Genomic DNA, 72,089 nt, shown 5'->3' with positions numbered 1-72,089 from the left:
CAGGAGCTGGCTCCTTAAGACTCCCAGTGACACGGGGAAGTAGTAAGCTCATAAGAGCATACAACATTATCTGAGATTTGAGTAACTTTTTGGATGCCCTCTTCCTATTGACTACAGTGGCAATCTGGCAGGCTTCTGCAGCTCTTCAGTGTTCACTCTCATCTTTACCACCTTATCTGTTATCAACAGATTTTGGTACTTCACTTCCCAGCCATTTCCCAGAGCACCTCTGGAGATGCTGAACACAGATGGTGGCAGAATACCATGGATGACATCTTCTGTTGTGAAAAGCTGGCACAGCTCTTTGAGTATTATAGTCCTTTTTGACCTGTAGAGACACTGAAGCTAAGTACAGAGCTGTGGCTCATACCAGCAGTTAAACTACTCTACCAAGAAATAATTATTGATAATGTCTGGAAAATGTGTCTCTCTTCATGCCTCTAAATAGGTGGAGTGAGAGAATGATAGGGATTTACAAAGCCATGAAAGGTGCAATAGATGTAAATAAGAAATTATATCTAGAGCCTGTAGGTTGCTTTTTAAAGGCTGCATGTCAGTAAACATTGTGAAACTGAATCAGAATTGTTGTTTCTGAATATATACAAAGGTTTGAGAATTTTTCAAAAATCATTATCATTTTTCCTTGCCAATGGTTTTAAGCACCTGGTCTGAGACAAGTAATACTTGCCTGTTGGAAGTCCAGAGTATAAAAATTATCTTCAAGAAAATGAAATAAATAAGTGATCAGTCACTCATTTCATTACCACATCAGTAGGAAGATCACCTGAAACTGTCTAATGGAACTTCAGGAAGCCAAAATCTTGAGATAATATTCTTGCTGCTTTTAATCATTGTTTTTGTTGTTGTTAATTGTGGGTGCAGCAGATTATATCTCCTGAAGAGGATCAGAATTTACCTTTGAAATATAGTCCTGAGACATAGTATAAGATACTATAAATGTTTCTTGTATAGTTTTAAGATTGTTCTTTTCAAAACGCCTATGACTTCTACAGACATGATCATAAATTAATTTCAGTGAGGTTCAATGATGTGTTTATTCAGATGCCTTAAAATAAATTGCAATACTTATGATTAAAAAAGAAACTTATTTAGATGAAGACAGTAGCTAAAGCTCTAATTTAAAATAGGTTTAAATCAATTGAAAGATCACAGACTATCTGTGTAAGCTCAGATGCAGAGAGAACATCTTGAATCAGTCTGCATCCAGGTGCACAAATTCAAGAAACTTCAAGGATGTAATGAGTGATTCAGACTGAATGCCAGTCAGATATTCAGTTATCTCTTTTCTCCATCTCTCAGCTTCCAGCCTAGAGCCTTAGTTGGCAATTCAAGCTCTGCGCTGCTGTCCTGCTTACAGTAAGCCAGTCATCCAATACTACATTGTGTTATGTGGTGAGAGAAACAACATACTGCAGATAATGAAGACTGTTGATTCCTCAACAATGTGTGCATGTGTGTGTACATAGAGAAAAATAGAGTGTAGGTGATATGAAGAAAGAGGAAAAGACAAAGAGAGACAGAGTCAAAAGATAGCATTGGTTATTGATTAATATTTACTATGAGGACAGCCCCTGTACAAAGAAAATATTTTCCCCAGCAAACTGTTTTCTCATTGGTTTTTTCCAAACTGCAGCCTGAAGGAAACAGGAAGAAAAAAACCCTCTGTTTTTCCAGATCTCATACTAGGATGCCAGCCTTTTCCTAGGTCACCATATCAGCCTTGCTGACTGTTCAGCCCACTGTGATCTGCGTAAGTTGTTTTAGCAGTTGTGTACCAACAGCAAACATTTGCCTCTTACCTTCCTGTGTCACTGAGCTTCTCTCTTTGCCCAGGAACTCCTGGCCAACTGCCACAGAGAGTAGACTCACCATCTTGACTCGGTCATATTTATTAACTCAGTCTAGACAAACACAGCTGATCAGCAGCAGCCAGTGGACCTTACTCAGCTATTTTTCCTGACAAACTCCATAGTTATGGGGTGCACTGTGTTATTAACTTGGAGGGTAACTATCTCTGCAGAACTCTGGAGAAGGATGCAGTGTCAGAAAGTGTGAAGTGTTAAAACACAAGTCTCCAAAACAAGCCCTGTGAGCCTCCATAACTCCTAAGAAACAACCTTTTCCAGGTTGACTGAAGAAAGCATGAATTAACAGACATGAGATTAATTAATTCAGTGGTTCCAATGGAAAATGACAGTTCTTGGCTTGCCCAAAGAAAGGAAAGAATGTGAGTTTAAAGAAGGGAAAATATTACAACCAAAAGTGCATAATTATCTTCAAGGAGACTGATTACTTACATGAGAAATTTGTGGACTGAAAGACGATGTATAAATATTTGGTAAGCGCCTAAAACTTGTTCCTAACAAATTCCCTTGAACATAATTTTTGCCACATTTGTAACTTTTGCTTTAGTCTTAAAGGTGAAAGAATGTCTTGTATTGAGGCCCCAGTTACAGAAAGAAAGAATGCCAGTGACTGATACGGGTACTTGGGAGAGCTGATGCAGGTAATAGAGGTAATTATTGTTCTAATGATGCTTCTCATCTGCAGAGACTCTGGGGTGGGCAGAGGTACATTAAGCTCAAATTTACCAAAAGAAAATATTTAGAATCAGAGAGCCAAAACACTGAGCAAAATTATTACCTACTGTTGTCTGGTCTGTCTGCTGTCTCCCTCTGCCGCTGCACTGAGTTATGTGTCTTGCATTTTCTGATTTACATTTTTCTTTCTAATGACACAACTGACTAGATGTTTTCCAAAATTGTCTGAGTCTGCTAAACAAGTTCTGGAAGAGGAGAGTTAGTCTGATGGATGCTGATTAGTGAGCTACAGATACTACCAGAGATCTGTTGTGGGAGGAAGGATAAAGGAGTCTTTTCAGTATTGACAGCTGTAGCATAAATCTTTATTAGTTTTATTGTATTTCATTAAAATAGCTCTCAGCTGGACTCTGTGTGGAAGTCAAGGCTACACATTGCCCCTGTTTTTCACCCTGAATAGGGATTTTGTTCCTATGATCCTCTGATGTCATGAGCTCGATTTTACTTTTGATGCAATGCCCACTTGCTTTTCCCTGACTGCCAGCAGTACAGAAACAGACACACGAGGCTGAGGGAGCCTATGTGTCCAGTCACCTACCCACCAGGGTACAGCGCTGAAAACAGAAAAGGAAGATTAATAGAAAATAGTCCAAAAACCCAGTCTGAAAGAGCTGAATAAAGCTACAGAACTGGATAAAAGGGTCCCTCTTACCTTTGGACCTGCTGTCTCAGCTCTGGAGGTAATAACAAGCTGGCTTTGTTTTTGTGATGCAGTCTCTGGTTTGTGGGAGAAGGCTGGCAGCCAGAGGTCCTTGCCCTGTGCCGGGAGGGGAGCTGGGGAACGCTCACTCCAGGACAGCCAGTGGGGAGATGGATTTAGGCACATTGTGCACACCACAATAAGTCTTCCTTTTCCGCTATTTTGTTGTTATTTGAGTAAGCATGAACCTTTCCAAGAAAGGGGTGATACAGTGGAAACAATATGCAGTATTTTACAAGGAACTGTTCCCTCACCTACTCTTTTCTAATAATCACAATTCAGAAAAATCTTACCAAGTTTTCCACATAAATAAAAATGTTGAAGAACCGTATGATAATATTGAGTGGAAATATTTTATATTAGGTTCTAAAATGATCATTAATTTGTCTCAGCTACTGCTATATATCTCCATAGGAGATGAGTTAAAAGACAGGTAAAAATTGGCATTGACAAAAAACAGTGTAAAAGAATAAAAAATCTTAGTTGAATTATTTATCTTTCTGGTGGGATTATTGTAAAACTGCTTAACAGAATCAGTTACTATTAAGGTTTCCCCATCATTTCCCATTTGAAGGTCTTATTTTCAGTTGTGTGTAATGTTTCTGAATGCTTCATTTGGACGAAGTTTTCCGTGTCTAGTGTCTGCTTCAGGCTGCTTTGTTTGCGGAAAAAAATCGACCAAAATGATTCATTGGTTTCCAAGTAAGACGTTATTTAAAAACACATTGTTTTCCACACAGTAAAAATGTTCTGGTCCCTTTTCCCTGAAGGCACTGAAGTACTCCTCTCATTTGAAACCTGGAATTGGGCTTGGCATGAAGGTCAAAAGGAGAGGGGTGCTTAGGCAGTACAGGAGGGCATAGAGCACACTCTGATGTACAGGTAGCAAATCAGTAAGTCCAGTAGTCTCTCCTCACTGGGATTCTACCAGCAGATGTCCAACAAATCTGTTGTTGGGTCATTCATCTTTTTCCTCTCTTCCATATCTGCCAGTCTTGTGCAAATGCTATGCAGCTGTCTGCAAGAAGCAGGGAGCTTTGAGCTGTGTTCGCAGTGCTCCTTGGCTGCTTATGCTTATGCTTATGCTTATGCTTTTCTCCTCATCCAGGAGAAGCTGAATTGCCAACACCTGGGAAGAGCAGTCAGCATTTCCATGGGCAGCACCTAGTGACTTCTCTCTGATTTTCTTGCCTTATTATTTTTAAAGAAAAAATTGCAGAAAAAAACCCTACTCTTTTTGAAGAGCATCTCCCAGGTTGCAAAATCAAACCTTTTCATCATGTGCTGCGGTTTGTACAAGATCTCTGCCTCATCAGTTGGAGTGAATAGAGGGAAATAGTGAATTGTGCTAAGAACTGGCTGGCAGGTTTTAAGCAATACAATATCTGCTGATACAGCATAGGAAAAGCTACAATTTTATGTGTCTGATCTCCTTGCACAGGGGGACTACAGAGGTGTGGTGCTGGTGGGGAACCCAACAATTTGTCAAAGAGATGGGGCACTGCCAGGAGAGTGCTGGTCTGTGTGCTCATCTGGCCATGCCCTGCACAGCATGAGCGCATCCTGTTCTGGCTTCTCATTCAGCTCCACTTCTAGTTATTTTCTACTGCATGAGTTTGTGTGGGGAAGTCTAAGTTTCAGCAGCTGGAGCAGGACCATGGGTCACAGGGCCATGTGTCCAGGGACCAGCATCTGGAGCAGGAGAGGCTGCGGGTGTCAGTGTGCAAGCATCACCCAGTATCACACTGGATTAGCTGGTGAGCAGGACAAGGGACCTGCTTGGGAGTTGAGGGGAGTGTGTGTATGTGTGTGTATGTGTGTGTGTGTGTGTGTGTCTACTTGAACACCAGCAAATGGAGCAGGGCAGTGGGACTTTGTGGCTTGTAAGTCCAGGGGACAGCTATCAGAGGGATTCAGATTATGTATAGGTATATATTCCCCTCTGATGGACCTTCATCATGAACAGGCTGAGAAGTGAATGGAGTTAGGCTGTTTGTGCTATGTGTTCATGTGTGTCACCGTTGGTGCTGCTTTTTGAGGTCAGCCACATGTGTATGTATATTTGCATATATGCATACATCATGTTTGTGCACGTGTGCCAGATGAGGACACACATTCAGTGTTGCCACTGGCTAGACCTGGGGACATGCAGCAGCAGCAGCATCGTCACCTGTTTTGGGATGTCACATTTAGCAAACCCAAATAGTTAGGGTATTTCTAAATGTAGAGTAAGTACCCTATGTGCTAATGGGAGGATGAAATGGACAAATAAAATGGACAGATAAAACCGATAAAAGTATTTTAATAATTCCCATTAGGTGAGAACTGAAATGTTACAGTATTTAGACCTCTGCCTCTCCCATGGCCTATCAGGTTTTTTAACAACGATGGGTGTTTGGAGCAGCACTGGTTGCCAGGGAAGCAAGACCAGGACAGCTGCAACATTCGAGTTATTCTCCCTTAATGCCACAAGATGGCAGGACCTTAATTTTAAATCTTTCATATTTCTGTTTTATTTATTCTTCTTACCTTTTTTTTTTTTTTTTTTTTTAAATTTCATTTTTGGGCTGCCTGACACTCTTAGATACTGCTATTTGTTAACCATTGTAAATTAATATAAATTATGGTTTTTTAATGATGAGTTTTTGTTTGCCTAGCAGTTTTGCTTTAGCTCTGGAGTAGATTAAACACTTCAAGAAAATTACACTGCTTTACCAGTATAACTTGGTGTAGATAAGTACACTTTTCTGGTTCCATTTTGGTACCATTTATTTCATTTTCCTTCTTGGAGTAGACTGACCACTGCAAATATCTCTATTCAGGTATAAATTATAGATGTAATAGTTTACACATAAAATGCCTCAGCTTTTGTGCCTGAACAGGACCTTAGTAAAATTACTTATTTGAAGAAGGCAGATGTTTAGGTGTTGTTGGGTTTGCTTTTGCTGTTGTAAAGGGTTTTTTTGAAGTGCACTAATATTGCCTGATTTCAGCTCTTCCCATCTGACCTCTGCACCTGCATATGGTGCTACATCAGTAGGCAGTAAACCAGATGGGGACTGAGTATGGCATTTTAATGCATGAGTGTACATTAAGGCCTCCCACCTTCCTGTCCTACATTACCAGTGAGCTCTCCTGCATGCCTAGCAGAGCAGGGGTTTAGAGCCAGCATAAAAGATTGTTTAACACCATCCTCTCTAGTGCCTTGTCAGAAGGCAGAATTTCTTCCATATTATGAAGTGTCCCTCTTATTGAAAAGCTTAGAACTGATACCACATGCAAATCTCTCAGAGGACAGCAGAGAGTGCTATTCAATAAGCAGTTATTTTTTCAGTCTGGTTCTCTCTTTTTCAAGTTTTAAAGCAAAATTGGAGAGGAAGCAATGAAAAGGGGGAAAAGAAGTATTTTATTCCTTCTGCTTATAGGTAAACCCCTCTGTACTCTGCAAATTAAGTGGTGTACCAAATACAAGCTGGTTTGGCACCAAAAAAAGACAGGAAGAGCCTTACACCTCACTGTGAATTTGACAAGTCCATTTCTCCTGCCCAAGTATCTCAGCGGTACATTGCTTCAAGTCTAATGGCTGGGCAGGTGGGGGGTAGCTCCATAACATGGCATGGGGAAGGTGGAAATTACCTGCTATCAATTCCAGAATTCAACACTTTAAAATTCCTCCTCTGCTGTTACCCACTCTACAGGCAGAAGCAGCACCCTTAAGTATTCTTCAGGGTCGAACAAGCAAAATAAATATTTCTTTATGATAACCAGATTAAAGTATGTGGCTTTTCTTCTTAAGAGACAAAATTAAAATGAAGACCTTGGTGGTAAGAACATGATCAGCAGGGATCTTGTGTAATGTGTCACAAGGTATCAAAGGAATTGAAAAATTCTAGCTAGGGCTGGAATAGGAATAAAAGGAGGGAAGCCAGAGAAAGGAAATTATAGTAGCAAGCCAGCTGGGAACTAAATCCAAATAAATGAAGATAACACCTAGTCTAGCAAGTACTTAAAGAAAACAGGAAAAGTAAAGAAAGAAAAAGGAAAGAAAACAGCCCTACTTTTCCTATTAGTGCAGTATTTGAAAATTGAGAGTTTTCAGTGAAAATTAAACTTTGAAGAGGACACTGCGTAGTTGGATCTATTTTACTGTTCCTGTTGGGATTGAGGCCAACTAGTGAATTGAATATGCATTTTTCTCCTTTATGAAATCTGTTCCTCAACTTGCAATTTCCAAAAATTAGAGAGAGACACACTCTAAAACCCCCATGGGTCTTAGTTTAAAAAAACTAATCAACCAAACAAACAAAAAGACCCAGAAAAGAACCATTTCTAAGAATCAGTTTTGGCAAACAGATATTAAGCCTTTAACACAGTTAGATAGTTATAGAAGAAAAAGAGGTCCTTAGAAAAGGCATGTTTTATCTTTCTGTTTACAAGGAAAGGTTCTTATCTGGTTACCAGACTTACCTTCTGCCAATACAACAGTGTTCTTTTAAGTGGACAGATTTTGCCAAATCTAAGATCACCTGTCCCAGAGAATAAATTGCCAGGAGTTCAAATAGGAGATGACTAAGAAGTTGAACAGATTTCAGAATCAGAAAATCTTGGCTAATTGCCTTTGCCAGCCTTCCATAATTTTAGTTTGCCTAATTGTCAAAAAAAAAAAATTCTTTAATAATTTCTTCTCCTCTTTTGCGCCAGTACATTTTCTGTACATTTCTACCAGTACTCTGTCTCTCTGTGGTATCAATTTTCACAGAATTATCCACCATCACCCTGTTTGGAGTGGTTTGGAGTGTGTATTTGTTTGACTGGAGACATATTTCTGGTAATGGCATGGACAGACTACTGAACTTGGGACTCCTAGGCTCAGTTCAGTGCATTAAGTATGAAGCCAATTGTTCTTTCCATCACGCTTTTTAAAAATACCTACAGCTTTTGTATGCAGGAATCATCTCTCTCTATAGCTCACTTCTTCTACACCTCGGCTAAAAAGCGCTAACTTTTGGTGGTATGTTCAGTAGGACACGTTTGCCTTTAATTTTTTCCCTGCTGTCTGGTTCCTGAGATACTTTTCTCAACTTTCTGACCTGCTTTTCTGTGTCTTTGCCAGCCTTGAAAGACCGACTCGTCTACTGCTGAAGGATGAGGTAGGTTCATATAACTCTATAATGGATTTGTATCACCTTACATCAGCAGCAAATCCAACCTGTCAAGTCTAAAAATGTGTCCAGGTTCAGTATTCCACTTAGAGTCTCCCCAGAGAGGCACAATCTGGGAATAGCTTCTCCCATATTTATTACATGATGCCACAAATAATGGCCAACACTTGAGCAGCTTTTATGGTTTTCACAGTGTAGTGCAGACTTGTAACTTGATGTCTAAAAGACATAGATATATATAGAAATTTACTGTATTCCCCAGAAATGCTTTGCCAAGTTTTGCACAGGTTATAAATAAGTTTTCAAACTTTGTCCCCTTAAATATCCTTTATCCCTTAAGATATCCTCTGATGACAAACTAGTCATGCAATCTTAAGACAACTAGTGAAAAAGAAAAATATACTGCACAACATACTCTTTTAAATCTAGGAGCATAAATTCTCCATAAAACCAGCAAGAGACCCACAGAAGGGTTATTTGTCTTAACAAAATAGGTATTTTTAAACATACTTTCTCTTGTTCTGATAATGTGTGATTAAAGGCATTTGAGATTGTCACATTAGTTTTGTTCCTTCATAAAGCAGAACTCTTCAAGTATTGTGTTAAGATGTAAGAACCTTTTATTCTCTAGGCCACAGGTTAGAGTAGGGGAAGGAGTCAGCAGCTCAGATTTTGGCAGGTTTCCTTTCAAGAGATTAGAAATTTCTAGTGAAAAAGTACTGTTATGTTTCTCAAAAATCACTGCAAACAGGGATAAACAGTTTAAATAATGATTAAATAATGGCAATGTGCTAAGGAAACAGTTGCTCAAGCTTATAAAACTAAAAGACAGAGTAATTTTTTTTTTTGCTTTGCCACTATTCTGTAACAGAATTAACAGCAATGGTTGTCTGGTAGTTAATTAGTGACAGAACCACATTCAGCTCCAAGCTGGTTTCTTGCTTACTAGGCTGGAAGAAGCTGGAAGCATTTACAAAGTGATGGATAGTGACCCATGGGAGGCATCCACAGGAAAGGAAACATCAGCCTCACAAAAGGCAGTTTACCTTGCCAATAACTCCCTGAATCTCCAGGAGATTATTTACATAATCTGTTCGTGCTTTCTGTCTCTCAGAGCTCACCTCAACACCACAGTGTTAGTTATCATTGGTAATGAAATTGCGATATGTTGTCCTAGATCAGATGTGAAGCCCTAGATTCTCTGTTACATGAATCTGTCTCATGCAGAGTAGCAAACATAAAAAGACATTCACATAAAGTAAATATTTTGTTAGTATAACCTGGTGCAAAGCATTCTGTCACATCAAAAACTGTCAAGGGAGAGTTGTTCCTCCAGGAAAACCTGTAGTCTGCACTGTCCTTCTCTGTTAGAAAGAGCAACTATAAGCCTCAGCTGGCTAGGTATTGGAAAAAACACTTGGTATCATTTAAGGAGTTCTGGAATATACCAGGTAAAAACCTGGTATGTGGGGATGCATAGTAACTAGGAAAAAAGGGCTGCCTTTTGTACAGTAAGTACAAAAAAACCCACGACCCACATGCACTTTTAACATTTGGAGCTTCAAATACAAGGCAAAGGTATAAGTTGAATTAAAAATATATTCTGCTGCATATTCTGTGTTTTTCAACAGTTAAAATTTTGGCACATTTCAAGATAGATGGTCAACCCTCCCCCTAAAACCATGCTCTGCAAGCCAAGAACTGTTGCAATACATGCCTATGTCATTAGGTATCTGTATGCTGTCTATGACATAATAATGATTCCTGCACTAGGATATGGACATGATCTTAATAAGTAAAAACAAAATAGAAAGAGTTTAACTCAAGTAAAATTACATAGAAGTAATTTAATCTAATGAGTTGTGGAGATGAAAGTCTCCTAGCTAACACAAACCTTGCACTGTCCACCCAGGCCTCTTTGAGTCAGGGGAGCAAGCAAAGAATCACCCAGTGATTTGATTTTCAGCAAGTGGTGATAAGGATGGTGTTACCACCTGAACCTGTACCATTAGCAGTACTTGCACAGTCCCAGCATACCCTACTTCCTTTTTTGTGAAGTCATTCACTTGCACCTTTAGGGTTTGTTTGCATTTAACTATAAAGGTGGATATTTAATTCAAAAGACCTTCTTAAAAATCTTAAAATACAGTTAAAAACTTCTGTAATTTTAAAAGACACATCAAAAAGTATTTCATCAACGCGCATCAAACTTTCCTGACTGCGCATCATGCTTATATGTTATAACAAAGATTTTGCTTCCAAGGCAAGTAGTCAGAGTAGTGAACATTTCCCCTGTATATCAGAGCAATTATGATCCCTGGAACTGTTAAGAAGCTTCTCTTTCTTTATACCTTTACATTTGGTGGCCATGCCTGTTTGATTCTCGTAATGTATATACAATCTAACTACGCAGTTTCTTCAGTTTAGAGTTCCCATTACATATTGAAATCCTGCTTTACCCAACTTTGTGAGCACATTTAAAAAACATATTTCACTTACTCCTTATCAGTTTTATTTAGACCCAAAGCACTTTGCAGAGCAGCCATGGCAAAGCCAGTGGCCTCAGTCAGTTCCAGCCCTACTCAACACAGTCAAGGGGCAAAGAGCAGCAGAGCCTCATGCACAGCCAGCACTGAAGTCACTGTTGAAGTCATAAATGACAGGTCACCAGCAGTGCTACAAGGGTAGGAAAGGCAGGGCACGGAGCAAACAAGTATTGCTGGAGTCAGTGGCTCACTCAGCAAAGTTGTCAGGGAAAAGCTTCTTGTTCTCCATATATTTTTAGATTAGCGTAGATTTAGCGTAGATTAGTGTTAGATTTAGCGTAGGTACTGGAAGCAGGAAATATTATTCTCCTCTGTCTTCTGCAGTTACATAAATCAGGGCAAAGTAGACTTCAGAACAATTATGTCAATCACAGCATTTAAAAATCATTTTGCACCACTGAATGTTGGCACTTAGACACTATGCAGAACAGAAATGTCCTCCATGAGCATTACCTCATACTGGTAGTACTCATTTCTTACTGGGCAGTATGAGTAGGAGAAACAAACACAAATTTAGAAGAAAAACACATTTATAACTGTAAAAAATTTGCAGTGTAACCATACCTTTTGAAAATGTTTTTCAACATTGAAGCCCAAGGATGCAATGCAAACCAAGCGAGTAATAGGAAGAGCCATGTCTGATTATGCAGAATTGTTCAAGTGGTGATGTGTGATTCTTGTTCAGTATTTTGGAAAAACTTGAACTCAATCTTAGCATGTCTTCTTTTGAGCAGGATACAATTAGTCATCCTAAAATGTCCAGCTTTCAGAAACAGACTATAAGTCACATTTTAGTCATAAATTTTCTTATGTTTGCCTGATATCTTACAGTATTCCTACCAGCTACAGTCATCACAAAAATAAAAATTCAGTCTAGAAAATAGTCTACTTTGCTAGTTTCAATGTAAAAACATAAATTGCATTCATACCTTTTTCCTACGTGAGTACACTAAGCACCAGGTTTTAGGTTTTGGTATACAGGCCAACTGCACCTTCACCACAAGCACCTTGCAGGGGCTTAAGTAGGGAAACTTCATGGCTGCCCTCACCCCTTTGTTCACCCTGTGCCAGGCTCAGTGCAACTGCAGGACACTGGTGGGGAGATGGCAAATGCTCCTGGTGATACCTATGACCTAGGAAAACCTCCGTGGGGATGTAGGAAGAAGGACAGAAGAGCTCTTTGTGTCACATCTGTAATTTTCTTCTCCCAGCTTTCCCCTCTGTTAAAAGGTTCAGGATAAATTTGCTCTCTCTCTTTCTCTCATGCAAGGCAGGGATATACTAACAATCAGAAATAAGACACAGAGAGCAGAAGAAATGAAAATTCTAAAACATTCCACTAGTAATAATCGGTCTAAAAATATACACCTTCTGCATGATGGTAGGAAAGGGGAGAGTAAGGCCAGTGTTTCAGCTAGGTTTTATTTATTAAATCTGTGTCCCTTCAGCATCTGGAATAATAAGGCCACACAGGCCTCTTTTAAACCAGCCAGTCCTGTTACCAACCCAGACCTCCCCAGTGAAAGGGATTAAGCCCAGTACAGTTGCACTCCCTCAAGCTGCAGCTCTGCCTCTCACCCTTATGCTTGGTCCACACTTGCACCCAAGCTGGATGTCAGTGTGACACAGCCACGGATGGGCTGATACGAGGTTGTGTGATGGGTCTTGTGGGTGGGGTATGGGATCAGACAATGACACCCTCCTCTACAGGGGCAAATTTAAGAGCTACTTAAACTCCAGCGCTCCCTTCTCAGATGTGCTGTGTCCTGTTTTTATAACACACAGCCAAAATTGCGAATGGTTGCTGATTTAAATAACAGGAATATTTGAGGACAACCATATATTTGTTAAATGGAAGCTCCATAATGAACAAATAATTAACCTAAAAGAGATTAAATAGTATAAATAATATAACTCTAGACAGTTGGCAGGTGACAGGCAGCAGGGAATCTGATTTAAACAGAATGGGATTTTTGGCACCTATTCTGGAATGCAACACCTTATCCCGCTAAAATATTTATATATTTAGCTTCTCACTTCTCATTTCTTCACACAGAAATGACGTAATCATTAAAATACTATATCATGCTTAGTCATTTTGAGCTCATCATCCCTTAAATCATAGATTTTGCACATCTTCTCCTCTACTATGGTTTGCTTGATAATAGTATTTTCTATATGCATTTGTAACTGTAACTACTATGAGAGCTTTGGGTAGTAATGCAGAACAAGAACATATGCTTTACCAGAGCACAATAATGAATGAAAATCACAGAAATCTGTGTCTGAGAGTTATTCTTGTACAGTGTGACTAGGTATCTCCTTGACGCATACATTTTTTCTTCAGTGACATCTCTTACTTTTACCCTTGTTTGAATTTTCAACAACGCCAGATTATTCTTTTTATTAGTTTGCTTATTTTAAGTTTTTTTAATAATGTAATGTGCTTACATGTTTGGATCCTTCTATTTGGAAGTATCCCAGAACTGTATCACCAGTCTCTCTTTTTATTTGCCTGTGAAGCAAAATTTTCCTTTCCATTCCTCCACAAGTCATAAAACAGTTGTGTGTTAAACAAAAATATTTAATGTATATGACAGGCCTTCCTGATATACTGCCAGTTATCTCTCACAGACATCCTTTTTGATTTACATCATCTTACAGCGTACTGGATGGCAACAACAAGCACCAATCTGTTCACATGTTCTTAGGATGGGTGCCCATAGAAAGGAAATCCCTGTAGATAAGAAACCGTGTCAAATCAGAGAACTGCCAGAATGGAAAATAGCCTTAGATCTGTTTTATCTTTGTTGCAAACCAAGTCAGCCTAGGATGGATGCCAGTAGCAGCAAATGAGACACCATACTGCATGTGAAAGGGCTCCCCTGTCCAACACAAGTGCTCTTTTCTCATTTCATTCCCTGATATTTTTCCCCTTGCTCCCTGACAAAAAGCTGTTCAAACATGACCACTTTAGGGATGGGTCTAAGCATAAGAAAGGCCAAGGTTCCCTCTGACTGCTTTTACAATAAGAGGCATCCTAGACTCCATGACATCTTAACTGGAGGATGCCCATGGCTTTTTATACTCAGAACAGATCTATACAAATAATCATTAAGAAGACTTTTCTGCCTCTAACTTGCCATGACTGTGTTTGGTTCTTGTTTTTTAACCAGTTTTATTTGGGAACACAAACCAGAAGAACATAGTTCTTCTGCTGGCAGGAAAAAGACACCTCAATAGTTACATTTCCTTATCGAATCTTCATGGGTTTAACCCCAAAATATCCACATGGTCTTTGGCATACACCTTTTCCTTACCTTATCCAGGACCAAAGGGAAGAACAGTAGAATGTATCACTGTCCAGAAATATTAAGAGCAAGCAGCTGCCCAACAATGGTGAAGACATTTCCCAGGATTTGGTGGGACTTCTTCCTATCCTAAATGCAGATACATCATTAGGAGGATATAGTAGGCCCTGTGAACCTCTACCTTCATGGCTCATTTTAAACTCCCTTTATGCATAAGTTCTGTAACAAGATTTTTAGAAAATTAATCTATACTTGATTAATTCTCTCTATACTTGAGGTATTAGCTGTTCCAGTGCCTCTTTCATGTGTCATATGCATTGTCATTTTGGCTACCTGCAGTGGAGCCTTACCAGCTCTGTGATGTTGTCCTTTTCACTTCTCAAATGCAGAGAAGACTGTTCTCAAATACTCTCCTTATTTATTTTTCTTCTTATGTGATATTTCTCTGTGTCAGAACAGCCTAACAACCTCATTTTAAGAGGAGTAAATGCACAGATAGGTGGTATCAGTCGTTAACAGTTACTGAACAAAAAGAGGCAGGAAAAGAGTTTATCTCAGCTCAGTCAGGTTCTTGATCTGCTCTGGACTCACCACGCTACAGCAGAGTGCTCAATGACATAAAATGTACATAACGAAGTCTGTATGTTACTAAGTCGACAGAGGTTAGTTGTACTGCAGGTGTTGCAATGATCAGGGAAGCACTCTCAGCATCCAAAGTTATTTTTATAGCCACACTCCAGTAAAATTTATGCAACACTGAAAAAATTATGTCTTACTATAACTGCAGTGTGCCTACCTAAAAAATGAAGAGGTTTTTTACATGTTCAATATCCTTTTCTACTGTGTTGCCTAATTTCATTGGTGAGCCATAAATTGGGTCTCTTTTGGGAATCTTCCCTGCCCACCACCATCTGAGTCAAAAAGTTGCCAATTTCAAAATACATAAACAAATAAATAAAAAATTGTACATATGAGAGAGAAAAACAACGTCTTAATCAGCAGTTTGGCCTACTGTGATGCTCAGTATGTGCTAACAGCACCTCCTGGCAGGCTCGTACTCTGATTCCCTGTGCGTGCCAGACTCTTGACTGTGAGATAGATCTTAATTGCTACTGCTATCCAGATCAAATCTAGAAAAGGGGTGTCTACTTCTTGCTAAAGATTTACTCTCTTGACAAGTATCTTAAGACAGAATAAAAACGCTGAATTACCAGGGATCCGGAAAAAGAAATGCCAAACAAGCCAAAGGGCTCGTACAGGATTCACTATGGGGAGATTTGGGGTTCTGCCTGTGTTTTTAGCCCTTTCATACCCATAGCTCCCACTTCTCTCAGGAGGTGAGATACTTTGCAGTGCGTTGCTCCCAGAAATGTTCTCTCTGAATGAATCCCCTCTGTAGCTTTACAGCACATGTCAGTCAGACAAACATATGTTTGCAAGACCTGTCCATACAGCAGTAATTTCATTAACTGTAGATGTCAAGAACTAAGACAAAATAATACAGCACACATCGGGTTGAATGTGATTAACTAGGTTGCGTTTAGTTTATTAATTTCACCCATATACATAGATGACTTTGAAAGCACCATGTGAAATAGTCAAAGTATAAGAAAATGGTACAGGAAAAGATTTCTATATGCAATGTGTCAGTGCACCTACTGTGTTTCATACATACTTTACATCGAAAACCAAAAAACCCACAGTTTCCAGAGGATGTACACATTTTATTTTGAACTGGCAAATTTCATTTATTAATATGTAAAAAAATAAATCTACAATAGCAACAGTGCAAACACATCAGAACTTGCATGGCATACAGAACACAAATGGATAAAAATTATTATACAAAGAGCCCAATGTTTCTTATGCTACTGGCTGTGATGTGTACCACAAACAACAGGGTGAGGAATAAACTGCAACTTAAACAGGAAGATGAGCTGCATATTACTGGCTCTGTCTTGTATGGTCTCTCTATTTCAGGTGGTAAAGCTGTCATGCCTTGGATCTGCAATTAAAATAACAAAATATGATCAGAGTTTTGTCACATAAGGTTAAAAAACTATACTTTGCTCTCAAGCTAGCTGGAGCTTGCATGAGAACCTATTGTTAGTTTTGTACTGGGGTTATGACTCTTACTGTGGAGACATCAAGCTCAGTAAAAATACTGATATAATATATTACATGTCAAATGATCAGACAGTGTGGGTATCCTATGTTTTGAGCTGAAGAGCAGCTGTATACACTGGTATCCTCTTCAGTAAAGCAAGGTTAGGTCATGGTTGATTGATTTGAGTGACCTCCTCTTGCTTTGTAGGATTGTTTGGTAGGTTTGGTTGTTGTTTTGGTCCTTCTGGTAGAAAAAAATTGGAAGTTTACAGTGGCACAGTGCTATAGGGATATAGGATGGTATCTGAAGACATTCATTTCTATGTACAAGGCTTACACTTCCATGTACAAAGCAGCTAACTGTGTACAGAGTATTTCACAGAATCACAGACTTATAGAGGTTGGATGGGATCTCTGGAGGTCTGCAGGATCTGGAGGATCTCTGGTCCTATGTCCCTGCTCAAGTAAGGTCCCATACAGCAGCATTGTGTTTCTATATACTGAGCATTTTCCACTTTTCACTTAGAACTCAGTGCAATTTTTATTGGGTTGGATATAACTGCGTGTTTGTTGTGGTTTTGACATGAAATTAGAGACATTTGTGTATGCTTCTTGGCTTGCTTTTCCTAAATATACTCCCTACATGTTAAAGAAAATAATCTCTGCAAAAAGCAACCTCCTGGGCACAAACACTTTTGAAAGGCTGAATGTCCACCTGTACAGCATGTGCTGGCTCTGGATTTTTTTCCATGTTTCAGTTGTTCTGCACCCCAGGAAAAAAACACAAACACCTAAATATTGACTTAATCTTAGTAAACACAACACAAAACTAAAACTGAACAAGAGAGTATTACTATAGAAGAATTAAGGTATTTTCAACTCAGTTCCTCTGCTTCAAGTTTTTTCAGTCTTGTAACAACTCATGGACTGTTTGGCCATTCATGTTTAATTTGTTCTTTATTTTGATGTGAATGGTCATTTTAGTACAATATCACTAATAAGTCAAGGGAAAGGAAGGAGTCCTAATCTCAGCTTTATGAATATGCCCTATTCATTTGAAATAGGAAACTATGATTAAAAGGAAGAACTAAGAATACCCAGTTTCAGTGAGCTCATCCTTTGACTATGTTTTTAAGTTGTAAGTATTGTTCCTTCATCCTGTAAGATAAAGAGGAGTAGCATTTTCCAGAAAGTATGCCATTGAAAAAAAAAAGGCGTCTTATTCCCACTTGATAAAATTTCTGTTATCATCTTAACTTGTCCTCTGATAAATAATCAGTGAAAGAGCAGATATGCATATGCTACTGGCCACAGTTGTAAAGATCAAGAAGTTTAACCAAAACTGGTGAATAATCACATGTACTGTCAATAACTACTTTTCACAGGAGGTCTATAATGGGAGAAATACTAAGAAAAAACCCAAAACCTCTTTGACTACTTATAGCACAGTATTTCTTGGACATCCCATGGGCAAAACAGTCTGATAGATGTTGGAAAAACCTGAGAACACTACTGCAGGAGGGGCAATTTCTTCACCACCTGAAAGGAGTGTGTGACATGTTATGAGGCAGCACAGGTTATTTTCCAGGGTGAGGAGAATGAGGCAAATGTCCTTTCCTAGGAATTATTTCATTAATTGTATCTCCTATCTGCGCTGGTATATTGGACTGAAATCACCACAAGAAACAAGACAGTACAATCAGACCATTTCCCCTTCAGAGTAGAAAATCTCAAAAAAGTAAAGGCGCCTTGAACTTGGAGTCTGTAAAGGAGTTCAAACAAAAATATGTATTTTTCATCATTCCTTTCAGGGATGATACTACATGCACTAGTCATTCTTTATAAACACACATCAACACTAATGATGACAGCTTTCCACAGCAGTCCTGGAAAAATACCAGTAGACATTTAGAATAAATAATAACTTACTGGGCAATTATTTTTTATCTTACAGGCTTTTTTCATCAAGAGAATAGGGAATGGAAACCTATGGAAGAAACAATCTTACAAAGCTGCACAGGGCAAACAGACAATCCAAAGGTACTTTCTTTGGCCCAATACTATAGACCATTCTATGACACAAAACAAACAGAAAAGCAAGAGATATTGTAAGAGTACTTGTATAACTCTAGGTTGTTTAGATGCCTGAGTTAAGGTAAATTCTTGAGACTTCCTTATGCAGTCAATAAGCTTATCCCTAGAAGGTGACTCAGAGAGGAAACCCGATTTAGGGATTTTGAATCATCCATCTCGAGACCCTAACATAAGTCCCTGACCACGAAGGCAGCCAAGGAAAAACAGCTTTCTGACTCAGTCACGTAGTCTGGACATATGTGGTTACTCTCTGACCAGTCCCAACCACACTGAAAGACTCCATTCTTCTATTACTAATTCCAAGTGCTGATCAAAACTCCAACTTTTCTTTTTAAATGCTTCTAGAACTCAAGTTATGTGAAAGCATTGATAAAACTTTCTCAATATTTGTTATTATATGTAAATGTAATATAGCCATGTAAAGATTCTGAAGATGTATAACCAGATATTTATTCATATACAATGAAAAAGAGTAAATCACATTTGTTTCATGACATTGTTGCCTCCTTTTCAAAACACAGACTTACCGACCATTCTGCATTATCTGTTTTTGAACACCTCACGTTCACAGGTAGCTTAAGTACAAGTTTATTATAGGACAGACCCTCTGATCTGGACCATTTGAATTTGTTCATTGCATCCATAAAAGATAGGTTTTTATATTGCTTAGGACTCTTGATAATGAAAGGCCAAGTCCTAAAAAAAAAAAATAAAAATTTACAATTAGATTTAAAAAAAAACCAAACATAATTGCTATCAACTCAGAAAAATAAATGTACTATTACTATGTATATTATGCATAGCTCACATTCACAGTTAAGTTCTATTCTACTGAAAAGTAAAGCAGTTTTATTTATTTTAACAGACTTAGGATGCTTTAGGACTTGCTGCCAGATATTTTTAGAAATGAAGGACTTCAAGAGTTACATTGCTGTTCTCTGATCTACAAACTGAATACACAGGCAGTACAAAACAGATCTTCTGCTGTAACTTCTCAAAAAAACAAAACCAAAAATAAAGCCACACCCTCTCTGAGGCTTGGCAGGCCAGGCTGCCAAGAAACTTTGCCATTAGAAAGCTGCTTCCAGATGCTTCTGCCAAGCTCTGGTCATAACTCAGATAATAGGTCAAAACTGAGCCTAGCACAGGAGTTGCTCTGACATGCATTGGTTGGCAGCAGAGAATAACTGGTTGTGTGGACATTGCCTTTTGGCATGTTCCTACATGCTGGCTGCAAAGGGACTTTTGGCTCAGAGGTATTATAGAGAGACTTGCTGCACTGTTCTATTGCCTACGTGCAGGAATCCTCCCCATGAACAAATGGGGACAATCCCACTCCCCACCAGCCAAAGACATGGAAAGGGAAGGAATGAGATTTCTTGTCTTTCCTTTAGTAAAGAAAATTAGAAAATAGTAACAAAGGAAAAGTAGAAAAAAATCCAAAACAAAACTAAAGTAAACCTTTTCCGTTGTTCCTGCTTTCTCCTTGTTTGACTTTACTGGGATGAATGAAAACAATATGGTGGACAGGTCAAGTTTGTAAAAACACAAAGTCCAATACAGTCAGTGGAAGAACAAAAGTATTCAAAACTTTATCCAAGTAACCTAATTAATATTTTGGTTGGAGCATGAGTTATCTTCTCAAAGCACTTTAGATAACACTCTGTTTTATCTTGCAATAGGCTGTCTCCCACTTGTTTTGGGTAAATTGCCTATGCTAGAGTTCTACTCCACTCAACATCTAGGCATAGAGCACACAATTTTAATCAAGTACCTATTTGACACTGTTGTGGCCTAGTTACTTTCATCTGAGCTCCTCATGATTTAAACCATTGCCTGTGACACCAGAATGAAGAAAAATGTTTTAAAGTGAGCTGCAGTGCCTTGCTCCTGCTTCCAGTTTGTCTTCATGTGTAAGTCAAGAGAGACTTTAGAGGAGTCAGTGAAGCAATTCTAGTGTTAGACTGACACAAGAGAGATGAGTATCAGGTCACATATCCTCAGGCTGACAGAGCTTAATGAAACAAGAACTGTGGATTAGGTCATAAATACTAGAGGCATTAATAATCTCCTCTTCTAATTACTATTCCATTTGCGGCAGACAGTCTGCATACTTAGTCTATTCAGAACATCCTTATTTCCCCAGGCCAAATGTGCATTTTTTTCCTTAAGTACAGTTATCATGAATGAACACTCAAGAGAGCATACATTTGTTAGAATATTTTCTTTCTAAGCTCAGAAAGACTCTTTTAGCTAGGACTAATTTAGAAACTCTGTTCTCCCTCTATTAAAAGGTTGTAAATGGAAATAGTGTGAAAAATTAACTAGACATTGATTGCACTGTGAGTTCCTTCAAACTCTTCTTTCTTGAATATAAATTACAGAACTAAGACCACCAAGCCTGTATATCAAATTATTTTCCAGTAATAGTTTTATATGGTTTGTTAAGATAAACTGTGTAAAGAAAGACATCTTTTAAAATGTAAATGTGATGACACCCTACTAGTCTATCCATTTGACTTTAAAGTCTTGCTATTACCTTAATTTAGTGCAACTAACAATACAAATGTAATTCACCTTTCACCGCTTCACAGTTTAATTTTTTTTCTTTATTTCTTTCATTTGGGAACTTTCCTCTTTTGATTATTCTCAAAATTCTCAAATTCTCTTTTGATTATTCTTGTTTCACTTCCACTCTTGATCTGTGGGATGATGAGATCTGTTGAGATGCTTTAATTTTAAGCACTATGAAGGACACTTAAAAGCTGAAATAAACTCTTTATTGACTTTTATGTATTCAAACAGATTTAACCTGTCTATATTGGACTTCCTCTCATCTCCTAACAACATTTAAGTTTTATGTTAGATTCTGGAAATCATTCCTAATGAGTGATATTGTTGTGCAGGTCATCCCACTGACATTAAAGATCAGAAAAGGTAGATCCAGCTACAGACTGAGAAGCGTTTTGTTCTCAATAACTGTCATGAAGAAGGAGATTTCTATGAATTTACTGGAGAAACTCCAACACTTTATTTAAAATTCACCGATTATTCACTGTTGTTTACTCCAGCAGTCAGCTGCCAGCTGAATTGCATGGACCTTCATGGTGGTTATTATGGAACCTGAGTTGCCTAAATGGTTACAGCCCTCAAACCCCACCATTCACAGAAGGGCTGTTTAACATCTGTGGAACACTGAAGTAGACAGATCTAACAACAAAATAATATTATCCCTTCTGAGAGGAGGAAAGGACCAATAGTCAGATCTTATGGGTTATTTTGATTAGGAACCAAAGTTGATGGAGGAGCTAGGAGTTTTTCTTTCTGACATGGATTTACTACTCAAAAATGTGCAGTGTTCTGTTTCCCTGAAAAGTAGGAGTTCAAGACTCAGGAGACTATGCCTTTGCACAAGATTGTAAGCCCCTGTAGCCAACAGTTCACCCAAAAAGCTCTTTTCTTCTTCTGGGGTAAAATTCTAGCACTGGTTTCATGGTTTTCTCTCTAGTCGCCTTGCACATCAACCTCTGATTCTTCCAAAGTCTTCTTTCACTGATCTCTATCATGGTCCTTATCTACCATTTATATTTTACTATAAATAATGTCATATTCTCTCAATCCCTTCCCTTCCTTTCTATTTTACAAATTCTTCCCTTGTGTGCACCTTTTGTCAGTAGAATTGCTGACAACAAATCTACTCAGGGTAATTCAATACTTATGCTCAGAAACTCCTTTTTCAAAATTATTTCTCTATATATGAAATGTTCCTATGATTTAAAACATTGATATGTAGTCTACTAACCATATATGGCTGGGGTGAAAAAAAACCCTGACATGAACAGTATTATTTTTTTAAAAGGAGAAACTGCTTTCCTATCAAAACTGAAAAAAAAAAAAAGGCAAAATAATTTGGCAGGAGAAATACTTATCAGCACAGTATATTCATAAACATTTTACCTACCTGACTGGTCTATAGATTTCCTTAACACCAATGAACTGGAGCTGTTCCATTATATCTGGAATACTCGCACATCGGGTGAGGTTGATTCTTGGGTAATAGAGTAGATATGATAGGCACATTTCATTCCTGGTGCTCAGACCACCCTGAAAATGGGATTTTTCTTTTAATCAAGGTAGTATTGGAATCCCACAGACAAAATCACTGATTAGCATTTATATGCTAATTAAATGTGTATCAGGAGGCTGATTTAGCAAGTTTATCTTGTACGCTAGGTTATCAAGAAGTAACAAGAAGTTATCACATAACTAATTACAAAATACTTAGCAAGCTCAAGTAATAGCTTCTAAGATAAAAAGACATCAGAAGGAACAATTGTGAATAAAATAAGACTAATATTATGTTGAAGAGTACTATCTGAGAAGTTCAGGTTTGCTTCCAGTTGTCTCCAAGGTACTTATATCAACCATATTTCAGAACAAGCCTTCAAGAGGAACAGAGGTAGAAAAAAATCTGGCAGGATAATTGATCTGTTTAATAAGAAATTAAGTAAGCATTGCCTAGCAAAATGGAGATTTGAATGGAATATGTATCTCCCTGGACTCTGCTTGTAAGTACTTATGAAGATAAAGAGTAAGAAAGAAAACAAATATTTATGCTAACAGACAATGTTGACTCAAAAAAATGAGCACTAATTATAAAAGAACTAATTAGAGTAACATTTCTAGCTAGCAGAAGAAACAGAACCTTAAACAGTCATCCATTGAGTACCATGGGGCAAACAACTAATTTAAAATTAATCTTGGTAAATATGGACAAGATTATGAGCTATATATTCCTAAATCCTCTGTGGGTATAGTTCCACAAATCTCACAGGAGCCACAGGAATGGGAATGGAGAAGACAAGACACATGAATCAGGGGCCAAGAGCTAGTGTGTTCACCACACAAAAAAACAGGACAAAACCTCAAACCCCTCCATTCTTGCTATTTTGTTTTCTTAATATAACTACTGCGTGTATCTGCTTGCAAGTCATGATTCAGGGAGAAGTATCCCTGTGCTCACTGGATGCCAGGAACAGTTCTTTCCTGCGGAACAGAAACCCCTCAGGTCTCACCTCCCAGAGGTTTGGAACCAGTCCCTCCCCAGGAAGCCAGATCAGACCTAGGTGAAGGCAGCTATACGCCTCCCATAGCCATAGTGGGTCTGGCATCACTCTACAGTTTTGTAGCCAACTGGTACAGTCCAGTTCATGTGCCAACAACTAAATTTATTTCACCTCCAAAACCGAGTGGCTGCATCACAATGGCCAGTGCCAACCTCCAAAGCTGCACCTCGGACACTGTGCACTGACGTGTGCCAAACCTGAGCTCAAACCCCTCAATGTGGGGGTCCTCAACTCCTCTTCCTAGTCCAAAGGATCTGCATTCTGCCTGGATTCTACCTTAGGCACAAAACTAAAAAGTCCAATAACATCCTGGTCACATCCTAAGTAAAAATCAAAGCATAAGAACTGGCAATTACAACTTCGGGGAAAGACATGTAACAAGTTCATAAAAATAATTCATTACAATTTGCAGAATTTGCATGTTAATACGTGTTGTGATGAAAGCATTCCTAATACTAGCAAAGTTTGACTTCTAAAGATTTTTTGTGATCTGAAGTGCTTATTGTCATAAACTAGTCATAGGAGTGACTTATGCAAGAGATCCGACTATGATCACAATCATTCAGATGATTTTAAAACCTAAGAATCTATGAAAGGAAAGATAATACATGACTACATGCACACAGGCCTTAGCAAGTAAGCTCACTGTTTTTAATAGAGTTTTATGACAAAGGTTTTTAGGTCCAATATTATCTGTGCATTTTGATCCACTAAAACATTGCTTACCCATGTCATGCGAATTCGGTCCACAGTATTGTAGTGACATTCTGTGATTAAATTATCTCCCTGAAACACAAAATTTAGGAATTTCACAGTTCTGAAGCTTATTAACACCAACTTCAGGTAACCACAGACGACAGCAAGGGCTGAAGAAATAAACATCAGAGCAGTGGATATGACTTTTTCAAAGAGAAGGATTAGGTAACTGCCATATGTTAAGGCCTCACAATTTAGTATATTATAATTATTATCACAGGTTCTCAGGGATCTCCCATGGATTTAAACAGAGTCTTATTAAGTGTTGTCTGGATTTTTTTTAAATAGCAATGAAGGTGCCCAGTTATCATCCAGTTTCTGGAAAATTATACAGTAGACGATGTATACAGATGATTCTTGCTCCAAAACTCATCCAGTGCTACTTTACCCAGGCTCATTTATCCTGCCAACTACAGCAGAAATATTTGGCAAATGAGGAAAAGAAGGTTTTCCACATCACAGTAACAACTATTTCTCTGCCAAGCCTGGGAGTAGAGGAGTGGCAGGCAAAGACTTCACTACGTTGACAGATATGTATGGGAAAGGCTTAATACTCACCTTCTCAAGTGCATACAATTAACTTTTTGGTGCCTTGACAAACTGATCAACTGTTTGCTAATACCTTTACTCCCTGCACCTAATCAATACAAATCTCAAGATCAACATGATAACCAAGTGGAAATTAAAATATTCAAGAACATAGGCAGACACCAAAAATCTAGTGTTTTGGTCAGCTTCATGTCACAAGGATGCCAGATGTTTGGTTTGGTTTATTTTTCTTATATCACCATTTTCCCTTATCACCCATTATATTTCCCTGAAAAAAATCAGACCACCCTTTAAAGGCTTCCTCTTCTGAAGGCTGTCTCATCACCAAATAAATGCTAGCACAGTCTGTACTCCAGACTGCTGGAAGAAGGTGTGTCAGCCTCATGTCAGCCAAATGCAGACGGAGGTTTCTGAAGCAGCATGAGCTGGCACAGCTTCACTGCTCCCAGCAGGAATATGCTGGTTCCCACCAGAGAGGTCTCTGGCTTTCAGAGCTTACGGACTGCATAAGGTTCACTAAAAGTGTTCCTTCTGTGATATTTGATCTCTTGCTTCTAAAGTGAGAAGAGAGTGTTAGCACGTGAAGAAAGCAAATAACCTGGACTCCGCAAGCTAAAAGAGGGATACACCTTTGGAGGAGTTTATGGAAAGTGAGAATAAGTCGAACTTACTTGAAAAATTATATTATTATTAGTTAATTGATTAGACTGTTTTCTGAATTACAGTGGATGATGTATGCAAAGCTGCACTGGTAGTTTTGCACAAGATAAAAACAAAGAAAGGCTTGAAAAAAGCCTTTCTACTTGAAGTGGGGTTTTTTTCCAAGTTGCTGATACTATCAAATACCTCTTTTAGTCTTTCTGTTGTCTACTCCCTTATTTTTTTTGAATTGTAAGAGGCCTTCCTCCATAATCTGCATGGATTTTCCTAAAAATATTACAGGTTTTCTCTGTAAACCTGTCATCTTCTGCCAGCCCTCTTCCTAAACCCTTCAACACTTCTTTCCTGAAGGAGGTAACACCAGTTTGTCTTTGAAGTCCCTGTAGAGTACAAGCAGTTTGACTTCAAAGAGTAAATGCTGCACTTGAACATCCAGGTTTTGCTGTAGAAATTGAACTAGAAAGTTAGTATTTTAGCTTCTTGCCTTTAAAGTACAAATATCAAAGTATCCCAGCGTGGGAGAAGAGACAGAAGAGAGAAAGGGACTTGAAGAGAAGCCTGGAAGTTTAAACCATGGGGTTCCTGACCATACTTGAAGTTCAGTGATTTCAGTGGTCTTTTCCGACATTTTGAGTCTGACCAATTCCATTAAGTAACAGGTTTGTTCCCATGCACCAGGACAAGCTTCTCTGCTGCCCAGATCTGGAGCACCAAGAGTTTGCAGCACTAAATTTCCTGTCCTCAGGCCAAAGCCTCAAAAAAATACACTGGTTGGAACTAATAAAAGATGAATGAATAATTTTTGAATGAATGACTCACACAAAAAAACCCCAGACTCTTTTCATGCAATATCTATGGATAGCTACTGCTTAATAAAATAACTCTAGTTGGAAATTTTCTATAAGTTATGTTACACTATTTTCACAAGTATAATAGAGTTATATGATTTCTTTTTCAAAAGGGCTGTGTTTACCAGTGAAACCTCATGTGGAAGATAAGCATGGAGCTTTCCTTCCAACAACAACAGAAAATGTGAAGTAAACAGAAGATATGGCTGATTTGTAGACATGTTTGCAAGGCTGGACACTTCCTGTGTGAAAAAATTGAGGATGTGTTACTTGGTTCCAACAGTTCTGTAAAGCCATGCACTGACATTTCTGTTATTCATCTTGCTGGATGCACAAAGATGGCACAGCTGGGCACACGTGGGGTTTGCTAATCTGCTTTGTTCAAATATTTGTGATAGTAAAGTTCAAATCAAGTAATTGTGGATAACAAACATACTCAAAGAATAGCCTGAATTGATGGACCAAGCCAGTTCTGTGGTGAATTGCATAGACACTCCCAAGACACCAAAATTTTAATGCATTAGTCACTCTGAAATAAGTGGGAAAATGAACAAAACATTCAAAAATTCTATGATGCAATGATAGGAAATTCTGCAGCAAAATTAATCCAACATGTGAGAAAATCTTAGGCACGTGATCTCTTAAACACTTTAAGGGAAAGAATGAAGAGTGTCGTACAGGCAAGATGGTTCTTTCTTCTTTCAGATACTGAAACTCCTGGAAGTTGAAGTCAAACTCATCATCGTAAGCAAGTAGCTTCTGCTCCTCGCCATTACGGAAGTGGCGCATCCTGATAGCTCTGCCAGCAAGATGTGCATGAAGAAGCACCGCAAACACTTGAATCCCAGCAGGTCTCTCAGCACCTAGAGCCTGGTCAAGGGAAACCACTATTAGTGTGCCCAAATGTAAGGTAATGTCAGGTAATACAAAGCACAGAGTGAAAATGTATAAATCAATGTATTTTTACATTCACGCAGTTTACTGCAAAATGTAGTCTATAGTGAAACCAAACCTAGATGTCAAATTAAGGTTTTATGCACAAAAAAAGGCTAGATATTTTCTGTGATTATTTTTTACAAAAAAAACCTCCCAGTTTTACTCCTAGTGCATGCATTTTTAAAATGAAAATCAGCTAGACTGCAAATAATTCTCAGTTTAACAGTTTAAGACTTGTAAGGGAGTCATACTATAAAGCCTGCACATTATTTTAGTGCTAATGGTTGATACTGGAGAATGCAGACTTTTATTGTGAAAAAGAATTTCTATGCAGTTATGAATGACGTTGTCATCAATATCATGCCAAGAGATGCACTTAAAATTGAGAGTCTGTAATTATAATATGCTCTACTTCCCATCTTCAAGTGAACTGGTAGTGAAATACTGTAAGTTCACATCTGAAACTTTTTTCCAGGTCAAAAACATTTGAAAATTAACTTTTCCAAATTGATACAAATCTGACATCACTCCTGTTCTAGTTGAGATCTGCTGCTAAACTTCCAGTATGCTCAAATTTGGTTCTTGTTCAGAGCTCAAGGCAGAAACAATCTGTTATCGCAATACCTTTCAAGAACAGCCTCAGGATCAGAAACCTCATGATAATAGATTACTCAAGTGTTTTAAGGCTGAAAAATGCTAGGAGAATATGCAATATTTAACACCTCCAAGAAGAAATCTAAATTCTGTATCTAATTTGGCCTTCATAGTTAACCATGTTCTTGATTCAACCCTTCCCTGTAAAGGACAAAGTATATGAGAATCAACCATGATACACTAATCACAGATCTTAGACAATGCTTCCATTACCTGCAGAGATATTTAAGTTATCTTAATGAAACAAAATATTTAATAAATGCATAATTGTACAACAAAACCTGGTGAGGTCTTTAGTTTCTGTGGTGGTCTAAGAATACCTTTCAGGCTTTACCTCATCATCAGGAGCCTTTTGCATATGCACAGGTCTGAATTAGTCTCAACATTTTTTTTGGGCTAGCTATCCCAATTAGATATTAATAGCTTTGCCATGAAAAGCAGTGTATGCTTATATAGTCAACACAAAATTAAAACATTGCAAGCACTGTGTTATCCAGTATTACTCATGTAAGTGAAGCAGCCTGAACACCTAAAAGCCTAAATACTCAGTTCAAAAAGACTGAACATTTTGGAGGGCAACATGTACTACCACATGCCTTTCCTCACATCAATCTTCCCAAGAAGTTAAAGTGACTCCAAAACTATTTCTATGAATGAAAACCAGTGGATTCAGGCAGGGGTCATACCTCTTCCAGACATTCCAGCGTGCAGTGACCCTCTGACACAAATTCAGGCATGCCTGGTGGGATATTGTGGAAGAGACTGACCCAAAGACCAGCTTCAATAACCCCAGCATCATATTTCCTTAAAACTGGAGTGTAAATTAGCCTTAGACCAGAGTTATCTATCAAGCCTGCAACAAAAGAACACAGTGAGCCACGGCTATAAATCTGTATTTCAAATGCAAAAAAACCAAAACCAAATTGTTTCACATTTTTCATGCTATGTCCTATGTTTTCTACATGAAAATCAAGGAATCAACCTCAATAACCTGGAAATGAGTTCAAACTGTAAGCAGGAAGTAATAAATAGGGGCAGTCCACGGGACAGTTTTTAAACACAGTGTCTTGTTCTCTTTGGTGTTTAGATGTGAAGGAAAAATACATACTCTCTGTAGCCCTCGTGCTCCTTTCACTGAGATATCCAACACGGATTTCAGGGAAAAGAAGATAAATCACAGGCAGAAGAAACAATACAAGGAAATAATAAGACCTCAAAAGATTCCGTGTATGATTTTCATATTGAAATATTTAAAGCAAAGCTTAAAATTTTTGTGCTTTTTTCTTACAAATTTTCTAGCCATGTGTTATCTTCTGTTTATGAATTTTATCTATTTCTTCACCTGGAGTCCTAGGATTGATTATATTTTTCCTTTGCTTAGGATTGCCTGTTACATTACAGCATACCCCAAATGACAAAATATACCTCTTTTACAGTCTCTCAAATTAAGAGAGCATCAACTGAACATTTGCTTACTAAATCCCAAACCTGCTCATAATACCAGTACCTTGAGTGAAGTAGACAAGAGAATTACAGAGTATTTTAATGCTGCACTGATTCAAGAACTCTTGATTAAAAAAATTAGTTTAAAGAACCAAAGCCTGCTGTGAAGAGGTTGATTTTTTAACAGTCAAAATGATACAAAGCTATTTTGTTCACCCACATATGTTTAGCCATATGTGTTTGTTTGTGTAACTATTAATAATTTATGTTGCCTTCGTCATCTAAATGCTTATAATTACTAGTCATTCGTATTAGTGGAGGTACACACAAAAAATTAATTTGTGTTTGCACAACTGCTACACTCTGGTAGTTCACTTTTTCTTTATATTTATGAATAATCACTGAAATAATTTCAAATTTGAAAATTAAAAATGCAAAACCATATCAAGTATCTCGGAGAAGGTAAGAGGTTTCCTAGTGACCTATATTAGTCTTCTAAAAAACATAACAGACATAGCAGTGCCTGAAGCCAAATTTTACATCAATATGATATTGGCAGTCTATTTTAAGATAAGCAAATGGCAGAGGGACGGAGCAGGGGCTGTTACCCAGTCACTAAAATATCTAAGATGAAGTAATGTATATAATTATTAAGGAACAAAGGATATGAACTATGTATAGCCAATCAAAAATGGTAATCAACCATTCTTCAATATATGAATCATGACATTTAGGGTGATATATCCTATCCCACAACATCCCAACTTTAGTATCTGGGAATCCAAACTTTCTCCCTTTCTGGAGATATTCATAAAATCTCATCAACTTGAATTTTTCCTTGGTGGAATTTCCCTCTCAAACTGGTTGCTAACATCTAAATGTCAGACACTTTTATGGTCTGTCAGAGTTGCTGATAAACAATCTGAAAAGAGGCCACCTTTCAAATGAAAAGTGAATGTTAAGGACTACAAAATCACAAACAATCAAAACCACCCACCTTAAATTAAAAATGTTTGAACTGCTCCTGACTGGGAGCCAACAGTGACTGCCAATCTGAGTCACTCAGGAAAACATTACCCCAGGTCACAAAGGGAAGGAAACAGTGCAGCCTTTCACCATGAGACCCAAACTGGGGAAACACAGGTGACAATACAAAAATGAAGGTCACCCAGTGGCAGGTTTGGTGTTGTGTCAGGAGAACTCTGTTGTCCCCACCTGAAGCAAACAGAGTACTCAGGTCTGTGCTCTCACAGCCCTGGCACAATTTTATGCTGTGTATTTTGCCACGGAGGAGGAGAAGCATGACCTGTATTACAGGCACCCTTCTCTGCCTATGCTGCCTGAATTTTCCCAGGTCTTTAGTGAGATACTGTGTTCACCTAGGAATGTCTCTGCAAGGCAGAATTGTCCACATTGCTTAACAAAAGAAACAAAACATTATTGATTTCCAGGTTTTGTATGTGGTTGAACTAAACCAATGCTGTCACACAGCACAGTCAATTAAAACAAAATGATAAATTTAGGGACACAACCAAATCAGACAGAGTTTTTCTATATGTGACTTCTCAGGCTTTCAGGTCACATTTGATGGAAAAGAATACAATATGCAAATGAAGTGTATTGTATCCCATGCAAAGGTGTATGCTGAAAGGACAGAGTCCATCACTAAATTAAATTAAAAACAAAGAGCTAGTTAATTTAGAACAACATGAAGAGGGGAAATGACAGTAAGACAGAACACCATAACCCACATAGAGAATTTTATTTTAACACATAGGGGTGTAAATGTACAGTACACATGCTGCATTAGATTTTACTCAGTTTGTGTGTAAAAATCATGAGAATATTCTCAGGTACAGTAGCTTAACAAACTCCTGCTTCAGAACAAAAACTATCTTTCCCAAAGACAGCGTCAAAGTTCCCCTGGTTTTCTGGAGTTCATTGGTTTCTTCCTTTTACTTCTAAATAAAATTTAATTTGAGGAGGAACATTTAACAAATACTATTATAAATTAAAAGATTATCTTTTAAGATAAACTGCCTTTACACAGTCAATGGTCTAGCAACCTGAGTCTGTACTTCAACTTCAGAAAATGCTCAGAGTTGAGGTAGATTTCTTAAAAAAAATTAGAAATTAATAAAAGGATCATTCCCTGTATTGCTGCCTCACAGTTTGAGTGCTATACTGCTTGTTTTCATTCTGATTGCATTTCCCAGCAAATGGAGAGAGAGATAACAAGAAGAATGTAGTGATAAAATGAGATATACTCACCTGGTCCACAATTTCTTGTATACCTGAATCTCTCACTGACTTTGGGGTAAACTTTTGAGAGCAGTGAGAAAAACACTGTGAACCAGGGACTACTAATCAGGAAAAAATAAGACTTGGCTTTGTATGTGCTCTGTTCACCACACAATGCAGTGACAAACACTTGTGTCTAGCACATTTTCCAGTGCTGCATGTTTTAAAGAGTGTGAGGCTACAAACCTTCTGTGTACGATGGATTGTCATAATGCACCTCCATAAGAACGAACAGAGGGTCAGATGCTGTGCCAATGGATAAGCCAACATGTGGAGGGTACGTGAAGCCCTGGAAATCAATACAGGCATACAGAGTTAAGGTATTTTTGCCACAGTTAATCTCTTTATAAATAACAGTGACTTCTTTTTGCAATGATATGATCATATTAATGATAAAATTTACAAAGCTAACTTCTTTTACAGCTTTCTGAACATGACATTGTGATATAACAGAGTTATTATATACTCAATATACTAAATAATTCTGTCAGTATAAAATAGTAGATCCCACGATTGGTAGAGGACAAAGCTGTGAGCAAACAAGCCTGACCTCACTGCTTTGAGTAGGAGGCTGGACTAGAGACTTCCTGAGGTCCCTTTCAATCTGCATTATCCTGTGATCTTATGATTATTTATTCTGTATTTATTGTTTGAGCAGAAAAGGAAAATTTCATTTTAAATGTATAAACATTGCATCATCAAGCACTTAGCCTGACAATAAAACCTTTATGAAGAAGTGAATCAACATTTTAAACGTTCCCAGTTTCTAAGAGCAGCAATTTCCAGGGAACACTGAGGTTGCATGTAATTAACTTGTTTTTCCTGCACAAATCACTGTATTCTATGTAAAATTATTTGAACAATAAAGATGATCTTCATGGCTTCATTTACATTAGCAAGCCAATAGTGCAAAAGAATTAGTTTCTGTACCTTGCAACAGCTTGTGTTGGACCCACTGTCCTCAAATGATGCTCCTTTGGATAAGCTCTGGTCAGGCCCCATGCACTGAACCCCATTTATTGCTAGGAGGGTCTGGGTTCACCCCTGCACTTTCAGTTTAACTTCATTCCAAAGGGGATTGTGAAAATTCTCAAACCACTCATGATGATAAAAAGAGCTTGGTAAGTGGGAATAACTGGGAGATTTAGTTCAGAAGCTCACTCCTGATTCAAACCAGAATACCAGTATCTCTTAAATGAACTCATTTACCAAATTCACTGTAATTGAAATTAATCTGCAACATTTTATAGTATATAGCTAATACTTTAATAAACAATTTGAGATTCTAACTTTCTGAAATGTGCAAATTGAGATACCAATTTTCTGATGCTTGATTATTAATTGTAGTATACAGTAAAAATTATTATCCCCTTTATTAAATGTAAGGGTAAACTGAAATTAGTGAAGTGGGTACTTGGCTAAACCTGAATGTATCCCAGATCTGTCAGATTCCTCTCTACAGATGTTTAACCCTTGTAAAAACCTCCATAGTGCTTGTTAAATGCTAACTTATTTTTATGAATTTTTAATTTCACTTAGATTAAGACACTCAAAAGTACAAATACTAGGTCAGAGCATAGCTGATGGCAAAAATGCTCAAAGCATACATCAGGGATAATGCTCACAGTGGATTAAAGTTCTTTTGAAGAGTCCATGTAACAGCTCTGACTTCCTCACACTGCAGCACTCGCAGATGGTTTTGGACTGCAGGCTGGCAAATGAAGGCTCCAGAAACTATCATCATCCCAGTCCCTCTCTGTGCCCACACCACTATTTGTGTGGGCACACAGTGAATCAAGGGGGTAAAGGGGTGGAATTCTTTTGGCAGTAATGGTGCATTATGTCAGCTCAAAGCATTATTTGGAGCCTGAATTGACATATGAAATAAGCTGAAAACACAGCCTGGGGTGAACATGGCAATCAGAACCCATATTTTCTGTAGATATGTCCCACTGCCATGAACAAAGTGGTCCTTGTGCTGGCTCAGCACCGACACAGGATCTCTCCTACACTGAAATGATGTGTTTTTGGGCTGAGGAGGAAACTTCAGAATGATATACCTGAATGGAGCAACAGTGAAACCAGGTCCTAGTGAGGCACATAATTATTAAATCTATTTGCAAAGTCCTGTGTCTGTGTATTTTACAAAGTCACCTACAGACACAGTTATTCTCCACAGGTAGCTGGTCATTGCTGCAGGCAGTGTATTTTCATATCAGATAGGACAAGCTGATATAGTGATAGATTTCCATGCTCCAAAGCTCCCCTAGGGCATCTATACTATTTTAGTTACTTTTGGCTTGTCACTCAGGATCACCATTGCATTGCATACTTAAAAGACCAATAAGAGGTTGAGGACTTGCTGGTGAGGCATTTAGGGATTGTGATTGTGTATCCTTAAAAACAGACAGATTAAGTAATATCTAACATACTAGGAAGAAACTTTGTTATGATACACCCCATCCTAAAGCCCCATTGATGAACCATTCTAGACAGACATTCATCCTACCTCTCCTCCAATGGCCCAGGCAAAAATGACTGTCTCACATGTGAGAAAAGAGTCTGGCATGTTGGGGTGGTAACATTCATGTCCATAGTCCAGCACACTGTCATTCAAATTGCTGCTGCACTGGTAGAGCAGAATATGGTGCACCAGATTCTCATGGCCTTTCTGGATCAATGGCTCAACCTGTCAAGGTTAAAATGAAAAGGAAAGAAAAAAGTAATTATATCTCAATGTGACTATTTTAATGCAGGTATGAAGACAGATATAAAAATGATACATTGATTTTAAAAGAGAAGACTTGATGTTATATTGTAGTTAAGTTGAGATATAATTTCAACACTCTGCAAACTCAAGAAATGAAGTTTCCAAAAATTGCATTTTGCCCAGGTGCATTAATGGGCAACAGAAATAAATTCTGCATCTTGACAAAACCTCTGTTACCATCTTTCTTGTTCTCTCTTCTCCCATCCCAGTCTTGCACTGTCACTTTTCTTTCCCCCTGCCCAATCTTGTTTAGCAACATTCCAGCACAAAGGGGTACAAACCAGCTGAAAGTCTGATCCAGTTTGGTGTCTGAATGAGTCAGAGCTTTTCACCCGTTTCTGCCTCTTTTGTAGTATTTCAAATTACAGCTGCCCATAGATTCTGTGTATCTAGGGTGAGCCTAGAGGCATACCCCACACTCCTTAGCAACTCAAAATGGACTTTCCAATTTTTTTGACATCTACAGGAAATTAGAATTATTTTAAAATCTGCTCAGTTGTAAAGACTTTATTAACATGAAGTCATTCTTGAGAGGTTGGGTGTTTCAGCCTGTTTAAGGCAGTGAGGAGCTGGAGGGCTCTCAGTGGTGCCCGGGTGCCCCCAGTATAATTAGATCATCAAACTTCAGGGTAGGCTGAAATTATTTAATTCTCGTATAAGTGTTCACTCTCTATTTGGCTGGATGATGTTAAATCATCTCTGTCAGAGAGGATGTCCCTGGGGCAAACATGAATACTTCTGAAAAAAATTATTTTGCTTTTCAGAAAGATCATATTCCACAAAATATCAGCATATAGAGGACAGTATTAAAACGAAAGGAGTTTTTCCTTGCCTTTGCTTTCCAAGATTTCATCACATTCTATCATATCTACCTCCAAACTGAGTGAGATAAAGATTAATATTTTCTCAAGAAAAGTCAAGCTTTGGCAATGCAACTCTTAAACACAGGGTGCCATGCAGTATTGCCTTTCAATAGTACTGAACCAGTGAATCACTGAATAGTTACGGCAGGAAGAGACCTCTGGAGGTCATCTAGTCAAACCCCCCTGCCAAAGCAGGGTCACCTAGAGCATCAGGAAAGAGAAAGTTATTTTAAACAGGAAAAGAATACATATAAATCCTAAATTTATATCCACTTTATTTTCTAAGTTCATTAATGTACTACCAGAGGACCAGAACAGACTATACAGGAACAGTTTATTACATTATTAAAATATTGCCAACACAATTTATCTCTCTGCATTTCATTCAAAACACTAAATCAATTACAAAGAGGAAGGGAGGGAAGAAACAGCCAGAGCCTGTGTGTATTAAGACCACCCTTGTAGGTATGAATCCAGAAAGTACCATTGAAGTTGGGCTCTTGGGGAGTCCAAATGCTGCTGAGTACCTGCATGTCCATCCAAAAAGTGCACAACCCACTTCACTGGGCTTAGAAATCAGTGGAAGGATGCCAGTTTAATTGGATGCACCACAGTTTTGTTCTTGAGGCAAGACTGAAATACTTCACAGGAGATCTGTTCATTTTTTTCAGTAATGCTCCCATCATCATGAATTACTGCACTATGGAAGTAAAAGGTATTTTTGAAGGAGATAAGAGTCAGTTTTCCTATTAAACAAGAGTTCAATCCCAAATATATCAGACTGAATGACAAAGATTCAGATATCCATTTCAGCTTGATGTCACTTCTTCCCTCTGCCGCACCCTATACCCGCATATTTATCCAAATACTGCAGAAGAAAAATACCCTTGTAACATGGCAGCTTATACATTAAATAGCAGGATATATCTCAAGAATTCTGAAGTTCCACATAATGTATTGGTTAGTCAAAGAAACGGTTATGGGAATATTATCCCTGTATCTATCAAGAAAAAGGAGTACTTTTGTCCCAACATGTGACAGTTCTGCCTGCTGTTATAAGATCACAGTGCATGCTGTGCTTACAATCACTACTTCAAAACCAGCTTCCTCTCAAAACAATGGGACATCACCAAAATTAGAAACTCACATCCTGTCATCGTTTTTTAGTGTCAGTTACCTAAACAATAACAGCACTTTAAAAAGCAGTTTTGTTCAGCTTTCTTAAGTGAAGAAAAGGAAAAGGAAAACTAAAACAAAATAAGTCCTTAGACATACTTCCATTGCATCTCTAGGATAACTTACATTGTTCAGATACAGAAATAAGTCATGAAGAGCAACAGTGAAGTTATGCTTTTTACATATTTTTATTGCAATTTGGTTGAAGAGGTCTTTCTCTTTCTGTTTTTAAACAAATTTGTAAAAAGAAAATATTAGGAGCGGTCAAAATTCTATTGAAAAACATCTTAGGAAAATCTCATTAATCATGAATTATTCAGAAATGTACAGAGATATTTTAATGGCCAGCTCCCTAAGGCTCACTCAGTTATTTCTCATTGAAATGAGAGAAGAAAAAAGACCAGACCCCTTAGATATGTTGAGCTCCCCTTCTCTGATCCGATGAATAGCTAACTGTATTTACTAACTACAATAACTTCAGCAGAGAAAAAAATCAAAAACTATGATCTCATACTCTATTGTGGTCATTAACTGGAAAAGGGATTTAAACATGGCATTCTACATCCCAGGTGAGTGCTGCCTCTTTACACAACTATTTGTTATTTTGGCTCATAGAATAAGTTGGTTACTTAGGCTGCCTCACACTTTCTCTCTCACTTTCCACAAAGAGCATCTGTACAGATGACTTTGCTCCAAGCTGAAAAGAAATTCCAAAATGTAATTTTTTTCTCAAATAAGCAAAATTTTTGTTTTCTGGCCAGCCTTACAATTAATGATGAACAACAACCACGTTTGTCAAATCAGGGGCCAAATTCAGAATATCATTCATGTTTAGAAGTGCACATAAGTAGTCCCACATGTAAAATCAGTTGTTAAAGCAGGTATCTACAATTAAATATGTAGATCAAGGTGGCCTGATTTCCAGAGCACTTGCAGCCTCAGTGAATGACAATAGAATTTACAGATGCAATTTGTGCAACTTTTAGAATACTTGTGAAAAGATAGTAATTTGATGTGGTACATTAGGGCAAAGGAATGAAATACAGAAAAAAAGAGATTAAAGTAGGTATGGTACAAAATAGTCACTAAACTATGCAGATTTAACAAACAGTTAATTTTTATTTGGATTCTTATTTATACATAACCTTGTTTCCTCTGCTCTCTTACTATAAGGGGACTCTCAAATGACATTTTCAGCCAAGTAATTAGATAAACAATGACTGAGTAATTTAGATGGTTGCAGTAAAAATGGGAATCCACCTTTCATTTTCAATAATTATGAAGAAACCTGACTTTGCAGCGTAGTTCCTTCTCCTGTCCTTGTGAATTCCTGTCCACCTCTTGTTAGCCAAGAGAGCCAAGAAAAAATCTGAAAGGAGACTAAAAAACAATATGCATGTAACTACCTATTTTCCCCATTTTACCTCATTCTTTGAGGTTCCTCTGTGGTATTTTCCCTGTTGCTGGCGTGCAAGGAAGACCTAGCTGTCAGGCTTCATCTCTTTGCCATGTTGTGAATAAGCCTGCAGAGATACTGCACCACCGGGCACCTCGGTGACTTCTTCCCCTGCAGGCAAAGTGCATTTTCTGCTTGACATTTCCTAACTGCCAGAGGCACGGAGAACAAAAGCCCCATATTCACGCTACATCAAAATGCCCAACATGTTTGGGATTGTAAAACATAAGTGCATGCAACAAGACACAATCTGTTTTTCATGAAACCTGTGGTAAGAAGCTCATGGTTTATTATTCATGATGATTTGCTTTCTGCATCCTCCTCTTATCTTTTTCTGAAAACTTGGGAAAAAGGTCTTTCTATCCAAGCACATTCACGTATATGAACCCATCTGACTCCCACTAATAGAGGTAAAACATAATAGGGGTACTATAATCCTGCATCACTTCAAATCAGGCTTTCAAAGAAGGAGGTATGTAAAGTACACCACATTCAAATGTAAACAAAGACACTGTCTCCTGCAACCAAAAGTAGGGGTTTCGGTTATGGTGTTTGATTGACATGACCTGTACTCATCAGACAGGTTGAGAAGTTTTACAGAGCTCCTTTCACGATACTGAATCTCTTAACACTTCTGAAAACACTGACTTTCAAAAAATATAAATTAAAAATTTTTCAAGTCATTATAATGTTAAACCAGATAAGGTGTGTGCTGTCCACCTATTATTTTAACAGAAGCCCTACTCTAGTCAACAGGCTAGACATCACATGAACAAAGACAATGTTTATATCTGCCAGGGCCAGGTTACTCAGCTTCAATTTTCCTTCCTCTCTTCTCTATTTCAAAGAATCCATCACAGAAACATAGAATCAACCAGGTTAGAAAAGACCTCCAAGATCATCAAGTCCAACCCTTGATCCAACACCGCTGTGGTTACTATTATCCCTTTATCTATTATCCCTTTTATTCTATTATTCCTTTATCTATTGCACAAACTGAACATGCCATATGTTGTTTTGTATTTTTTTTCTTAAAAAAAAAAATCAAAATTTTAACATAACAGTGGCTTGTATCTCAAGGTGATGAAAAGCAGGGTCAAGATACTAATGTGTTATGTACTAAACAGGATGAAAATTAAAAGACCTCAAGTGGTCCAAAGAAGTTAGATTTCCTAGAAGGAAAAAATATCTCCAGAAACATGGAAGCTTTTCTTGCTTATTCCTGGTTTTCTCCTTTTTTGTTTGCTCTGTTTTCTTTGATGTTAACAGCTGTGGTTTGTTCTTCATGCCTGTTTGTGCAGATGATGAAAGTTAGTAAAATATATCCATAGTCTCACCACAGTGTCCCTATTTAGAAAATACAGCCCACTGAATGTCAGAAAAAAAACCAACCTGAATTTATTTTTAGATGTGAGAATGACATCAGGTTTCTGATCTTTTTGAAGCAATGATTCTACAGTGAAATGTTAATGAAAAGCGTGATTTTTTTTTTCTGGCTCAAAAAGGTAGCTTCAACTTAATCTTATATTTTAAAGACATGATGGGATTGCATATTGCGATATAAATGACTGTTAATAAGGCCACAGCCTTACACCACACCAAGAATATGCAATTAGTTTGTCTCAAAATGAAGATTAAAAATTTGACATAAGATTTTTGTCCTGCCACTGCTGCATCTAGGAGAGTTTCTGGCCTGTGGTTGTTTCATTTATGTATATGAGCTTGCCATGTCTCTGATTAACTCAGACCAAAAAGCAATGGCTGTGAAACTGAATACTGGCTGAGTTTAGCTGAGAGAATTTTTTCAGCAGAAGACCAGGTTAAGGCTTTCTATACTCCTCATCAGGAAGACCTATTATGTTCTTACTGATTACTCTGGTCATTGTACTTCTGTTGCAAATGTGTCCCATGTACATGTATTGAAAAATTATCTGACTTGGAAAATTTCTTCAAAGGTTAACACAATTTCTTCTTATTAGGATTCATCAAGATTTTTCTGATTTTTTTTTCAGACATGTAATTGTGAAATGATCAATTATTTATCTAAAACATCTCTTTTAAGGTTTTAGATTGTTATTCAGAAAAGCAAATACTTAGAACAGCTGGCTTTACAAAGTTGGGTCTTTTTCAGTGAAAAATCTCCATGCATTCCAGAAAAAACCCCGTCGGTAATATGGTTTTATTTTCTTATAAATTTTCTGAAAGAAAACCACCAGCCATTTGCTGCCTAAAACTTGCACAAGACCCAGAAATGTGCTGAGCAAAAACTCAAGAGCTGGAAACATGCCTCTCAGCTGGGGTAGATGTTTAAGTCCATGACTCCAGGGCAGAACAGGGTTTTAACCCTAACAACACAACAAGTAGCTCACGTCAGTAGAAAATCCTGTCTACACCAGTGTCACATCTGGGACACTAATCTGCTGGAGACTTTCAGCCCAGAGTTAAGGCATTCCAGGGTCAGGCAGAGACCACCCTCCCCATGCCTCCATCCTACCCTGTCAGAAAGCATTAAATTAATACCATAGAATAGACAGAGTTGAAAGAGACAGTTTCAGTGCTCAACTGGCTGCAGTGTAGCATGGACTAACTGCTGTAATGTTTCCTGAAATCAGCAGTATCATTTGCATGTACACAGCTAAGTGCCCGTTTCTGTTTTCCTCACTGTACAACCCAGATCTTAAATTCAGTCATCACTACTGACAAATCTCTTTAAATCTCTCTCTATTCCAAGTGCTTCTGAGTTTATGCCATGCCACTTACTTACAAAGGTGTATATTTTGTTGAGTCAGGAGGCAGAGCAAAGACACTGCTTCTTGTTCACTCATGGTCATCTGAGATGATGTACAACTGATGTACACCAGGAAGCATCACTGCTTAACTTGAATTGTCCTTCAAAGGTAAAAATGTTTACACGAATTTTTTCATACATATTTTTCACATCCCCCAGCTGGAGGAAAATGTAACCTATGTAGTTAGTGACAGCTCTTGATTTTTGTGTTTTAATAAAAAAAGAGATGTAGGTGAGAAAAAGGCACAGGCAACAGCAACCATCCCCAATGTTAATCTTATCATGTGATTAGATAAGGTTTCCTTGGAGGATGGAAGTTTTCCAGATCAAAACTTCCATGCAACTTAAGGTATTGAAATTTGTGTGATTTGTACTTAATATGTTTGGAGGGTTGGGGTTTTTTTCCAAAGTGAAATTCAAATACCAGACATAACCCTAAATTGAAATAACAGTGCTGACTTAATTGATTGATTGATTTAAGCTCTATTACTGGCATTTCAGTTTAACTGGTTTTGAGTATACTTTAAAACATAGAAAAAAAAAGAAGGAAAGGTTCTTAACACATAAATAGAAAACTTTATTCAAAGCAGGTATTTCCTGTTCTTGGTGTAAATAAAGGATTTTTTAACTCAGTGACTGTATTGTTCAATGAAGGCTCTTATTTAAGTTTTATTAGTATATGGCATTAAGAAGTAATTAACATACCTCTGTTTAAAGCCACAGAATATTTACTGGAAAAGAATACTTTACTTTCAGGTAAAAGTTAAGTGTTGCTGTGCTGCTAGCTTGAAGAGGAGGCTATTTATCTAAATTTACACAAATCCATCCATTCCCACATAGTACTTCTAATGACTACACTCTACATCCAGAATTTTGCAGGTCAATGTGCAGAACACATCAAATATTTTAATTAGGAAAGAGGAGTCAAAAACCACAATAAACAATAATCCCAAACGTTTAAAAATGAGAACTAGAGATGGGCTTGGGACTTCTTATTCTCTCTGCCATCAGGTCCATTCTTAAGTTCTTATTCCTATTTAATCACCTGGAACTCTGCCACTCATAAGGAATTCCAGACTTTAAAGACATATAGTAATTTAGATTACATCCACAAGAAGTATAGCTCAAAAAAATACCCATAAAACATTGTTTCTGCCTGACGCATGTCTGAAGATTTAAGATAATGCATTTAGAAACAGTTAAAAAGTATAACCCTGAGGAACTATCTCATAAAAAGTTCAGGTCAAGAAAAAACATGTTTCATTTGGTTACACTTCCTGGCAATACACTCATTGCACTCCTAAGCAGCAGCACCACTTGCAGAGTGGTTTGCGATATTCAGTATGACCATAGTCTCTCAGCACAGTTGACACACTCTGAGCAGAATTAATTGTCAATTAATCATCAGCATCATTACTTCCTTGTGAAAACAATATCATAATAAAGTAATATGGAACTAAATATGTTTCAGACCTAAAGCCAAAACGGGTACTCTACAAAAAGTTTATATTTATTCAAGAGGAATATACAATTCAAATAGTATAAATAATAAAGTCAGTGAAGGTACTCCCTTCATGAAACCCTGAAATCATCATTCACACACAGCAATGTCTGCCTATCCTTTGAGATGGCAATGGAGAAGGTTTTAATTTTATCCTACAACTGCAAAATGCTCCCCTCAACCATGTAGCTAAATAACACTGCACTTTCTCTCCTCCTGCTTGGGAGTGAATGCACAGCTTTACCCACAGATAGAGCATGTCACCAATCTGCACACCCTGGCACCTACAGTTTGCTGAAGGAAAACATGGGATTAAAATAAGCACAGGGTTTATGATTTTGACATGACACATCCTCCTGAGTCAGCAGAACAGCTCTCAGGGACTATCGCTCATAACCCTATAAAAATGTATATTTACAGGGTTAATATACAAACATGGGATGGCTTACAAAATAAGTGCAGTTAAGTAATGCTCCCATTAATACTATGATTTCCACATTTTCTCCCCAGAGTCAGGTCCTGGTACACTTCTGTAGGACTTAACACCCCTCAACACAAGCATGAAATCATACAACAGAGGTTATTTTCAGATTCTTTGGTTCTTTTAAAGTCTATATTAAAATTATACCATAGCAATTCTCTAGAAACCAAAACTGTGATTGGCACTTTATAAAACAGAAAGACACAGTTACAGTTCAAGCAACTTAAGCCAAACAAACTTTGAAAAGGAGACTGAAGAGCATTAACTTGTAGTTTATAATAATTTGTTTAGATATTTAGTTTTTCTCAGGATTAGGTGTTTTGTGTTTGAGTGGATTTTTTGTGCATTTCAGTTAGATACAAGATGTAAATTACTTCCATGGAGGTGTAACATCAGTCTTGGTGTAATGAGAAACTATTCACCACCCAGCAGTGGTTCATTTGTCATGTGTGTGGATTTTCATGTCATATACGTGTAGTGGGTTGACTCTGGCTGGATGCCAGGCACACATCAGAGCCACTGCATCAATGCCCCCCGCAGCAGAGAGAAAATACAGCAAAAATTCATGAGTTGAGATAAGGACCAGGAGAGGAGAGATCATTCACTGAATACCATCACAGACAAAACAGACTCAACTTCAGGATATTAACTGAATTTATTCCTGAAAAAATCAGATCAAGATAATGAGAAGTAAAATAAATCTTAAAAACACCTTTCCCACATTTCTCTATGCTTCCCGATCTCCAGCTGCTCCGCCTCACAGGTGGCACAGGGAGATGGTGAGAGGGGATTATGGTCAATTCATCACAGCTTGTTTCTGCCACTGCTAAGGGAGAAGAGTCCTTCTGCTCCACTGTGGGGTCCCTCCCATGGGAGACAGTCCTCTGCGAACTTGTCCAGTAGGAGTCCATCCCACCGGCAACAGCTCTCCACCAACTGCTGCAACGTGGGTCACTCTTCCATGGGGTGCAGTCCTTCAGGCATAGGCTTCTCCAGTGTGGGTCCCCCACAGGGACACAGGTCCTACCAGAAAAACCTGCTCCAGTATGGGCTTCTCTCTCCACGGATCTGCAGGTCCCTGCCAGGAGTGTGCTCCAGCACAGGTTTCCCATGGATCCACAGCCCTCTTTTGGGCATCCATCTGCTCTGGTGTAGGTCTCCTCCAAAAGCCTACAGGTGGATCTCTGCATCCCCGTGGTCCTCCGTGGGCTGCAGGGGCACAGCTATTTCATCATGGTCTGCACCACGGGCTGTAAGGGAATCTCAGCTCCAGCGCCTGGAGCACCTCCTCCCCTTCCTTCTCCACTGACCTTGGTGTATCCAAAGTTGTTCGTCTCACATATTCTCACTCCTCACTTCACTGGCCATGTTTACTTCTATGCAATAACTTTCTCTTTTCCCTTATTAAATATGTTGTCACAAATGCATTACGATCATTCCTGATTGGCTCAGTCTTAGCCAGCAGTAAGTCTGTCTTGGAGCCACCTGGCACTGGCTATGCTGGGCATAGAGGAAGCTTTTAGCAGCTTCTCACAGAAGCCACCCCTGTAGCCACCTGGCTACCAAAACCTGGCTGTGTAAACCCAATACAGTATGCTATGCGTGGACACAGAGGAGCATTGTCCGACCATTGTCTGTCTATTTTCCCACTGTTATTAATGTGAAGTCAATGAATCTATGCTCTGGACATAGCTGTGACTACTGTGCATGGCAAGCAGAAGCAGAGATGGAGAGGGTATCATAACATCATACATAGGGCCATTATATCAGCCGTATAGAAAACTTGCTTAAGATGCTGCTACTGTGTGATTTGACTGAATTAGACAGTTGATCTTAAGAAGCAATGCCAAGATGCTAGTAGGACCAAGTTAGATTTGTTGTGTGATCCATCCACATAACTTCCATCAAGACAGATGTTACTACCCATGAGCCTGCTATTCTGATACTGGCACAAAATACGCTTTATAATTACTCATCTTAGGCCCAATCCTACTTTAAAGTATTTTATTGCCTGCTATGATAATAAGTGTTGATTTTTTGGCTGCAGACAATTTCTAGAGGCAATTTTCTTACCATTTCAGATAAGAAATCACAGGCTTACAGTAAAAAAAGCTAAGGATGAAGAAGAAAAAATAAAGACATGGCACAAGACAAAACGGGGTTAATCATTAAGAATCCTCTCCTGAAGATCACCCTACAAATCATCTCAGAATTCAGAGGTGAAACTCAGACATCTTTACTAAAACAAGCATTACGCTTCTCCATGCTCACTTCTGGTCACATCTTAAGTTAAAACTCCTGCCATTTAATCCTGTATGTAATTCAAAATGACCTATCTTCTGACTTTGACTAGAAAATCACATAGCACACATTTTTTCCAACCACGTGCTGGCATAGTAAATACATTGCCTTTTGGATAGATGTTGTTTTTACTTAAAAAGCAAAAATCAAAAGAAAATGGGCTAAATTAACCAGGTGTTCATCTTTGCTGATAACAGAAATGAGTAGGTTCTTTTTGCAGACCAAGTATGGAATAAATAATGCAGAAACAACTGCATAACTTAAACATTCTTACTGCTAAGACATACAAGTGAAATGAAAGACTACCACAAAATAAGAATATGTTCCATAAGTAATATAAAGTTTGGTGTGACAGTAAAATCTCTGCTCATACATAATTTTTGATCACAGAACGCAACACTATCTCAAACAATTTTACAAATGAAATAATTTATCAGAATATGAGAGAATTATGTATTTCTGTTGTTTCCTGAGACAGTGCTTGGGAAAGTTTTAATTTCCAGCCTGTTTTGTTACATGAATCTTTAGCACTGCTAAGCCTAATGGGCCAATTCAGGCTTGCACTGAAGAGCCAGCCCTCCAGATCAAAGGGCAGATAGCTTACAAGCTCTGCAATCTAAGATGATTGTTAGGTTGCCAATCTAATTTACTGAGGTTGCAATTGCTTTGTAGGGGAACGTATGGGAAAATACAGAACATTAGTTTATGTCAGGCTGCATGGTGTAATTTTCCAGAGTTATCACATTTAGCAAAATGTAAAAGTTCAAGCCCAAGAGAGTAACAAGCAGTTACTGTCTGGTATCACTCAAGTTAAAAATCAGTGCCCTCATTTAGGTACAGCAAGCTACAAGCTGCCCTTCTGGCTTCCAATCAATCAGTCTCTTAAACTGGAGTCCCTTTGTATTTTCACACTGGGGTCTTTGGTATTACTAAAGCATTCCACTGTCAAAAAGCAGAGTTACCCTTGGCAACGAGTTTTTTGGAGTTTTTACTTCCTTATCAGAGTTTGCCCTGAAACAGAACATGAAGATTAACTAGCAGTTGCTGGTGTGTAATAATACAGACCTTTCTTTAATTGAAAAGACGCTGCATCTTCTAAGGAGATCAGCAGTGGAAAACTTTGGTGCTTATATAAAAATATGCCCAACGTAATGCTTCTCAGCTAATGCTAAATAACTACTTTTTTTCTGATTATATGCTTAGCTTGTTTCACTAGTCCCATTGTAAGTTTAGTGTCAAAAAAAATCACACAGGGTTGTGGTTGAGAAGAGTCCATTTGTCCTAAAAGCAAATTTATTTTAAAAAAGTATTATTTTGCAATATTTGCTTCTATCATAATCTCTTCTCTCCTTTGACCTTTCTGGTGGGATATGTCTTCCCTGATTCATTCATCTGAGAGTTAGTTATCTAATACAGGCTGGTTGTCTGGGTTCTGTCATCCATCAGTGGAGAGAGAGAGATTGAGCCATACAGGGGGTGCTTGAGCTCATACATTTCAGACACCTTCTCAGAATGATACACAGCTAGTTTTGCCACTATTAGGTCAATTAAGCAGACCTTATGACTTATGGTTCAGACCCGTAAGTCAAGTTAGATGGGAGGAAGCACAACTCCATGGTTGAAAATTGTCTGTCTTTATTATGTTCCCTGAGTATTCTTGAGTTATACTTAAGAGGTGCTGAATTTTGACCACAGAGCCTAAATCCCAGGATGGGGTTTATTATCCATTTCAACAGTGCTAAACCTGCTCATTCACTTTTCATAAGCAAGTTCAAATAATGCATATAGAAGGACTATTTTATACAAGAATCCAAACATTTAAGACCTTACAAAAGAAACGTACCATCTTCCCTTCCAATGCCAAAGGTCCTCTACAACTGGACATCCCATTAAAAAAGCTCTCTTACAGAATCAGACGTATTTTATGCTCGTGAGCACAGCCACATCACAGCCTTTTTGCTGGTATTTCTCCGACGATACTAGTTTTGAAAAAAACTAGGAAATTTGAGACAAAGAAAATGAGTAGTTCTTAGAGAAAGGACATGTAGATACAGCTAAGTGACCCTACTATCCAATTATAGTTTTTATTTTACATAAATTGTTTTTATTACTCTTAAAGTGAAATTCAGTATTTGACATGTTTTTCACTACAGGATTTTTATTAATGAAGCCTGGAGAACTACTTTTTCTAAGGAAAACACAGTATATTTCAAAGGAATTAAGAAAACACTGAGGGAAAATTTACAATGTTGAAACTAGCACAGACATGCTATGCACTGAAGCTGAAAAGCTTCCCACAAATTCATGATGGCACGTCTGGCATGTAGGATAAACATACCATTCCTTCACCAGTATATGGTGTAAATTTTTGGTTTACACACAGAATTAAACAATTTGTCAGTCGGAGTGGGAGACCACAGGTCTAGAGGATTCACAGAAAATCTAGAGACAATAGAGGAAACACTATCTTAAAGCCAAGCACATGGAAGACCTGTGATTAATGTGAAGCCAGACTAATGAATCTTTAGCAGATGCAGTTATTTTAATGAGCAGTACAATTAAACTGAAGTAACAAAAGACATGGAGTACTGAAACCTAAGCTAAAGACAGTAATAAAAAGGATCTGTATTTGTAGAAACACAAGTAGAAAAAGCAGTAAGAACAAGTTCTTAACATAAAGCAGAAACAGTAATTACTGAAACACTGGGAAGTATTTCTCAGGGATGTAAAACAAATTTTCTTTCTTGCTAAGGATAAATCTGCATGATACCACCTCACAATGAGCAAAAAATAAATTCAGCAATTAGACCTGTCAATAGAGGTGTGTCAGCACACACATATCCACGCACACTGAAAATCATGAAAATCAGACATCTTGACAGTACAAACTTGACAGGATTTTTAAAGTTTCCAGTGTGCTGCCACTGAATATCTTTTTTTTTTTTTTCCCCCTGAAAAATCAGTAAGAAAGAGACTTTTAAAACAGGTAATTTACAAGAGGGAGCATGCTGCAGAGACTCCCCTTTCCAAGGTATGTTCCCCAGGGTGAACTGCCTCTGCCAGCCCCTCTCCCAAACCTGGCGTTCAGTTCTCTGCTTGTGCGGGCTGTCCACACCCAGGGAGCTGCCCTCAGCATGGCTTTTTCATTCAGAGGTGGGTGCAAGGACATGCCTGTGTGTCTGCTCTACCAGTGAGTCCCTCTCTCCCTCCCTCTGACAGGTCCTGTTGGAGAGGAGGTCGTTCCCAAGGTGCACAGTGAAACCAGAGAACTTTCTTTTAGGGATGCAATTAAGAAGCACGTTCAGGACTAGTCAGAATAATTATATTTACAGAGAACTGCAAAAATCCCATACTCTTAAACCCATCTCTGGAAAGTCTAGGCCAAAAAGTGGAATGCTTTTTTCTAAGAAAGCTACTTCTGAGAAGGCTCTTGGCTAACTTCTGTATGTGAGAAAAGTAAAAATCCCTTGGGTAGTAAGCCTGAGGCACAGACCACAGCCTGAAGCTCAAAGCAGCAAAACAGGCCAGTGCACACATAGCTGCAGGAGGAGTTTGCAGACAGGCAGCCATGTGCTCTCCCACGTGAATAGCAACCAAGGTCCACCACTCCAGAGCCATCCTGCAAATAGGTGTTTTGAAGAAAGACGGTTGCCTGCTATTACCTCCAACCAAGTCCTTTAATCTGCTTCGCATATTATTATTTTCAAAATTTACCTATTTCCCTTATAATTGGTTCTGCTAACAGAAAACACATCGGAGGGAAAATCTGTAGAAGTTTAACAAATTTTCAAACAGCCACAATTCAACCAGGTAGGCAGCTTAAACTGAGGAGGGATGTACACCATTAGGCACAAAACCAGCTCAGTGCCTGGTTTTTGTTGTGATCTGAGTAGTTATTATCACTGTTATGCCCAGCTACTGAGAAATTTCTTATTCTGTTCTATTTCTAACAGGCATAATGTTATTATGAGTTATCTCTCCAGAAGTTCCTGGAGGCATTACAAAAGATCTTGTAACAGAAGGCATTGTAGGGACATGTAGGAAGACACAATCTCTTCCCTAGGGAAAAATTGCAAGAGATGTGAAACAAAGTAAGAGTTAACAGAGAAGCCCTAACCCTGGCTGGGTTCCCCCTTATTGCAGTGAGGTTCCGTTCTCTATTGGTAAATGCAGCACAAGGAGAAATTACTTAATCACTTATTCATGTCCTTATTCTACCGACGAGACAAATACAAGATTACAGTCTTATCTCTTTCACAATTTACATGTCAAGGTGCATGCTTGATCAATGAAAATATGCTATTTCCCATTACCTAGGATTCCCAGAAAGCAACATGACTATCACGTAAAGAGAAAGAAAAGACCTAAGGTCTTACATAATTTATTTTTGACTAAATTAGAGACCTCTTATGCTAGTTATTTCTTTGTCTTGTGCTAACAGAAGAAACTAAAACACTAGAGGAGATAAAGCCTAAGTCCAAGTGTTATCAGTTGCCCATCTGTTGCACCACTAGATTGTATTTATGAAATATATTTGTAAATATCTTAAATATATTCTGGCTAAAAGCATATAGTCACTATTTTTTAAAATGATGCATAGTCAAGAGAAATTAAAAAATCCTTTTACATTCAGAATCTGAATTCAGAACCAGGCATTTGTTAACCAGAAACCATTGAAAATCTTATCCTCTACCTTTAATGATAGGTCTAATATTTTTCAGTTTCCTTCATTAAAACATCATGCTTTCCTGATGAAACTGATATTTAAAAAAAAAACAACACTTCACTAGAAAATGCTCAGAGCAATTTCCAAGAAGGAAGGAATGACAGAGAACACCTGAACATATGAAAAAAAAATTCTTATTGTGGCTGTTGCACCTACTTGAGACTCCAGGTTATCAGAAGATTTACATATCAGCACAGCTAAGCACACATTTTTGGTGGCACAGCTTGTCCAACAAGCACTGAGCTGCGCACTTCAGTGCTCCACGAAAATCATACAGGAGGACAGAAATGGCCAAAGTCAGTTCACATGTACACTACTGAAGTAAACTAAATCATACCAGAGACAAATTTGTACCATTTCTAAACCTTTTTTTTTTTTTCTGTCTGTAAAAATGAGATGTGTAGATTTGTGTGAAAACTGTGTTACAGAATGAATCCAGAATCAACATCTACAAAAGTATTTAACTAACACAGACAGTTTGATCAGGCCAAATAGTTCATCCATCCTCCCCTTTGTGAAATTCAGTCTTTGTTTGCATCGCTAATATCTTCCCAAGTAACCATAAGCCCCATCCTTTGTGTGTTAGTAGGTTTTAGGAAATGTTTAATCAGTTTTCAAGAGCGCAGATACAATTCCACAGCAACCCTCTATGTGTCATCTAAAAAAGTCATTTATATGAAAATACAAACTGTGCTCCTGAAAAGAAAGGTTAAGGAAGTGTTCCTTCATAATTCTACTCTCTTTCTGTATTAGTTTTTCTCTCTCTAAACATTTTTTAAGCAGTAACATGAAATTTTCTTGCTTTTTGAAGGTGGAAAATCACTGAGGATTCTATTGTAATTGTCAATTTTATTTTTAAAAAGTCCTTCTTTGAAAATAGTATTTCTAAAATTTTAATATTCTTTATACATTGTAAAAATAAAAAATATAAAACTATTCTGAAGAATTAGTCAGTGTATTTCTGAGCTAAAATCTTGTTTTAGCTTCAACCAATCACAATTTTTTAAAATCTGAGCAACTATGTGTGCAGTCAGGCAAAATATTCAGAAAATAAATTTCAGAGAACTCTGTAGCAGAACAGCATGTGTCTACACCTTCCACCAAATTTAACATGGAAAGCTTGATTTTAATCGTACCATTTTAAAGGTCTCTCACTCGAAAGTAGAAAATTAGGAATCTTGACATATACACCATAATACAAGCAAATTCTGCTTTTCATAAAGACCTGTGAAAGTAGTGGTCATAAATTTCAAATGTGATTAAACATTACGTACATGAAAGCAGAGATTTGGGCCTTGCAATCGTTCATTCTGATAAGTGCAGAAACCTCCAGTATTTCAGAATTGTTATAGGTATTTATCAGACTCACACTGGAGTTCACAAGTTGTCTGAGTTAATTTAAAATTTCAGTCTTACCAAAAGCACTGGAGAAATATGACTGACAATAATAAAAAAAGTGGAATAGAATTCTATACTTAAAGCATTTATGGGTTTAAAGAAAAATAAAACTGAAAGCCGGAACTACCTCACTGTGCTTATCTTAACCATTTTAGAACAGTAAGAAGTTATTCTTTTATGAGGTCTTCAGTACATTGCTCTTGGGAAGAAATCTGAGCACTATCTCTCGCTCAGCATTCCTAAGCTTTCAATTTCAAACTGAAAGAAAAGTTTGAAAATGTGTTATATGAAAACATGTTTACGCATGTGGATTTTAAAATCACCTAGGATCCTGCTGAGTCTTGTGTCAATGTTTACCCATACATTTTCCCTAATTTGTAAATAAACTACAATATTCATCTCTTTTTTCATGATATTTGGCTTTTACATGGCTGAAGATTACTGTGTCTTTGCTTATGTGATGTAACGTAGCATAACGCCACAGTGGTCATTGCAAGAGAGGTGACTGGAATCAAGTAAGAACCTGGCCCTTTATTTGAACAAACATCACCATTTAATTATGTTTTAATCTAAAATAAGTATCTGTTAAAAACAATTCATTCAATTCTTATATAAATGTAGAAACTTGATGTAACATGGTTTTAGAAAACTTTCCTTAGTCTTTGCTAGAAATATTTACAAATAATTTTCCATGTCATTTTCTTAAAGGAGAGAGGACAAAGGAGAAGAGAAAAGAACAGACAGAAGGGTCTCTGTCCTTGTGCATGCAGTTGTCAGGGCAAACCTGGATGAGGTCCTGGGCACACATACACATACGCTTGACACATGTTTGTGAAGACAGACAAGAGGTCTTACTTTTCCTTCCAGTAAGTAAAGAAAAAAAATTTTCAAAGTGCAAGAATTGATTTGAAGTGTAATTATTATCTGACTTCCTCTAAATTTGGTCAGTCTGAATCACTCACCTTTGTCACATGATGCTTTTCATGTTGTATGGGAATCTTAAACATTTGGCACCAGTATGTTGTATCCTTGTCTGGTACAGGCACCTGTCTTAATAAAAAGGGCAAGAACACAATATTATCATAGAATCACAGAATGGTTTGGCTTGGAAGGGATCTTAGAGAACATCCATCCTGCCCTATGTCAATCCCCTCACCATGGGCAGGAACACCTTCCACTAGACCATGTTGGTCAAAGCGCCATCCAGCCCGACCTCGAACAGTTGCAGGGATGAGACATGCACAGCTTCTTTAAGCAACCTGTTACACTGCCTCATCAACTTCATGGTGAAGAATTCCTTCCTTATATTTAATCTATATATAGGAGTCACACTACCTGTTGTGTTAAGCCCAAAGCTTTGGCTACCACTTTATTCCCATCTCCACATAAACCCAAAACATGGAGTAACTTACGTCTTTGTTTGTCAAGTCAAAGTATGGCAGAGAGGCAGATAAGACTTCTTCTTTCTCAGGATTTAGCAAACGTAGGCTCTTTGTTCCACGATTAGATCCATGGTAATTTTGACCTGCTTCTCCCATGTCTTGGTGGTGGTAAGCCCAGATTACCCGCACTGTGCTCTCCTGAAAAAAACAAAACAAAACAAAAAGCCCATAAGGAGGAGAAGCAACATCTTCCTTACATAGTTCACATAATTCCTACAGTTGCCATGACATAGATGTAGCTGTATTTGAACAATGACAATGTATACCAGAGCAGCAGCCATCCACTTACACAATTTTGCCTTTAAAATTAATAATGTATAAGGTTCGCTGGAGATACGCAGAAGTCTTTCTCTGAGAGATTACTACCCTAATGTTGTGAATTGAAATCATATCTGCAAATGGCAGAACAGACTCTTAAAGAGGTATCCAACTAAATGCATGGTATTTTTCTAGAGATGTTACTTATTTGGCCATCAATGAGGTTCCCCACCAATTTTTTTCCAGGCTCAGATCTGTGAAGATGTGAATACCTTCAGTTGCATGCTGTCCTTACACACTAGGGAAGATAGACATTCAATTACAGGACAGATTTGCATCTTAAAAATCAATCTACAGCCACTGCACAGATTAGTTCTCTGTAAACTATTCTCAGGTTGCAGTAATCACTCTTGAGTCAAAGTGCTCTAATAAATCCTGAAGTGTCCCAGAATGTTAAATTATGCTCAGAATTTGGAGCAGGTGTGAAAAACAGAGATCCATTGACTGCCTGGAAAACTGGTGGTTTATACAGCTGTGGTTTGCTTCCTTTGCTTCCTGCATCTTTCAGCCTCTCATGTTGCTATTATTGCATATGTTATGAAAACATAGATAATGAAAATAGTGTTTTACTCTTACATTACAGCTTCCAAAATAAGTAGTAAATAAGTCAAAGCATAGAAAGCCTTGCAAATTTGTCTAACCTATCTGTCATTTCCAATACAGAAGTCATCAATTTCATGTAATTTAAAATTATGCTTAGGAAATAGCACAGCAGTCCCTAGGGCAACACAAGAATTTACCATGAAAAGTCTTTTACCATGGAAAGTTTTACCATACAATTCTTCAACTTAATTTTGAATAAAGAAATAAATAGATACTTTAAATATATCCACTCAATACTTTTAAAAAATCTATTTCTATAATCAATTGCAAGTTAGTGTAATATCTGAAAAGTGTTTCTTAATTTGTCATTTCTTGAATGATTGCAACTGTGGCATGTAGGACTTGATGGCCCAGAGATACCTGTTTCAATCCCCTGTACTCTTGTTAGAAATTAAAGAACATAACATTTTAAAGTAGAAGGACAAAGAAAGATGAAATGAAAATATAAGAGCTTAATAAAACTAGAGCAAGTATTTTACTTAGTTAATTTAAGTTGAGCAAACAGATATTTTGGAAAGTGAATTTCTCTAATTCTGTCTTTTTACTAAAAAAGAGATTTTAATAACCAGCTTGATAACTACATATACAATTACTTCATATTATATTATACTACTATTATATTACTATATTAATTACTTCATCTGCCTACGTGCAGTCAGAGTCTCTTACCGTTATGCTCTTGTCGTTTGTGTCACAAGTGTGCAGATCTCTGCTAAAAGCCAATATTGTATGTGTACTGTTTTCCATGGCATATTCCAGATGGTAATCCTGTTGAGGGTCCTTTTTTAGTACTCTGTTTTCATCTGTAAAATAATCCTGTTATAAAGAAAATGTGACCCATTATTATTAAAATCTAATACTAAAAATGAAACTCTATGTCCAGGACCAAAGCCCCTTGAAACATGTAAAGTTCCGAAGTAACAGTTTTGAAGCAAATGATAAATGTGAGGTGGCATCGAACTATTTTTTCATACAAAATCTCCAAGAAAGCAAGTCTCATTGATAAGGAGCTTAAAACATGTCCTGAGTAACTTTAGCAACATGTTGCCTGTACATAACTGCAGAAATAAAGGTTGGGATGTCATGAACTTCAGGAGAAATTAAAGAGAGAACTAATTTGACTTAATATTTGTAAGTTGTTCCCTCCTTTCACAACTTTTCCTATGTTTTTTATTTCCCCACAAAAAGAAACTTTGATTGAACATCAACTGTAACCAGAAACCTTATGGCTTAACTAGGATGGAAAGTGCTCAGTTCATTCAAAAGCTGATGGGCTGGGATTAGATTGAGGTTTTGGAAGAGGTGAGGGAACTGTTTGTAAGAAAGATGCTCTCCATCAAGGGTTCAGCAAAGGCCTGGTACAATGGAGTAGCAGGGCAGCAATGTCAGGTCATTAACCTCCTCACCCTAAATTCCTGCAACTCAGTGCAGCTGGGACCCAGCCCTCCCTCTCCTCCTACCCCAGCCACCTGGAAAGGGTTGGCCACTGCCTCAGATGCACCTTCTCTGGTTGCCCTCCTTTGAGTTCCAAGCTGTTTCTGCCTGGGTTGGGGTAGGAAAGAGGGCTTTTAACTAACCAATATATTTCTCACACCAAACAGGCAGACACCATTAATTGTGTGGTGTCCCTTGCAAAGTAATGCAGCACTGGCTGATTCTGCCAGGCATTTACTTTTGTAGCTGCTTGGACCTCTGTTCACTTCTGGAGAGATTTCTAGCTTTCCCCTTTTGTTTAAGTTGAGATAACAAAGCTGGAAAATTGCAAAATGTTATATCCAAGCATTTTGATACTAACAAAAAATAACTGGAACCTTACTGATTCACTAAGGGATCATTTAGGAGCTTTAATCTTAAACTTAATCCCACCCTGGAAATCTCTGTGTATGCAAGAGACCACAGAGTCCTTCTTTTCCTATCACCACTTCTTACAAATACAAATGAGTGAGTACATATGTCAAAGAATAGACACATGGAAAAATAATCACCAAAAAGAACAAAAGAAGGGCCTCAGACCTGAAAGTAAGGGAGCTGATGAGTTGTGTTTGTTTAGAGAAATAATTTTGGATTTGTGCTTTTCCAGATGGAAATAATAGACTTGTTCTGCGATGTTTCTTTGAAGATGGGTAATTAATGGGATCAAAACACTACACTTTAGCCCTGCATCAGAATTTGGAAAGAGGCAGTGCATGTCTATACACAATACCATTCCTGCTCTGAAAACACTCCTCTGTGGAATCTCTGCTTATGCTTAAAAATAGTAAGGGCTTGTCTGGACGAGAAATGTAACCTTGTGAACATCAGCTTTTATTGAAGTGTGATATCTTTGCTAAAATGTTACCTTAAATTGGAGGAAGGCACTCAGAAAAAGCACCTACCCATTGAAATATTGAGGAATACAAATTCGAGAACAGCTCTTTCTCATGTGAACAAAGTCAAAGTCTTTGCCTGAAACCTGTGTGAAGGAAAGCTGAGAAATGTGAAGCAAAGCTAGGTGTCCATATTCAAGTATTTTGTTGGTGAACTTCACCATTTCTTCACAAGTCTAGAAGACACAGCTGTAACCAGAAAAAACCCTCCTGTGATATAATCCTGAATTCTATAAGCCTCAAGGGAGAACATAAAAATAACTCAAAGAAGTTGTGTAATTAAAGTATTAGCTCAGATGTGCCTTGATAATGTGACTGTCACTGTAATTATTTCACTTACCTGCATGACAGTCAAAACCAGGTCACATCTCTGGCTCACCATGAGGGGCTCATTTTGTGGCTGCTGGTGAATGCTTTGGGGAAGGTGGTCCCAAAACCCAGGCCACAGGAAAGGACCAGGATCCTCCCCATGGGACGAGAGCTGTGTTGGGCACTCACATTGCTGCCTGCCCGGGCGCTCACTGCCCACCCCTGCAGCCCACAATAAACAGAACCTCACTGATTTCAGTGGCTCACCTGAAATTATTCTGTGGCTAGATGCTAATCTGACAAACTAACAATAATCTTTCTCACGCGAAAATTTCTGTGAAGTAATTAATTCCTTGTGTCTACTTACTTTCTCTGCCTCCTATGTTCAAACAGGTCTTGAATATCAGGGTGCTGAGAAGCAAATACTTGAGAAGCAAATTTATGTTGTGCCTAAGAAGACAGTGTCTGTTTATTCCCCAGTTCTTACAATTCTGCTGTGTGCAGTAGAAACACCCAAGAGGAATCAACTGCAAGTACCCTTGCCAGGAACTATTTAGGAGTCAGCAAACTGCTCCTATTACTATTTTTGCTTCCTTTGTCGAAAATTATCCAGATGTTCATCACAAAAATGAACCCAAATAATGTAATGAAAAAACCCTAAACAACTCAAGAGTTTAATTGCTCAACCTCTCACATGAAAATGGTTTGTTAACCAGCTTTAAAACAAAATAATGCCATATTGCCCAGGAACCATACATATCTCTTTCTGTTCACAGATATTTTAAGTCAAACTATGCAGACTTTGGTCAAAAAAGCATGTATCATATGTTTAATGAAGATGAAGTTTTCAAATTATAAATCACCTTTACGGAAGTACAAGAATTATAGAAAGGAAAGGGTGAAGAGACTATATTTTTTTAGTATGAATATCTTTGATTATTTAAAGAGTGTTTAAAACACAGTTTCAGAAGTGTAATTGTTCATACTAAATGATAACAAGGATGTTTATTTCCGAATTTGCTTATGTAAATTGTTTACATATCAAACATTTAAAGTTTTTATACTCCCTTTAATAATATTGCATAAAATGCTGTACTAAACTCTGGACTAAGTTGTACAACCCATCACATAATTGAGTATCTCCTTCCTCATATTACCTAGAAGTTGAAACAACATATGGAAAATGAAAAATCTTCCTGACAGTATAAGTTATTTTATGTTCCTTTCCAGATGTGAGGCCGATCATGTTATATGTTTTTCAAATCCCATTAGCCTCTCTCCTCCTTAAAAAAAATGTCTTGTGACATATATGGTTTCTGATTTCTGCTTCACAAACAGTTAGGGAGAGTAATTTCTTAAGGATGTGAAAAGAGGCTGGTTTCTCCTTCAAGAATGCAAGCACAGCTGCAGAGGGAAGGCTGACCCCAAAAGCCCTACCAGCTGTCATCACGGACTGAAACAGGTGTTTATGGAACTACCTCCCCAGATCTTTACAATGTACAAGATTGTTTTGTTTATGATATCCATTTCCTGTACTAAATTATATATATCTCCTTTCAACCTCAGGGAGCATAAAATAATTCTCAGACTGTGGCCCCATCCAACAATAGCCTTGTGGGCTTGGCTTGTGAGAAACTCTGCCACCCCAATTTATGCCTGCTGCCCTTCTCTAACTGGGAGATCGCTGCTGTTTTATCAGCAATTTAATTCCTAGAAGTTAAAAAAGTGACAAGTCAGGAATGGGAAATGACAGAAAAACAAGCTGTGTTGCAACTCATCCCCACTGATGTTCTGTAGCCAACCCATGGAGTTTTGAACATCTCCAAATTACCAAACTGATGTCTCTGATCAGGATCACTGACAAGTTTGACAAAAGGAAGCTGGAACAAAGATGAAAGCTGGTACAGGAGAGGATCTTGGTATAAATAGGGTGAATAGGTTACTGCAGTACAGAAAAGAACTTAATGAAACAGTTGTTTGAAATAAACACCAAGCTATGCCTTTCTGGGTTTCCAAAAAAATAACTGTGGTTAACATTTCTCTTTTTCATTGTTGTATTCAATTTAAATGGAATTCTGCTGCTCAAGGTTCCAGTACACACTAGATATTACCACCAAAAAGAAACTGCTTTTACACCGTATTTGGCAAGAAGCAAACAGAACATGAGTTTACCAATAAGCAAACCAAACTTTTTTGCAATCTCAAATAAATTTCAGCTTGAGTTTCAGGCAATGATCTTACTATGCTCTTATGTTAGGGAAAAGCAGAGCCCACACACAGAAACCTGACACAAAGCAGGAGCCTGAAAACATCACTGCTTAGTGCAAGAACACCTTGAGAGCATTCCAGTTGACTGAGCTGATCTTGGGATTAGACACAAATGAAAAAACAGCCATAGAAAAGGTAGAGCAACAGCAATCAAGCAGTTGCAGTAAGTTCCTAAAGTAACTGGGATAAGTAAGTTCAGACTAGGAAAAAAGTGATTCAGTCCTTGCTAGGAAGCCTGGATCTTGCTCATGTGGGCAGTTCTGAGAAGCTGCGCATAATTCCTGGTACAGCTCCAATTAAACTGACTGAAATACATTAGAGTAAATGTGGATTGTTTATTTCCTGTGCACTACTAACTTTGATAAGGACTGAAAATTTTTACCTCTAACAAATAACTGTAGGTGTGTCTGCATTTCAAATTCAGACATACACATATACACAGTGACACACATCTTCCACTTCTGCATTTACAGAAACAGATAATGCCCATGTATGTGCGTGGGTATGTACATGCATTTTCTTTATAAAAAGAGGGCTTGCATATTTTTACACATTAAACACAATCATTCATTTTAAAATATGCCTTTTCTCTTTCAAATTGTGTCACTTGAATACACTTCAGGGTATTTCTTATATCGAGTTAAATGCTGCCCAGGGTGGCTTCCCGGTAGCCTACAGCTGGCAGTGACACCCCTTTGTTTATGTGACATTCCTGAGAGATGAAAAATTGTCACTTGTGCTGCACACAAATGAAAACACTGGAGTGTGGAGACCTGTCTAACTTACCAAATGAAGGTGTAAAGAAGCACGAGCAGTTAGAGGTTGAAATACAACATTGCATATTGGCATGGATAATTTGACTTTGCAGTGGAGTCCCAAGGGCCTATCCTAGTCTTCACATCGAGAATGTTAGTTTAAGAGTTTATATTCCAGTTATATCAGAAGATACTAAACTAGATTAAAGGCTATCCTAACACAAATAGACTAGTCAAAACATGTATCAGAGTGTTTTAAGGGAAAGAAAATCAGTAAGTAGGAGATACTGCATGATACAATTTCACAACTGCACTTTATCGCAAGGAACATTCCTTACATAGGAGCCACATTTAACCAGTACAAGCTTTCTTGGTTTAATTACTTTAATTACTTCAATTATGAGGAAGATTAAAAACACTTAGGGGATTTTTAAGCACAACTGTTAGTGATACTTGTTCCCAAAATTTCTGTATGTACCTTAGAAAATCTCCCCTCTTCCCTCTCCTACTTTGGTGATCCTTGTTTATATTGGGAATCAAATCCTTCTCCCAATATTTTAAGCCTTTACATCACTCATGGTGGCCACAATTCCATATTTCTGGGGAGCTGTAGGAAAATTTCATTTTCTTGGTGTTTCCAAAATCCAAAAGAGAAGGAAAAAAAAAAAAAGATAAAAGAAAAAAACCCAACAAAACAAAACCAAACCACACACAGACACACAAAATAACACTTTGAAAAAAGTCCCCCCAAAGGCTGCAAACAGCTTCAGAATTTTCCCCATCTTTTGTTCACCAACTGCTTCTTCCTTGTCTTAACTATTGGATCTCTGAAAGCAAATTACAAAGCACCCAGCCAGTGGAGATGTACACTGGAGTGTCTCTTTATGCCCCACACTGAAGCCAAGAGAGAGACATTAGTCATCTGGAGATTTTGCCCCAATGCCCAAAGGCATGAAATACCTCCAACAAAACACCGACTGAGATATGTCAGTGTGGCACTTGCTTTGCATCTCTTGGTGCCTTTCAAGTTGTTTTCTAAACACTTCTTTTGTTGCTGTTGGCATGAGTGCACTTAAAAGCAGCATATCGTTAAGTACTGAAAATGCTCACTGTTTTCTGTCCTTTAAAATCTCTTCCAAGTGCTTCCCTGTGAGCAATTAAGCTAACTCTATGGGATACATTTGATAACAGATATTCTTTAGTTTGGGTGACAGTTAACAAGCAAGGCTCTAATGAATAATAAAGTACTTTTTAGTGACACACAGTCCCTATTCACCCTGAGTAGGGACTATTTTTGTGCAAGTTCAACAGAAGATTCTAACAATGCAACTCTCTTGTATAACTTGCACAAAATAGGCATTCATCAAGGAGGATTACTTTCTCCAAAATGGGGTTCTCAGCAGCTACGTGCTGTGGGTGGGGATGCACAATTCCAGACAGGGGTGGAGACCAAGGGAAAAGCATGGGTCTAGCCTGAAAATGCATGCTGTGTCAATTCATAAGCACAAAGAGATGCATTAAGGAAAAAAAAAAAAAAAAGAAAAGAAAAGAAAGAGAAAGAAATAAAAGGGAAAAAAAAGATGAAAGAAAACTAGATGCAAAAGCTAAGGCTGCCCCAAGAACTTGTAACTTGTACAAAGAGTAACACATGCGGCAAGTGACCATGGCAATATTTCAAGGTAATATTTTGCTAAGTATGAACTCTCCTAAGTCCACCTCCCTCCTATAGAGACAAAGACAGCTTTCCAATATCAACCCCCATTGGTATCTTGTTGTTCTCAAACACGCTCACCCAAACCTTACACAATCTGACACCACAGGGCTCTCAGTAATGTGTGAGAATAATTTGTTCACTGATCTCCTTCTTTTTCTTCTTCTGCTTGGTGGAGGTGCCTCTCTCATGACAACACACTAAAGTTATGCATGTATGCATACATATATCCATGCTATGTCCTCTAAATCCTCCCAAAATATGCTGAGGTTCCCATTTCAAATACCTTCTGAAATGTTATTATAGTAAATATATAATTCTCTGATCATTCAAATGCTCTTTAAAAAAACACTCTGGTACACCATGAAGGTTTGTTCTTCTTCTCTCATGACATTGTAACACTTTTCATCTTGATATAATTAAAGAAAACTAAACCTCAGATTTCCAAATAATTTTAGCCCTTCCTTATGTCAGGTTCACTTTCAAATTAAATACAGCTCAAACACAGAAAAGCAAACCAAAACAAATATCTCATTACATTCAAGTTCAGGATACACTTGAAAAATGAGAAAGTAAAACCTAATCTTGGATATCCAGGACTTTGAGACACTAGTTTTTTCAAGACAAACACTACCTACTGATGGTGGGAATAGAATTTACTTGCTCTATGAGGGCAAGGAAGAAATGCCAGAGGAAATGGCACTGTCTGTCTTCACTGAAAACTATCTGAAAGTTTTCCTCTGCCTCAATACCTAGATGTTCCACAGACTAAGGAGTATCTGCTTTTACCCTTACTGACAGCTGTAGTTTAACTACATTTACATGTTTGTTCCCAGAAGAGAACTCTTACCTCCGAGAACACTTTCTATTTTTAAAGAAGGAGAGAGAATTTAAGGGGGGGAAAGAGGCAAATTGACCCAAGAGACTAGCAATTTCAATGCCCACTTGAAAGGCTATAAAGGTGTTTCAGAACATCATCTGAATGTCAGGCCACTAACAAGCATCTCAAAACTTTCAAAGAAACCAAAAAATGACCCTTCTAAGAGTTTAGACCACGATGCACATTTTCCAACTGATGGTCATGGAATAAAAACGTATTTCTAAAACCAAAAGGAAAAGTAAGTTCATTCATTATAGGGTGTACATATTTCATGGAGTGCAGCTAGGCATAAAACCACATACTTTCAAGGGTGCTATCTATGAAAAAATCTTTTTCAGTAGTAAATAATGTAAATTATGATGACATACAATTAACATAGAATATATTTTTAAAATATCAACTGTATTTGTGTGTCCACTAAAGGGAAGAATTGGAGATTACTGAAATAACATCCTAGAACAAGTTATTTGTTTTATAGCAATCCCTGCTGCCTGACCAGAAAAGGCCTGTGGACAAATATGGGGGGGCCATGTTGGGGCCATTTTTGTTTCTGGCTTTTCCTTGTTGATGCAAGTATGGAAATATATGGAAATATTTTAACTGAGCAACTTTTTAAAAAACCTCAGTCCAGTTTAAAAGGAAACTGTGCTGCCTGGAACTGAAGAAGAAATGGGGATGGAGAAGGCCTTATGTTGCAAGCAAGCATAACAGGAGTGTTTCACAAAAGAAATACTTGAGTTGCACTCAAAAGTGCAGCAAAATAACTCACAGCATTTAGCATAGCAGTTTATGTGCTAAATTAGTGCTTCAGGAAAAATATCAGTAGTTTTGTATCAGCAGGCACTACAGTCCTTTTCTATTTGTCATGGAATGTCAGTGAATAAAATCTGTGGAAGAACGGAGTTTGTATGGGGTCATTCTTAAAGAATGACAAAAACCTGTGAAGGGCAGTGGAAAGAGCCATGAAAGTGCTTTGAGTGCTGGGGAAAATGTCCTGTGATGCTGAAGAGCTCAATCTATTTATTTTATGAAAAAAAAAAAAAAAAAAGAGCGGTGACTTGATTGTCTTGATTGCAGCATATAAATAACTTTATGGAGGTGGGATGCAGGGAGAGTACATTTTTAAATATAGCAGAGAAAATACACAGCTGAAACCTAAACCCGGACAAACTAATACTGGAAATCAGGAACAACACAGACTCATCATTGCCACAAACTATCAATGGAAGTGATGCATCCTCTGCCATTGGGTGTGCTTACACTAGTTTTGAACGTCTTTCTAAAAGGCTTGCTTTACTCTAACTGGATCTGTGAACTAACCAAGCAAGAAGTTTGGATTTCTTTTAATTGTTAATAGGTGTATCTTCTGAAGTGTAAAGCTAGAGAGAGCCTTACATTCTGTGAGCAGAGAGCTCACTGTTCACTGAGCAGAATAGCTTTTATTTTTATTACTATTAGTGTTTTATTTAGGCTCAGGTTTTCAGAAAAATTATCTTCATTTTGAAATGTGGAGAAAACAATATTCTGAAAATCACTGATCTGAACTTAGAGAAGACAAATATTTGCCTAGACTTCATATTGCAAACTAAGAGGGGAAAAAAGAGAAAGGTTCCCTTTTTCTGGAAAAGTATAGATTTTATAAAATCTTGACAAACAATAGGGAAAGCATATTATGCATTTATCTTTCTTATGGTAAAATGCTAATAGAAATCCATAATCTTAAAATAAAAGCTCCTAAAATTTAAGCAGCAGCTTCAAAAACCAAAAAGCTTTAACACAATGAAGTAAAGACAGACAGCTTCTCCTATACCATACTCTTAACAACTGAGTTCTAACAATTCTGTGCTTAAAATGCCTCTAAAGCTTTTATTTAAGCAACTGGGGGTGACAAGATGTCATTCCAGGCCTGATTCCCCTTTCACTCACCCATGGGATGAGCTATGCCTACCCCCTTGGCCCCAGAGCATCTCCTCCAGGCTGTTTCTCAGGTTGATGAGAGGGGATCAAATGTTTGGGTCGCTTCCTCTCTCACGGCTCCTACCCCACCAGCCACCAGTGCCCTTTGGAAGGGATGATTCATTGGAAGCACCAGAAGAGCCTCTGTTTCACAGTCCTATTCCCAAAGCGAGCCCTGACAACATCTAGACTACTACAGAAACATACCAAGCAAATTACGCCAATACAGCTGGGCCCTTCTGAGGTTGCTTTACCAGCCCGAGGACATGTATCAGGAGTCCCTGTGGTTACTCTGTAAGTTCTTTTCGACATCTGTGTCAAAACACCTCCAGGTGAGGAGAGGAGGAACAGCGGAGAAGGGAGCATCAGAGGCTGTGCCCTAGCAGACCGGGACGTCAGCAGGCTTGGAAGCTGGTGGGATCCTGCTCTCATGCCAGTAAGATTAGAAAGGCGAAGCTCAGGCGGCATCAGGACGGCCAAGCTCCGTCAGTTGTTGGCAGGATGAGGGGAAAGGTGGCGCACCCCCTTGGGAGAGACTGCCATCCCTCCCCTCTCCTCCGCCGGTCTAGGCTTAGGGGCAGGCAGGGAGAGCGCCCAAGGAGGGAGAAAAGGGTTGTTGCATTTTCTGGATAAAAAGGAAAGAAACCTGACACCTTTAAACAAAAACAATGTAGAAGTTTAGAGGGAAGGTTGGCTAGGAGAGGATCGAAAAGGAGTATCTCCTCCGGGGGAAATGAACGCCGAAAAAGAGGGGTGACCAAAAGGCTTCAGGGAAGAAGTAAAGAGGTACAAAGATGCGGGGCGAGGAAGCTGAGAAAGCAAACAGGGGCAGGGAAAGAGGGGCATCCCGAGAGAGAAGCAGCGGAGGGGAAGGTGGGCGAACAAAGAGGACCCGGCAAGCGGGATGAGAGCAGGGTGCCGGCAGCGCTGGCCCCGGTCCGACGGTCGACATAAAGGAGCCGGGCCTTACCTGCAGGTAGGGCTGGCCCCTCTCCACGCCCCCCACCACGATGTCGGCTGAGGCCATGCTGCCGCTGGCCGAGAGCCCGAAGCCCACGTAGCCGCGGGTGCGCACCTCCAGACGGAAGGCGAGGGCGCTGCCGCGGCGGCCCCAGTGGAGGCGGTAGGCGCCCGCGCCGTCCAGCACCGCGCTGTGCGGGTAGCTCCGCAGCGACGGCCCGGCTCCGGCACCGGCACCGGCACACAGCAGCCCGCACAGCACCAGCGCCCAGGGGCGCAGCAGCCGCATCCTTTCACAGCGCACCAGCGGCCTCTGCGTGTGTCCGGGCGGGCGTGTTCGGTGTGCGGGGTGTGTGTGTGCGTGTGTGTGTGTGTGAGCTCAGAGAAGGGGCCGGGTGCCCCGGTCACTCCGCCCCCGCTGCGGGCGGCACCGCGCCGGCCCCGTCGGGGCAGCGCGCCCTCGGCAGCTGCTTTGTTCGCTCCCCGCCCCGGCCCGGCGCTGCGGCCGCCCCCGGCTACCCCGCGTCCCCGTCGGGGACGAGCCGGACCCCGCCGAGCCCGGAGCACCTGCCGTGCGCTCGCCACGGGGGCTTCCCGGGGAGATGCTCGGAGTCGGCGTTAGCGAGGGAAAATCCTTCTCCTGACCGGGGAAACAGAGAACAGAGTGAAGGCAGCGGACGGGAGACTCCCGCCGGTCCCCCGGCAGCTCTAACTCCTGTAGAAGAATTCTGAGGGAGGAAGCCCAGAGGAAGACGGGCGCTTCCCCTCTCTCGGCCGCTTCTTCACTCAGTGCGAGCGCAGAGTGCGGCAGACGGATGGAGCGACGCAGGAGATCCCCCGTCGGGAGAGTTCTTTTTGCTTCGTGAGTGGAAAAAGAGGGCACACCGAGCGATTTGCACTGAGACGGCTACAGAAGCACAGCCCAAAACCTCAGTCGTGTCCCTTGACACCCCCGCAGCCGTCCCCGGTGCCACCAACACCCTGCCGGCCCGGCCACGCGGTCCCCGACACTCTCGTGGAAGACGCTGCCCCTCCTTCCCTCGGCACACCACCACTGCCGTTGCCGGGGGAGAGCAGCGAACGGAAAGATGGGTTTGGAGGAATGTTCCCAGCCCTCTGGAAATCTGGATGGAAACAAAAAATATCGTAGCATCCAAAAGAGGGAAGTTAGAGTCCACAAGAAGTCGTATTGGCCCTTGAAAGCTCCAAGCAATACGAAATCAATTTCGAAAAAAAAAAAATTACAGTGTTGGAATTGTGTTTTCTTCACATTTAAATGAAAAGAAAGAGTCTGGTACTCAGCAAAAATTAAACATTAATTCTGTAAAAGCCAATTAAACTAGTACATAAGGCGAATTAGTAATGCTTCTTTTTTTGGCTTTTGCATGAAAATATTTCACAAAATCACTCTAGCTTCCAGAATATCACCACCTACTGTCATGTGAGGGATACATCAAATGACAAAACATCTTCTAGAAAAGCAAGCGGCTACAGAAGGATAAGCACAGAATCTTACTTTTACCTAAAGCATCATAAGAAGTATGAGAAAACAATAATTAGACACTGGTGAAATGAAAACAATCTTTAAAGAAAATATATTATTTTGACCTGTCTTCCAATTATAGCAAGAACTTCAAATGTACAACCTCAGATGAATGACAAAACAGAAAATTGTGAGATTTTCATAGAATCATAGAATCAAGCAGGTTGGAAAAGACCTCTGAGATCATCAAGTCCAACCTTGATTCAACACTGCCATGGTCACTAGACCATGGCACTAAGTGCCACATCCAGTCTCATTTTAAAAACCTCCAGAGATGGTGAATCTCCCTAATCAGTCCATTCCAGTGTCTGATTACTCTCTCTGTAAAAAATTTCTTCCCAATATCCAACCTAAACTTCACCTGGCAGAGCTTAAGATAGGTGGGCACTGTAGAAGCTGTCATAGGTAAAAGCTACACACTTCCCCATATAGGAAAGCCTGCCCTCTGCCCCCTGCACCTCTGCCCAACTCCCTGCTCCCCTTACTGCAAACAGGCTCAGAAAGAAAACTCCAATGAACTCACACTTGTGGTTGGCTGGGATCGTTCCAGTCATTCAACCAAAAGGCAAAGCAGTAGGATCGTCTAATGACTTGGATAAACTGCAGTATCTCAGAGAAGATGAGCCAGGAGTTTGTTATACTGGGCCTGGTAAAAGAGGTAATACGTCAAACAGCCATGCTATTTCTAGTGAGCTGCAGTGGCTTTGGAGTGTGAACAGTTCCCGCACAGTCCAGCATGCAAGTGTCCTGTGCCAGCTCAGCCTGTGGCCAGGGCCACGCTATTCTGCAGCTCTGGAACTAACCCCAGATTGCACTTGAGCTTTACTTTTCCTTTGCTGAGAAAAGTGGCACTTTGGAGGCTGAGAGTTGGAATGGAAACAATACCTGAGTTCTTGTAATCTCCTATGGGATTGAATGATCTGGTGTCTGCATGGCTCAGGAGTCTGCTGCTTATCAGCAGCTCTGAAGCCTGTATGTCCCAAACCATTGTGACTTTTTACCAAAACCTGGAGGTGCTGGTAACCTGTCTTCCAGCAATATACTACACTCAGCAGTACTGCTCACCCCATTGTGCTGGCAATGTTTAGACTAGTAGAAGTGCAGAAATAGCAGTCCTACTGCTTTCCAACTTTTAGCAGATATTTTTCTGTTAAAATAAACTATCCAAAGAGTTTCACAGAGTTGCACACTTGATCTACAAATACTGTGACAAAAACAACCTTTTTCAACTTGCTGCTATTTATAATTCCAAGAACAATACTCATGTAAAAAAAGTTTTGTAGTAGAGTTAGAAGAGGCTCACTGTGGGCAGGGCAGTACAATATGCAAAACTCATATTAAGAGACTTTGGCGACTTCACCAGAATTTTTTTGCATCATAAGTAGACCAAACATATGAAGAAAACACAGTCTAAATCTGATCCTTGACCTAGAAGTAATGCTACTGGCAGGAGCACAGGGCAACAGCAGATTACCACCTTCTCTGAGCTGAACTCAATTTCACCACTTCTCAAGGAATGCAGTCATTGAATCAAGCACAGAGACATTCAGCAAGTGAGGGGTTTTTTTTTTAAATCTTGTAATACCATTTCTGAATATCAGCTTGCCCATTGTTCCCTCACACCATTGCACGTCAATTAACTATGAAGATTTAATCTGATCATGGGTTGTGACCTATCACCTATTTTGCCTGTGCTGGTGTGTTCTGGCATTGAAGTGTTCTTTCTAAAAAGCAACCCAGCAAGAGCTGTGTGCTCTCTCTGTTTTCTGGCAGCAGCATTTCTCAGAAATATAAAAAGGTTTGGTTTCAGCCTGTTTCTAATATATCCTGTGCTCTGTTGCATGCTTTGTGTTAGTTGTCTGCTAGCTCTTATCCATTTTAGCATACATGCAGGAAATTCATGAATGTTGAACATTGATTATACATTACCAATTAACATGAAGTCTTTTATAAACTTTTTATAAAGTAGCTAGCCAATAGTGACACCATCTTGCTAACAGGGCAACAAAAATTCTGTTCTTGCCTATGAAAATGAAAATAAATACCTTTTATTTACCCTTTTAATTTAATGATTTCTATCTTCCATTGGAATGACCTAGATAAATCCAGATTTTGACGTCAATGCAATGCAAAACTGTTAGAGAAGCAGCTTGCAGATCCAGCTGGAAGCTTTCTACAGTGGAATAATATCTATGCAGAATAAAAACAGCTTCACTGACAATCCTGGTTTTGTTCAATGTAGATGGGGGACTGAGAGAGGGACAGCTTATGGGTTGAACTTGATGTTTTCTCTGAAATCAGGTGACCTGCCTGGTGGATGAGGGGAAGGCTGTGGATGTGGTTTATCTGGACTTCAGCAAAGCCTTTGACACCGTCTCCCACAGCACACTCCTGAAAAAGCTGGCAGCCCACAGCTTGGACAGGGGCACTCTGTGCTGGGTTAAGAGCTGGCTGGAGGGCTGGGCCCAGAGAGTGCTGGTGAATGGGGCTGCATCCAGCTGGGGGCCGGTCACCAGTGGTGTCCCCCAGGGAGCAGTGCTGGGCCCAGTCCTGTTTAACATCTTTATCGATGATTTAGATGAGGGGATTGAGTCCATCATTAGAAAATTTGCAGATGACACCAAGCTGGGGGGGAGTGTCAACCTGCTGGAAGGCAGGAGGGCTCTGCAGAGGGACCTGGATAGGCTGGAGAGTTGGGCTGATTCCAATGGGATGAGGTTCAACAAGGCCAAGTGCCGGGTCCTGCACTTTGTCCACAACAACCCCCTGCAGCCCTACAGGCTGGGGACAGAGTGACTGGAGAGCAGACAGGCAGAAAGGGACCTGGGAGTTTGGATTGACAGGAGGCTGAACATGAGCCAGCAGTGTGCCCAGGTGGCCAAGAAGGCCAATGGCATCCTGGCCTGCATCAAGAACAGTGTGACCAGCAGGAGCAGGGAAGTGATCCTTCCCCTGTACTCTGCGCTGGTGAGGCCACACCTTGAGTATTGTGTTCAGTTGTGGGCCCCTCAGTTCAGGAAGGATATTGAGGGGCTGGAGCAGGTCCAGAGAAGAGCAACCAGGCTGGGGAAGGGACTCGAACACAAGCCCTGTGAGGAGAGGCTGAGGGAGCTGGGGTTGTTTAGCCTGGAGAAGAGGAGGCTCAAAGGAGACCTTGTCACTCTCTACAACTCCCTGAGAGGAGGTTGTAGCCAGGTGGGGTTGATCTCTTTTCTCAAGCAGCTATCAGTAAGACAAGAGGGCATGGTGTCAAGCTCTGCCATGGGAGGTTTGGGTTAGATGTTAGGAAGAAATTCTTTACAGAGGGGATAATCAGGCATTGGAATGGGCTGCCCAGGGAGGTGGTGGATTCTCTGTCCCTGGAGGTATTTAAGAAGAGATTGGATGTGGCACTTAGTGCCATAGTCTAGTAACTGTGGTGGTAGTGGATCGAGGGTTGGACTTGATGATCTCAGAGGTCCTTTCCAACCCATCTGATTCTATGATTCTATGATTCATGAAAAGAATCACAACAAGTGATGAACCAGCAGGACAGGAGCCTAGGGAAGATTTCTACCAGCACAGGTAAGAGGAACTGGAAAACTCTTCTGTCTTCATCTGAGTCCAAAATTGCTTCAAGAAGAGGAAGGTGGAAACATTCCACCTGTGCCTCCATCTGCACCAAACATGTCCTCGGGCATACACAATAATCTGGCTGTTCTTAAACATTTGTTTAAAATATTTATCTTAGAGAAAAAACCTTCAAATTGGGAACAACAGTTTTTTCTTAACCTACTCAATTAAGGTGAGAGAACAAACCACCATGCTTATTTTATTAATGTTTATTGAAGCTGCACTTGGGAGAATAGAAATATAGCCATGTAAATGTATCAGAAATAGTGTATTGGTCTTTAAAGTTTTATTCCTCTCTTATTCTTCTTTGCAACACCCCCCCCCTCAATTTTCCCAAATACTTGAAAATTATTTTTACATTGTAAAGTGGAAAATACCTACAATTTGATTGATCACTGTAAAAAGAGTAACTGTATGAAGACTTTTACAAGTCTTTAATTCTCTTTCTTTCTATACATTTTTTGTCTTTTTGAATTTTTCTTTTCTATTGCCGGAGGTAGTAGAGAATAAGACACAGTTGGTTTTGCTTTCAGATAGGCATACTAAGGAGATGCAAATCCTTTTTATGAAGTAATATACATTAATCAGTGGAGCTGGAAGCAAAGTTTGGGAACAGTGAGTACAGAGGTGAACCATTCTGTTCTTGAGGAGGACTGACATTGGCTCCAGTGAGGATAGTATTGGAGCTCTGCTGTGCTACCTAAAACCTACATTTTAAATGTTCTGTTAATCTCAAACTAGTATAAATAAAGACTAGTATGCTTTCAGCTATTTTTATGATGAGTTTGGACTCATATTGGTTGATATTTTAAATTACTTGCTTGAGGACATAAAAATAAAATCTATGTTAGAAAAAAAAAAAAAGAAATTCCCAGCCCTGTGCTCAGGGCAGCAGCAGAATGATTTAGCTTTGTTTTCCTCATCAGCAGGCTGGTTTCTGCAGACACTGCCAAATTCCCAAATACCTTGACTCAAGTTTATAAAAACTTCTTACTTCTCTTGGGAGAGAAAATTGGAGGGCAAGAGTTTTATTAGACCAGTTGGAAAAGCCAACCGGCTTTAGAGCAAAGAGCTTCTCATTTCTCTTGGTTGTGGTTGTTGTCTTTTCCCCTCTTTTACGAGTACCTCTGCAGAAGGAGGCACTTAGCCGAGGCCAACCATGCAGTGTAATGCTGGGAGGTGATTCACAGCAAGCCCCACAAGGGGATACCTCAGCAATGGCATTTTTACACAGTCATATCTCCTCAGGTGTGGGGAAGAATTCATTCCCTTTCATTTGAATTTAACCTAATCTCAGGTTTTTTACTTTTCCCTGAATGTATTTGTTCTTGTGCTTCTGTTCTCTGAAGAGAAATAGCTTTTAACACATGTAGTCATGTAGGATGAGTACCATTTAAAAATGGTTACTTATGCTTCATTTATATGTTTACTAAGTTAGCGCACACATAATCACAATTCTACCTGTCTGTCCATCTATCACACAAAACGTACACAGTTCAAATGCTTTTTAGTATTAGATACACATATATAGACATATAATATTTAAATAATAGGAAGAAATTATTTACTGTGAGGGTGCTAAAGCACTGGAACAGGTTTCTCAGAGAAGGGATGGGTGCCCCATCCCTAGAAGTGTTCAAGACTTGGTTGGTTGGGGCCCTAAAACAACCTGGTCTAGTGGAAAGTGTCCCTGCCCCTGATGAGGGATTTGAAACTAGATGATCTTAAGGGTCTTTTCCTGCCCAAATCATTCTATTATTCTGTGATATTTTCTGTTTGCTCCCCAGCTCCTATCAGCTCCTGGGAGCAGCCTCAATAGGGTAGCACCAGGAAGGAAAGTGCATCTCTTATTACCGAGAACTTGTTACCATTTCTAAACCTGGGTATACCCCACAGTAATAAAACCTGCCGTATTTAGTTTATGTACAGGGGTTATGGTTGTAACGCGTAAGGCTCAGCAAATCAGAAAATTATTATATAGAATGAGTATGAAGAAGCATGTAGGTTGGAGAGAACTCTCAAACTCAGATGCACAAAAATCATAGACAAAAAATCAAATTTAGAGTTGTATAAAATGAGTTTTTCAAAACAAA

At 38.9% G+C, this 72,089-nt stretch overlaps 1 protein-coding gene across 2 annotated transcripts; it reads right to left on the bottom strand.

Moving 5' to 3' along the window:
- Positions 1 to 15,870: 15,870 nt before the first annotated feature.
- Positions 15,871 to 65,322, bottom strand: MOXD1 (monooxygenase DBH like 1). 2 transcript variants are annotated; one of them, XM_050316287.1, is made up of 12 exons: positions 64,852 to 65,322; positions 54,306 to 54,452; positions 52,686 to 52,853; positions 52,236 to 52,319; positions 34,323 to 34,502; positions 32,000 to 32,102; positions 28,756 to 28,922; positions 27,158 to 27,349; positions 24,393 to 24,452; positions 22,502 to 22,644; positions 19,068 to 19,236; positions 15,871 to 16,345 (listed from the first exon to the last, which is right to left on the bottom strand). In XM_050316287.1, the coding sequence occupies exons 1-12, from the start codon at positions 65,128 to 65,130 to the stop codon at positions 16,181 to 16,183; spliced, it is 1,857 nt and encodes a 618-aa protein (XP_050172244.1). In that variant the 5' UTR covers positions 65,131 to 65,322; the 3' UTR covers positions 15,871 to 16,180. The 2 variants fall into 2 exon arrangements, with proteins under 2 accessions (XP_050172244.1, XP_050172245.1); XM_050316288.1 differs by lacking the exon at positions 64,852 to 65,322 and adding an exon at positions 64,089 to 64,727.
- Between the last annotated feature and the right edge of the window lie 6,767 nt (positions 65,323 to 72,089).

The sequence above is a fragment of the Myiozetetes cayanensis genome, unplaced genomic scaffold, assembly GCF_022539395.1.
Source record: "Myiozetetes cayanensis isolate MyiCay16 unplaced genomic scaffold, myiCay2020 scf2-11, whole genome shotgun sequence".
In the NCBI taxonomy this organism is placed as follows: domain Eukaryota; kingdom Metazoa; phylum Chordata; class Aves; order Passeriformes; family Tyrannidae; genus Myiozetetes; species Myiozetetes cayanensis.
This window is presented reverse-complemented; position numbering and strand designations above follow the sequence as displayed.

Coding starts and splice junctions, on each gene's coding strand:
- MOXD1 (XM_050316287.1), bottom strand. CDS start 65,130: ATGCGGCTGCTGCGCCCCTGGGCGCTGGTGCTGTGCGGGCTGCTGTGT. Junction 52,854..54,305: donor CAAACGACAAGAGCATAACG/GTAAGAGACTCT, acceptor TGTTTTTTTCAG/GAGAGCACAGTGCGGGTAAT. Junction 34,503..52,235: donor AAAAGCATCATGTGACAAAG/GTGAGTGATTCA, acceptor TAACCTTGACAG/GTTGAGCCATTGATCCAGAA.